The sequence below is a fragment of the Schistocerca gregaria genome, chromosome 7 (assembly GCF_023897955.1).
Source record: "Schistocerca gregaria isolate iqSchGreg1 chromosome 7, iqSchGreg1.2, whole genome shotgun sequence".
Classification (NCBI taxonomy): domain Eukaryota; kingdom Metazoa; phylum Arthropoda; class Insecta; order Orthoptera; family Acrididae; genus Schistocerca; species Schistocerca gregaria.
The window spans coordinates 263175965-263248053 of record NC_064926.1 but is presented as its reverse complement, the minus strand read 5'-3'; the positions used below and the strand labels follow the sequence as shown (position 1 = coordinate 263248053).

Sequence of the window (72089 nt, the reverse complement as noted above, 5' to 3'; positions counted from 1 at the left end):
ATTACACCTGATACTATTTCTCTCTCTATGATAACTCTAGGATCCAATTGCAAACCTGGTTGAATATCTCGTATAAACGTAGGCATCAGTGTGGCACTGAAAAACATTTTTCTAAAAAAACACTGGATCTACCTTTTTATCTATGTGAATGACTCTTATGACATTATGAGTGAAGAACACATAGCATTATCAGTTATGCCAAGTTCTCCAGGGCACTGACAGTTCCAGCAAGTGAACCTGTTCTACAGTTGAAAGCTTTTTTTGTTGATTTTAACGACAGCAGAAACCTATATTCCTTGCAGATCAATTATTTGTTTGCTGTTTACGATGGCTTCGACACCTGATGATGTAACGAAAGCACGTTAATACTGGTTTAACAACATATTTCTGTCATCGTCTTTAGATTACATTTGTGTCGATGTGACAGCTGCTATCTACATCTGTTAATGCATCTCATAACATATCGTTTTCTGAGCATGCGTGTAAGCAATTTCCTGCGGCTTTTATTTCTTCTAAAGCTAGTTTGCGATACGTGTGAAAGCAGGTTTTCTCCAGCGTGGTGATGATGGGCTGGTGCTTACCTAAACCTCCTAAACAGATTGTCTTGGAGTCCTATCTAGCCAACTGAAGAGCGAGTGGCCCCAGGATGGTTGGTGTTTCCAGGCACTGGTTGGAAATAAACATTTGAAAAGCCTGACAGAAGCAGCATTTTGCAGTGGAGTGATTAGTACTAATAGTAAATGGCCAATTAAATTATTTGAATGTGTCTGTTGACTCTGACTGGCGGAAGAGCCTGCAGTGTTGAATAATTTCGTGAAGTTGTTGGGAACTCACGAAATCGGTGAGTCGACCAGTAACCCTTATGAATTTGAGGTGCCAACTCGTGGGTCGTTGAAGGTGGAGTGGTTCTTCGAAAGTGTTTCATAGAATTCTCGAACTAGCGTTATTTCATGATGAACACAGCTACTTTTCGTATATGGAAGGTCTATAAGAATCTGTAGAGCATTCCTGTCCATAGGTCTGATAAGTATTAACTTTTATGGTCTTCTAGGCGAGTGGTGACTTTCAGTGAGTGTGCATCTACTCGACAGAAAAAGGCCTTTTATATCAGAGTGTGAAGCCATCAGGTGACAAGACATAGCGATTACTGAGCAGAATGTACTTGGAAAGGTTTAACAGAAGCAAATAAAGTCCATTAGTTTGGATGGCAAGTTGAATGAGTCTTTGTGTGCCTTTTGACATACTGATGTTGAACGGCATTTTTGTTTAGCTGTTGTGGAGATTATCAGCTGAAGTTGCAAGGAACCACTTGGAGGCGGTCTACGAACTTTAGCGGTGTGTATATTAGAGAACAGTGGTCAGATTTCGGAATCTTTGTGGTTCTATAGATACAAGGCTTCGAAATAGTGAGAAATTTAATCTGTCTGACAGACATGGCCAATTCAAGAACGTTCTCTCACTCAAGTAGCTTATCATCTGGTGTCCCCCTCCCCCTTTTTTTTCTTGTACGGTTTCACTTTTGTCAATTTTCGCTACTAATTGTGATACACATTATATACAAACCTTGCACTTGAATGCCCCTCTCAGCTTGGCACCCAAAGTGTCTGCTGCTAATTGAGACATCTAGTGTATAGAAACCTTGCAGTTGTGCCACTTGTGGTGATTCTTTCAGCTTGGTGCCCTCAGTGGCGGCTTACGTTATTTGAGCATTAAACTGGTCCTGCTCTTGGGTCAAACTGAGGCAGAAAAATCTTATTTTGCTACAAATACTCACTTGGATGCCGGTACTAGCCTTGATTTAAATCTTTTGGGCATTCTTTTCCTGCATAAGAATCGCCAGATTAGTATTTCTGTTGGAGAGACAGCCTGTTGTCGACTCTGTTGGTTCATTCACCTACAATTGATTATCTTTAATGAGAGCAAATTTTTTATGCCTGGTTTTTCTTAAACATTTGGCGATATGTGTTATACTAGAGTAACAGATATGTGCTCGAACAAGATATTATTTGAAGATTACTTGCGCGCAACTGACTGCGAGAAAGCAACATTATCGCTGACGCTCTCTCTATTCCTTGAACTAAGAGAGCCTTGGTTCGATGTTCACTATTATAGAAAGATATAGTCTAGCTTCTGATCTTAATGAGTACGAACGAATGTATTATGGCTTAAGAGAGAAGTCATTGATGCGAGACTGCCACCTTCAATTGCAAGGCATTTTCTGACTTTGTGTCAGAATAATAAGCCAATAAACCAGTTTCTCAGCAGTGTAAACAAGGTCTTATTGCATAAATTATTCTCCATCTTATGGTTTCACATTTTCAAATATTTATGCATGCCTATGAGACATTTCATTGAACTCTGGAACTCAAACCTGCAAACCCTATACAGTCATTAATTTAAAGACTTTTAAACATCTACATCTACATCCATACTCCGCAAGCCACCTGACGATGTGTGGCGGAGGGCACCTTGAGTACCTCTATTGGTTCTCCCTTTTATTCCAGTCTCGTATTACTCATGGAAAGAAAGATTGTCGATATGCTTCTGTGTGGGCTCTACTCTCTCTGATTTTATCCTCATGGTCTCCTCGCGAGATATACGTAAGAGGGAGCAACATACTGCTTGACTCTTCGGTAAAGATACGTTCTCGAAAGTTTAACAAAAGCCTGTACCGAGTTACTGAGCGTCTCTCCTGCAGAGTCTTCCACTGGAGTTTATCTATCATCTCCGTAATGCTTTCGCGATTACTAAATGATCCTGAAACGAAGCGCGCTGCTCTACATTGGATCTTCTCTATCTCTTCTATCAACTCTATCTGCTACGGATCCCACACTGCTGAGCAGTATTCAAGCAGTGGGCGAACAAGCGTACTATAACCTACTTCCTTTGTTTTCGGATTGCATTTCCTTAGGACTCTTCCAATGAATCTCAGTCTGGCATCTGCTTTACCAACGATCAACTTTATATGATCATTCCATTTTAAATCACCCCTAATGCATACTCCCAGATAATTTATGGAATTAACTGGTTCCAGTTGCTGACCTGCTTTATTGTAGCTAAATGATAAGGGATATATCTTTCTATGTATTCGCAGCACATTACACTTGTCTACAATGAGATTCAATTGCTATTCCCTGCACCATGTGTCAATTCCCCGCAGATCCTCCTGCATTTCAGTACAATTTTCCATTGTTACAACCTCTTGATATACCACAGCATCATCCGTAAAAAGCCTCAGTGATCTTCTGATATCATCCACAAGGTCATTTATGTATATTGTGAATAGCAACGTTCCTACGACACTCCCCTGCGGCACACCTGAAATCACTCTTACTTCGGAAGACTTCTCTCCATTGAGAATGACATGCTGCGTTGTGTTATCTAGGAACTCTTCAATCCAATCACACGATTAGTCTGATAGTCCATATGCTCTTACATTGTTCATTAAACGACTGTGGGGAACTGTATCGAACGCCTTGCGGAAGTCGAGAAACACGGCATCTACCTGGGAACCCTTGTCTATGGCCCTCTGAGTCTCGTGGATGAATAGCGCGAGCTGGGTTTCACATGACCGTCTTTTTCGAAACCCATGCTGATTCCTACAGAGTAGATTTCTAGTCTCCATGAAAGTCATTATACTATAACATAATACGTGGTCCAAAATTCTACAACTGATCGACGTTAGAGATATAGGTCTATAATTCTGCACATCTGCTCGACGCCCTTTCTTGAAAACGAAGATGACCTGTGCCCGTTTCCAATCCTTTGGAACGCTACGCTCTTCTAGAGACCTACGGTAAACCGCTGCAAGAAGGGGGACAAGTTCCTTCGCGTACTCTGTGTAAAATCGAACTGGTATCCCATCAGGTCCAGCGGCCTTTCCTCTTTTGAGTGATTGTAATTGTTTCTCTATTCCTCTGTCGTCTATTTCGATATCTACCATTTTGTCATCTGTGCGACAATCTAGAGAAGGAACTACAGTGCAGTCTTCCTCTGTGAAACAGCTTTGGAGAAAGACATTTAGTATTTCGGCCTTTAGTCTGTCATCCTCTGTTTCAGTACCATTTTGGTCACAGAGTGTCTGGACATTTTGTTTTGATCCACCTACCGCTTTGACATAGGACCAAAATTTCTTAGGATTTTTTGCCAAGTCAGTACATAGAACTTTACTTTCGAATTCATTGAACGCTTCTCGCATAGCCCTCCTCACACTACATTTCGCTTCGCGCAGTTTTTGTTTGTCTGCAAGGCTTTGGCTATGTTTATGTTTGCTGTTAAGTTCCCTTTGCTTCCGCAGAAGTTTTCTAATTCAGTTGTTGTACCACGGTGGCTCTTTTCCATCTCTTACGATCTTGCTTAGCACATACTCATCTAACACATATTGTACGATGGTTTTGAACTTTGTCCACTGATCCTCAACACTATCTGTACTTGAGACAAAACTTTTGTGTTGAGCCGTCAGGTACTGTGTAATCTGCTTTTTGTCACTTTTGCTAAACAGAAAAATCTTCCTACCTTTTTTAATATTTTTATTTACGGCTGAAATCATCGTTGCAGTAACCGCTTTATGATCGCTGATTCCCTGTTCTGCGTTAACTGTTTCAAATAGTTCGGGTCTGTTTGTCACCAGAAGGTCTAATATTTTATCGCCACAAGTCGGTTCTCTGTTTAACTGCTCAAGGTAGTTTTCACTGGATTCTTCACAGATCCACTTCGACGTACAAGCTTCCTTTGGAAAGAGAATTGAACTGTAGTTAATGTAGACTAAGATTCCCAAAGATTCGGCACACAGTTCTAAGATCGACAAAGACATCAAACACAGCTTACAGTCAGCATGCAGCAGCAGATCTCTAGTCTACCATGCACGATCCCCAGAACATAAACATCATCTAGTGAGATCTCTTTAGTTATTTAGCCATTTCAGAGACCTATACTCTTTTCTTAAAGAGACTGAATACTAAAGAACTAATTGCTTGAATCAGTAATAATAATTAAACCAAATCAGTAATTAAAGGAATAATAATAATAATAATAATAAAAGCAGTTAATTGAAGTTACTTATTGTCTCTGAAAAGAAATTTTCAATTCAATACAATAATAATAACTGGGTTTATCATCATCTCATGAATCATTACATCTCAGTAAAATTATAACAATTTACCTGTCATATGAGAGGAAGCTACAAACAATAAGAATGCTCTTTAAGACTGCATCTTGAACACACCACATTTTTTAAATTTTCTTTACCTGTACATGTTTTGGTAATGTTTTATCATCATCAGAGGATTTTTTCTGAACAACAGGTAAATATCCCCCCCCATGAACCATAGACCTTGCCATTGGTGGGGAGGCATGCGTTCCTCAGCGATACAGATGGCCGTACCGTAGGTGCAACCATAATGGAGGGCTATCTGTTGAGAGGCCAGACAAACATGTGGTTCCTGAAGAGGGGCAGCAGCCTTTTCAGTAGTTGCAAGGGCAACTGTCTGGATGATTGACTGATCTGGCCTGTATCACTAACCAAAACGGGCTGGCTGAGCTGATACTGCGAATGGCTGAAAGCAAGGGGAAACTATAGCAGCTTTACTGTAAGGTTAAATGGTGATGGCGTCGTCTTGGGTAAAATATTCTGGAGGTAAAATAGTCCCCCATCCCCGCTCAGAGATCCTAATGGATCTCTGAGCGGGGACTACTCAGGACGATGTTGTTATGAGGAGAAAGAAAACTGGCGTTCTACAGATCAGAGCATGGAATGTCAGATCTCTTAATCGGGCAGGTAGGTTAGAAAATTTAAAAATGGAAATGAATAGGTTAAAGTTAGATATAGTGGGAATTAGTGAATGTCGGTGGCAGGAGGAACAAGACTTTTGGTCAGGTGAATACAGGGTTATAAATACAAAATCAAACAGGGGTAATGCAGGAGTAGGTTTAATAATGAATAACAAAATAGGATTTCGGGTAAGCTACTACAAACCGCATAGTGAACGCATTATTGTGGCCAAGATAGACACGAAGCCTATGCCTACTACAGTAGTACAAGTTTGTATGCCAACTAACTCTACAGATGATGAAGAAATTGATGAAATGTATGATGAGATAAAATAAATTAGTCAGATACTGATGGGAGACGAAATTTTAATAGTCATAGGTGACTGGAACTCGATAGTAGGAAAAGGAACAGAAGGAAACGTAATAGGTGAATATGGAATGGGAGTAAGGAATGAAATAGGGAGCCGCCTGGTAGAATTATTGCACAGAGCATAACTTAATCATAGCCAACACTTGGCTCAAGAATCATAAAAGAAGGCTGTGTATATGGAAGAATCCTGGAGATACTAGAAGGTATCAGATAGATTATATAATGGTAAGACAGAAATTTAGGAACCAGGTTTTAAATTGTAAGACATTTCCAGGGGCAGATGTGGACTCTGAACACAATCTATTGGTTATGAGCTGTAGATTAAAACTGAAGAAACTGCAAAAAGGTGGGAATTTAAGGAGATGGGACCTGGATAAATTGACTAAACCAGAGGTTGTACAGAGTTTCAAGGAGAGCATAAGGGAACAATTGTCACGAATGGGGGAAAGAAATACAGTAGAAGAAGAATGGGTAGCTCTGACGGATGAAGTAGTGAAGGCAGCAGAGGATCAAGTAAGTAAAAAGACGTTGGCTAGTAGAAATCCTTCGGTAACAGAAGAGATATTGAATTTAATTGACGAAAGGAGAAAATATAAAAATGCAGTTAATGAAGCAGTCAAAAAGGAATAAAAACGTCTCAAAAATGAGATCGACAGGAAGTGCAAAATGGCTAAGCATGGATGGCTAGAGGAAAAATGTAAGGCTGTAGAGGCTTATCTCACTAGGGGTAAGATAGATACCGCCTACAGGAAAATTAAAGAGACCTTTGGAGGAAAGAGGACCACTTGTATGAATATCAAGAGCTCAGAAGGAAACCTAGTTCTAAGGAAAGAAGGGAAAGCAGAAAGGTGAAAGGAGTATATAGGGGGCCTATACAAGGGCGATGTACTTGAGGACAATATTATGGATATGGAAGAAGATGTAGATGAAGATGAAATGGGAGATACGATGCTGTGTGAAGAGTTTGACAGAGCACTGAAAGACCTAAGCTGAAACAAGGCCCTTGGAGTAGACAACATTCAATTAGAACTACTGACGGCCTTGGGAAAGCCAGCCCTGACAAAACTCTACCATCTGGTGAGCAAGATGTATGAGACAGGCGAAATACCTTCAGACTTCAAGAAGAATATAATAATTCCAATCCCAAAGAAAGCAGGTATTGACAGATGTGAAAAATACCAAACTACCAGTTTAATAAGTCACAGGTGCAAAATACTAACGCGAATTCTTTACAGACGAATGGAAAAACTGGTAGAAGCCAACCTTGGGGAAGATCAGTTTGAATTCCGTAGAAATGTTGGAACACGCGAGGAAATACTGACTCTACGACTTACCTTAGCAGAAAGATTAAGGAAAGGCAAACCTACTTTTCTAGCATTTGTAGACTTAGAGAAAGCTTTTGACCATCTTGACTGGAATACACTCTTTCAAATTCTAAAGGTGGCAGGGGCAAAATACAGGGAGTGAAAAGCTATTTACAATTTGTACAGAAACCAGATAGCAGTTATAAGAGTAGAGAGGCATGAAAGGGAAGCAGCGATTGGGAAGGGAGTGAGATAGGGTTTTAGCATTTCCCCGATGTTAAATCTGTATATTGACCAAGCAGTAAAGGAAACAAAATAAAAATTCGGAGTAGGTTTTAAAATACATGGAGAAGAAATAAAAACGTTGAGGTTCGCCGATGACATTGTAATTGTGTCAGAGACAGCAAAGGACTTGGAAGAGCAGTTGAACAGAATGGACAGTGTCTTGAAGGGAGGATAGAAGATGAACATCAACAAAAGCAAAACGAGGATAATGGGATGTAGTTGAATTAAGTCGGGTGATGCGGAGGGAATTAGATTAGGAAATGAGACACTTAAAGTAGTAAAGGAGTTTTTCTATTTGGGGAATAAAATAACCGATGATGGTCGAAGTAGAGAGGATATAAAATGTAGACTAGGAATGGCAAGGAAAGCGTTTCTGCAGAAGAGAAATTTGTTAACAGCGAGTATAGATTTTAAGTGTCAGGAAGTCGTTTCGGAAAGTATTTGTATGGAGTGTAGCCATGTATGGAAGTAAAACATGGACGATAAACAGTTTGGACAAGAAGAGAATAGAGGCTTTCGAAGTGTGGTGCTACAGAAGAATGCTGAAGATTAGGTGGGTAGATCACGTAACTAATGAGGAGGTATTGAATAGGATTGAGGAGAAGAGAAGTTTGTGGCAAAACTTGACTAGAAGAAGGGATCGGTTGGTAGGTCATGTCCTGACGCGTGAAGGGATCACAAATTTAGCATTGGAGGGCAGCGTGGAGGGTTAAAATCGTAGAGAAAGACCAAGAGATGAGTACACTAAGCAGTAAGTACTGGGAGATGAAGAAGCTTGCACAAGATAGAGCAGCATGGAGAGCTGCTTCAAACCAATCTCAGAGCTGAAGATCATAACAACAACAACAGGTAAATATTACGTGAGAGCACATTGAGACTGAAATTGTAGTCATCACATTCAAAAAGTCTTAAGAAAAATATCTAGCTTAATAGCACAGGTTGCTGTTCATGTCACTGTCTGTCTTCTGCAGTTATAACAAACCCCTTCTATATGCAACTCATTTCATTCTGGCATCTGTAGCGAACATTACTGTTTGCAATGTGTATTTAGCTGTTCCAAGAGAAGAGATCGTACAGATATTTATCTTGCTTATGGCTTCAGCGTCTAGGGGTTGGTGCCCAACAAAAATCTGGATTAAAATAGACATCATCTGTTTTTTTTGGTCAGTAAGACTGAAATACAATGTTGACTTTTAATTTTATTTTGGTGTTTTCTCGTCACAAGGCTGTTAACAAGCGTTGTAGACCACACCACAAGAAAGCCGTTTGAAAAAGAGACAGTTTTAACACATGACGAAAAAATTTACTTGCACCATTTTTCATAGCAGCCTATATGCACAGTACAGACTGAGTGCTCACATGAAGTGTCTGAACTGAAGTATCAAACTGAAATGTACCTTTGTGCAAGCAATGTTACTCCCAGGGATTTCTAGAAGCTTCTGTTAATCAAACATAACTGGTACAATTTCTGGTATTAAAAATAGAGACAAGTTTAAATGAAATTATATTTATCATGATGGAAAAAATTCTCAGGAACATACTAGAAACGAAAGATATTGGTGTAGTTAGGAAAATAAATTCAATAGTTTTTAAAACTTGTTTGTTTTTATTTAGCTTTTACATCAAAGTAAGTTATTTTTGAAGTAGTGAACTATGACATTAGAATATAAAAATGACTCTTCGTTCAGTGAATTATAAAGTTTTGTTTTACATCATATAAATTAACGTTGGAAAACAATCGTATAAAAATGATATTTGTTGTAGATCATACATGGTGATTTTTTCACCATGTACCAACTATAGGAACTGATCGATAAGAGAATATGGAACAAAAAAGATCTAATGAACTTATGTCTGGAATTGCATGGTTTCCATGTTAGAGAGCATTTACTCGAACACACTTTGTTACAGAGACTGTGGTCTAATACATGCTGTACCATGCAGCCACAGTTACAGTATGCGTGGTTTCCTCCTAGAGGGTGGTACTGTTCCTCATACATCATGCACTAGCGCCCTCTCCTGCCATAGTAATTGCTAATTTTGTGTCCAATTCACTTCTCTTTCTGACTCACCTTGTAATGGATGTGATGCAGCACTGTACACTATGGTTTCATATTCGAATCGAGAGCTTGCCAACATGATTACTTATGGAAATACAAATAGCAATGGGCAGTGGCCAGCAAGGTTGTATAAGGAAAACTACCCCGCTGACAACAACCACTGCATTCAATGACTGCAACAGTATTCCACCATCTGTCTGAGACAGGGCCGTTTCAGGAAGCAGCAAGTCATGATGGACGCACCCAAAAAGTTCAGACACCAGATTTGGAGGAAAATATAATCAACACTATGGAAGGTGGTTCTCGCATCACTACCAGGCAGTTGGCTTGCCAGTACAGGGTAAGCCAGACGACTGTGTGAAACATTCTCCATGACAGTTGTTACTACCCTTATCACTTATAGCGTGTGCAGGACTTACTAGCGACAGACTTTCTACATCAGGAGTGAGTGGTATCTTCAACTTTCCTAAGTCATATGTGGGACAGTGTGAAGAACCCCCTTGGTATGGTGACAGCGAATATTGATGCAGCTGGAATGCCTAACAGGCCGGAACTATGGGCGTTTCTTGTGGATGGCTTTGCCTCCCCTGTGGGAAGAAGTGCTATTGGTGATTTGAAGGGTTATGAAGCTGTTACATGATGGTGCTCCACTCCACTTCGCCATTAACATACTGACACATCTCAATCAGGTCTTCCCTGGTTGATGGATCAGAGGAGGGGGTCCAGTTGCATGGCCTGCTCATTCACCTGATCTCAACCATGCGATTTCTAGTTATGGGACCATCTCAGAATTACCATGTATTTCAGATGTGGAGATACTGGAGTAGCCGTAACTGTGGCTGCATGGTACAGTGCATATTAGACCGCAGTTTCTGTAACAATGTATGATTGAATAAATGTTTCTAGCATGGAAACCATGCATTTCCAGACATAAATTCATTAGACATTTTTTGTTCGATATCTTCTCATCGACTAGTCCCTAGAGTTTGTACATGGTGGAAAAATCACCCTGTACAAGGTGAAAGCTGTAGGATAGTAACCAAAAGCCTTTACATTGAAAGGTATTGCACAAATGATGTTCCATAAGGTTGCCTAATAGTTTGTAAAAGTTCATAATTTTTGTAAACATTGTAGTATAACACGTTGTTCCAACAGACGTGAATCCTGTACCTTATAAATGTGATCAGAAAAAACATTGCCAAAAAAGAGATAAGGTCACAGGTTTTGTTAATCTGAAGATGATATTGTGGCGACATATTGCTGTGACAGTAGTCCATAGACGATAGCTGAGATGGCTGAGAAGTTCACCATCTTTGTTTATTCTTTGTAATTTATTGGCTGTCATAGTTCAGTGTTTATCAGAGTAATACTAAAGAATTCGTTTTTGGGTTTGTCACGAAACTATTAATCTAGTTATTTCAGAGAATAGTGAGTGCCTACAATGGTGACCTCAAACGAAAAAACGATACAGTGCAAATCACAAGTAAAGAGCAGTGTAGCACAAAATGGAAGAGAACAGGAAGATAAGAGAGTACAGTCATCTTCGGCACAAATGAGGGATTCCGCTATAGCAACTGGAAGTACAGCTACAACATTACGTGTGCCGAAATTTTGGACTACATTACCTACAGAGCTGGACCTAATGGTTGAAGCAAGCCAGATCATCACTAGTGCAACAACACAGCAGCAGGTGCCAGAGATATGGCAGCCATTGGCATTCTTTTCAAGAAACCTCACACCAGCTCAAACTCTGTCTATAGGAGTTTATTGGCAATGTACGAAGCACTAAAATATTTTCATACAGATGTAGAAGCAAGAACCTTCTCTGTTTATACAGACCACCGCCCACTACTCAATGCCTTTAGAAGATCCACCAAGAGAGTTCCCCTTGTCGCATCAGACATTTGGAACTCATAGGACAATTTATAAGGGACGTACATCACGTCAGTGGTTATAACAACGCTGTGGCAGACTGTCTAGCAAGAGTGTGTACTGTGATTCAAGGAATTTCGTGACTAGCTATTGCTTTGGCACAAAAAGTGGATGAACAACTGTCGAGATTAAAGGAAGACAAAAATTCGAGCAATGAATTGAAAGAAATTTATGTACTGGCCGCGCAAACGACATTTTGGTGCAACACAGTTCACAGTCAGATCCGCCCCTACAATCCTGAACAATACCGTAAGAGCATATTTCACATGGTTCACGACCTTTCACATCCAGGAACTCGTTCATTGGCACACGCAGTTATTCAGCATTTTGCTTGGCCAAACGCAGGCAAGGATTGTCGACAACTGGCAGGAGAATGTTTACAGTGTCAACAATTTAAGGTCAGATGGCATTTTTTACACCAATTGGCATATTAGTACTTCAGCAACGAGATTTACCCATATATATGTAGACATTGTGGGACCATTATCCTTGTCAGAAGGATATAGGTACTTACTTACAATAACTGACTACTCTATGCACTGGCCAGAAGCTATACTGATTACTGACATCTCGGCAGAGACGGTGGCTAGGAACTTTTTCAGTGTATGGATCACCAGATCTGGAGTCCCAACCATGGTGTCAGCCAAACGGGGATGTCAGATTGAGAGTGAACTTTTTTCAGAGCTTATGAGATTATGTGGAATTTCCCATTTGCAGACTACAAGCTATCATACTGCCATGGCTCAGTAGAAAGAGTCCATAGAACTCTTAAAGCTGCACTCATGTGTCACCAAGAGACATGGATGAAAGCTTTTTCGGTAGTACCGCTTGGGTTATGAACAGCTCTTAAAACAGGTGTTGACCTAGCACCAAGTCATCTGGTTCTTGGCCAGCAGATTCGAATTCCTGCTGATTTAACAGAACAAAGTACAATACCTTCAGCTACTATGCAACAAGAATTCTCACAAAGATTACAACGTTCAATGCAAAAACTTCGCCCACAGGCTCCTCTGCGTCATGGTATAAAACCTGCCATAAAGACCTTCATAAGCATTCACATGTGTGGTTACGAGTAGATGTAGTCAAATCACCACTATGCCCACCATATGTGGGACTATATCTAGTCTTGAAGCATCAGACACGTACTTTTGTCGTAGAGAAAGAAGGGAAGGCCACGACAGATCTATAGAGAAACTAAAACCAGCCTATGTGGCACAGGAGCAGGACACAGTGCAATCTATAACTGTCAGAACCACAAACAATCGACAATGAGGAGAGACATTAAGAGCTGACAATTCAGTGGTCTTTATGAGTGAGGGGAAAAGTAGTTCACATGCGTGTCAGAAAGAAGGGGACGAGCAGCCAGTTGAGCATACAGTCCAAGCAGAGTGTAGAAGGCAGGCAGGAAGAAAAGTCGTACCTCGGCGCACCTAACTCCAGATGCCTCAGCAGTCAATCAACTGCAGTCATGGGAACAGCAAAGAAGGCCATGGGGACCGGCTGTGATACATAGTGAGACACCTCGATCAACAACAGGACAGCACAGAGAAGTGCTCTGGACGTCGGATTTATCTTATGTGTCTAGAGGTTCCAGGTGCACCAGGATTACAGAAGAAGATTTTTATGGTCGGAAGAGAAGAAACAGAAGACACATTCTCCAGAGAGTCGCCACAGAATGGTGCCTGCAGGCCCACATTCAAAAAGGGAGGGAAGGGCTACTGTGGTGACGTATTAGAGTGACGGTAGTCCAGAGACGATAGTGGAGAGGGCTGAGAAATTCAACGCCGTTGTTTACTCTTTGTAATTTAGTGATAGTCACAGTTTAGTCACAGTGTAATACATACAGTCACGTCCCTCTCTGGTATAAAAGTTGTAACAGTTTGACAGCTGGAGCAGCACTAGCGCTCTAAGTGGTGAGAAAGCAGACCTAACATGCATTGTAAGGATAATGTTTGTTTTTAGTTATTTTATCCTTAAATAATGAAATTGTTGTTATATTTTTGCGTTTCAGGCGTCAGTGAATTACGAACAGACATGAATTACCGTGAAATACGTGTAAAAACAGCCGAATCACACTGATCAACGACATAAGCTGCAACTTATTCATAAAGAAATACTTCCCAGTATTTGTATATTTGAAGTTTATTCTCCTGAAAACGAGAGACTATAAACACATATTTCATGCATGAGAAGCGTAAATTTCTGTTGATGTCTGTTTTATTATCACAGCCAGATTTCTTGACACTTAAAAAAAATTGTGTGTCGTCTAATGATTCGCCCATTCTTATGCTACACTCGTCTTTCTAATACACGAATCATTTTGTAAAAGTAATTACTTTTACTTCGAATGCAAATGTGTTGAAGATTCTTGCAGTTTGCAGCTCAGATTTAGCAACAGTTGTGCAATTGATTTCTTCTGTGTTGGGGAACAGTTTTATTGCTTTGACGATTGCTTATCACATTTGTATTGTCTTCCCTAGAAACAGTTGTGGTGGCTTATTTGATAAGTTAAATAACATAGGTACTACATTCCATGTAGGCTTCCTACACTCTGCATTCACTGATTTGACTGAAAGAGCAATGAATAAAACTTTGCTTCGTTACGTAGGTATAAGACATCTTTCTACAAAAGGTCTGGTGTTCTGGTGCTTATCAGCAATCTTCTGTTACTAAAGGAAAACGATATTATTCGGCAACTGTCTGTGCATTACCAGAGAATCGTAAATGAACTGACCTGTAATGTATCGTTTCGTACCTCCAAGAGGCCTTAGGAAACTAAATAAGAGCAAATGTGGTGTCGATTGTTATATAGCATCATACACTCCCTGTTGTAAAAACTACGTTGTAAATTATTATAAACGCTAGTATTCGCACTCATCATCTATCGTATACAGAAATGTCGCTTTCTGGCCGCTTGGGGCCCTGCTGTCTCTGTGGGTGACAAAAACGAGACGGAGTGTCGCGAATCTTACGTTATACTGTGATTTAGTGTTTTTCCGAGTAATAATAAAGATTTGGTTTTTCAGTTCGATACGAATCTATTAATCCAGTTATTTCGGAGAATAGTGAACAGCTACAATACCACATACTGTAGCTGACATAGAAAATCCAATAATCTTGCGTTGTTATACAGTACAGTTGATGTTTTGACACAGCTTGTTCTGCAACTTATATAATCACTATTTTCCTAAAGTACAGTGGTTTGTGGGGAGCGATATTTTTAGGGATAAAATGAAATAATTGACATGTAGATAATTTTGATCTTTCGTTATTTATCTCATTACTACCATTTATTTCTTATTTCTACTGTCAAAATCGCTTCAATCATTATGTTTATAGAGTGTTTACTAAACTGCATTGTTTGCCAGCTGGTTTGTTGACAGGGCGTATTAAATATGGATTTTGTAAACGTTGTGAGTATGAGAAATGTTTATAATTTCTTTTAATGTACCAGTACTATTTGTGGTTTCCAGTTTGTCAAAACTTTATGTGCTGTACTCGCAAAAAGCACTTTATCATGAAAGTTGAATGTGGCGGCAACAGAGGCGGCCGTGGCCCAGTGGCGGCAACATTCATTATCTTTGGGCTGACTTAGTAAACAAAGATGAGTGGTAAAGTGGACTGGTTTGAGTACGTAGAAGGAAGAAAGACTGCGAAGGTTTGTGTATATATATGATTTGGTAGTGTTAGTTATGACGACAATCGCCCATCAGTTCTCAGAACTGTACGAGTCGTACAGGCAATGGGTTTGCAACAATCCACAAGTCGCAGGTGATGTTGAATCGACTGTCAAATGGGTTTCCTATTTTGTAGCAGGTGTGTATTTGGTTTTTGTGATTTCCATTTGACTGTGTCATGTCACATGTATTGTCATGACATAATTTTCATTTCCAGGCAGAATCAGCCACTCCAGTGTACTTTCTGAACTGATATACTCTGTGTCGAACTTACTGGTGCTTTTCAATGACCGTATCATTCATAATTCGACATGTAAGATTAAAGGGGGACCTGCAGACAGGTTGAAGATATGGCTGACAGTCATAGAATATTCAGAGGTTTTTATTGAAGTAGCGGCAAGACGCCGTTATGGATCAAGAGGAAAATGGACAGTGGCTGTCATTCTGCAGCTTATAAAGTAAGTGTAAATGTTGACAATTGCCAACAAAAATTAATAAAAAAATGAAACAGTGAGTTTAATGTAATCTACATTTGAACAATATAACAACATTGCTGTGCAATATCCATTTTCAGTCATAAACAAATGCAATGAACGGGTGGCAGTTATTGTTAAAAAGTGTCCCTTCGTTATATTCCTGTTGCATGTACTGACTGCTCTCCTCACTAACAGAAAATTAATTTATCACAAAACTAGTCACATCCACAGTGAATCATGTGTTTTGTCTGTTTCAGTTGCCTTTAAATTACTTCTCCTGTACCTACTTGATGCACTGACTCATTCTAGTGAGGCTAAGAAGTTAAGAAACACTATCATATGCAACTATTGTAGTTCAAAATGTCATTTGTGACAGTCCTAAAGAAACAAGCTGTTAAAGTTATTCATACATACACCTGCAACCAATGCCTCTACACAAAACAGGTATTTTTGAAAATGTTTTAATGCAATAGGTCTTACCAACATAATTGCTTCAGCAGCCAGGCTTCCACCTCCCCTTGAGGAACAAACGTTTCTGGTAACAAAGATAAATTAATCTTTGTTACGTATTTTATATCCTGGAATTTTAAGTGCTGCAAGTCACCTTCTGTTTTGTGGTGGAGCAACTTCTGGTACCACTATACCATTTATTTGCCCATTAACAAATAGTGTTTAGTGAAAACTACTCTCAATAAGTGCAGGAAATGCTCCAGCTTCTGTTTCATTTTGCGAGACGTATGTGTGAAGATTTAATGTGTTACCCAACTCTTCCTAGGAAATATATTTTTAAAATTAACAATAATCCTCCATGATGAACAGCAGTTCTCTTGTAGTGTTTGTCACTGGAGTTCGATGATAGGTCCATTTCTGTTGTGCATCATTCGTCATGTCAAAAACATAAATGGAAACTATGTACATAGAATGCACATCTGAAGGCATGCCCCCAGCAGTGTAACGATATATGTTGAAGAAATTATTCTATTATTCTATATAACGGTATGTTGTTGTTGTTGTTGTTGTTGTTGTTGTTGTCTTCAGTCCTGAGACTGGTTTGATGCAGCTCTCCATGCTACTCTATCCTGTGCAAGCTGCTTCATCTCCCAGTACCTATTGCAACCTACATCCTTCTGAATCTGCTTAGTGTACTCATCTCTCGGTCTCCCTCTACGATTTTTACCCTCCACGCTGCCCTCCAATGCTAAATTTGTGATCCCTTGATGCCTCAAAACATGTCCTACCAACCGATCCCTTCTTCTAGTCAAGTTGTGCCACAAACTTCTCTTCTCCCCAATCCTATTCAATACCTCCTCATTAGTTACGTGCTCTATCCACCTTATCTTCAGTATTCTTCTGTAGCTCCACATTTCGAAAGCTTCTATTCTCTTCTTGTCCGAACTAGTTATCGTCCATGTTTCACTTCCATACATGGCTACACTCCAAACAAATACTTTCAGAAACGACTTCCTGATACATAAATCTATATTCGATGTTAACAAATTTCTCTTCTTCAGAAACGCTTTCCTTGCCATTGCCAGTCTACATTTTATATCCTCTCTACTTCGACCATCATCAGTTATTTTACTTCCTAAATAGCAAAATTCCTTTACTACTTTAAGTGTCTCATTTCCTAATCTAATTCCCTCAGCATCACCCGATTTAATTTGACTACATTCCATTATCCTCGTTTTGCTTTTGTTGATGTTCATCTTATATCCTCCTTTCAAGACACTGTCCATTCCGTTCAACTGCTCTTCCAAGTCCTTTGCCGTCTCTGACAGAATTACAATGTCATCGGCGAACCTCAAAGTTTTTATTTTTTCTCCATGGATTTTAATACCTACTCCGAATTTTTCTTTTGTTTCTTTTACTGCTTGCTCAATATACAGATTGTATAACATCGGTGAGAGGCTACAACCCTGTCTCATTCCCTTCCCAACCACTGCTTCCCTTTCATGCCCCTCGACTCTTATGACTGCCATCTGGTTTCTGTACAAATTATAAATAGCCTTTTGCTCCCTGTATTTTACCCCTGCCACCTTTAGAATTTGAAAGAGTGTATTCCAGTCAACATTGTCAAAAGCTTTCTCTAAGTCTACAAATGCTAGAAACGTAGGTTTGCCTTTTCTTAATCTTTCTTCTAAGATAAGTCGTAAGGTCATTATTGCCTCACGTGTTCCAACATTTCGACGGAATCCAAACTGATCCTCCCCGAGGTCTGCATCTACCAGTTTTTCCATTCGTCTGTAAAGAATTCGCGTTAGTATTTTGCAGCTGTGGCTTATTAAACTGATAGTTCGGTAATTTTCACATCTGTCAGCACCTGCTTTCTTTGGGATTGGAATTATTATATTCTTCTTGAAGTCTGAGGGTATTTCGCCTGTCTCATACGTCTTGCTCACCAGCTGGTAGAGTTTTGTCAGGACTGGTTGTCCCAAGGCCGTCAGTAGTTCTAATGGAATGTTGTCTACTCCGGGGGCCTTGTTTCGACTCAGGTCTTTCAGTGCTCTGTCAAACTCTTCACGCAGTATCGTATCTCCCATTTCGTCTTCATCTACATCCTCTTCCATTTCCATAATATTGTCCTCAAGTACATCACCCTTGTATAAACCTTCTATATACTCCTTCCACCTTTCTGCCTTCCCTTCTTTGCTTAGAACTGGGCTGCCATCTGAGCTCTTGATATTCATACACGTGGTTCTCTTCTCTCCAAAGGTCTCTTTAATTTTCCTGTAGGCAGTATCTATTTTACCCCTAGTGAGATAAGCTTCTACATCCTTACATTTGTCCTCTAGCCATCCCTGTTTAGCCATTTTGCACTTCCTGTCGATCTCATTTTTGAGACGTTTATATTCCTTTTTGCCTGCTTCATTTACTGCATTTTTATATTATCTCCTTTCATCAATTAAATTCAATATTTCTTCTGTTACCCAAGGATTTCTACTAGCCCTCGTCTTTTTACCTACTTGATCCTCTGCTGCCTTCACTACTACATCCCTCAGAGCTACCCATTCTTCTTCTACTGTATTTCTTTCCCCCATTCCTGTCAATTGCTCCCTTATGCTCTCCCTGAAACTCTGTACAGCTTCTGGTTTAGTCAGTTTATCCAGGTCCCATCTCCTTAAATTCCCACCTTTTTGCAGTTTCTTCAGTTTTAATCTACAGGTCATAACCAATAGACTGTGGTCAGAGTCCACATCTGCCCCTGGAAATGTCTTACAATTTAAAACTTGGTTCCTAAATCTCTGTCTTACCATTATATAATCTATCTGAAACCTGTCAGTATCTCCAGGCTTCTTCCATGTATACAGCCTTCTTTTATAATTCTTGAGCCAAGTGTTAGCTATGATTAAGTTGTGCTCTGTGCAATAATTCTACCAGGCGGCTTCCTCTTTCATTTCTTTTCCCCAATCCATATTCACCTACCACCTTTCCTTCTCTGCCTTTTCCTGCTATCGAATTCCAGTCACCCATGACTATTAAATTTTCGTCACCCTTCACTATCTGAATAATTTCTTTTATTTGATCATACATTTCTTCAATTTCTTCGTCATCTGCAGAGCTAGTTGGCATATAAACTTGTACTACTGTAGTAGGTGTGGGCTTCGTATCTATCTTGGCCACAATAATGCGTTCACTATGCTGTTTGTAGTAGCTTACCCGCATTCCTATTTTCCTATTCATTATTAAACCTACTCCTGCATTACCCCTGTTTGATTTTGTATTTATAACCCTGTATTCACCTTACCAAAAGTCTTGTTCCTCCTGCCACCGAACTTCACTAATTCCCACTATATCAAACTTTAACCTATCCATTTCCCTTTTTAAATTTTCTAACCTACCTGCCCGATTAAGGGATCTGACATTCCACGCTCCGATCCGTAGAACGCCAGTTTTCTTTCTCCTGATAACGACATCCTCCTGAGTAGTCCCCGCCCGGAGATCCGAATGGGGGACTATTTTACCTCCGGAATATTTTACCCAAGAGGATGCCATCATCATTTAACCATATGGTAAACCTACACGCCCTCGGGAAAAATTACGGCTGTAGTTTCCCCTTGCTTTCAGCCGTTCGCAGTACCAGCACAGCAAGGCCGTTTTGGTTAATGTTGCAAGGCCAGATCAGTCAATCATCCTGACTGTTGCCCCTGCAACTACTGAAAAGGCTGCTGACCCTCTTCAGGAACCACACGTTTGTCTGGCCTCTCAACAGATACCCCTCCGTTGTGGTTGCACCTACGGTACGGCCATCTGTATCGCTGAGGCACGCAAGCCTCCCTACCAACGGCAAGGTCCATGGTTCATGGGGGGATATATGTTGAAGAAATTATTCTATTATTCTTGCTCTTCCCCATATTCTTGACATTAGCCCTGAAAGCACTCTCTTCCTATCCTCCCCCTCTGTTCTGGCTACCGTGCCCCCCCCCCCCCCCCCCCCCCACCCCCAATTCCCTTTTATATGCTTACTTAGCATCACATCTGACAATGTCAAAAATTGTAATACTGCCTGACTTCCTTATCAAGTGAAGTGATAGTGATTAAGACACTGGACAACAGAAATATTTGTTCAGATTTAGATTTGCCGTGGTTTCCATTGATTACTAAAAGCTATTTTTAGGACTCTTTTTTTGGGAGGGGGGGGGGGGGGGGCGTGTCATTAGTCTTCTGACTGGTTTGATGCGGCCCACCACGAATTCCATTCCTGTGCTAACCTCTTCATCTCAGAGTAGCACTTGTAGCAACCTACGTCCTCTATTATTTGCTGGATGTATTCCAATCTCTGTCTTCCTCCACTGTTTTTGCCTTCTACAGCTCCCTCCTCTTAGTACCATGGAAGTCATTTCCTCAGTCTTAACAGATGTCCTGTCCCTTCTCCTTATCAGTGTTTTCCACATATTCCTTTCCTCTCCGATTCTGCACAGAACCTCCTCATTCCTTACCTTATCAGTCCATCTAATTTTCAACATTCTTCCATAGTACCATATCTCAAATGCTTTAATTCTCTTCTTTTCCGGCTTTCCCACATTCCATGTTTCACTACCATACAATGCTGTACTCCAGATGTACATTCTCAGAAATTTCTTCCCCAAATGAAGGCCAGTATTTGATATCAGTAGACTTCTGTTGGCCAGGGATGCCCTTCTTGCCATTGCTAGACTGCTTTTGATGTCCTCCTTGCTCCGTCCTTCACTCGTTATTTTACTGCCTAGGTAGCAGAATTCCTTAACTTTATCTCCTTCGTGACCATCGATCGTGATATTAAGTTTCTCACTGTTCTCATTTCTACTACTTCTCATTGCCGTCATCTTTCTTCGATTTACTCTCTATCCATACTCCATACTCCATACTCATTAGACTGTTCATTCCATTCAGTATATCGTTAATTCTTTTTCACTTTCACTCAGGGTAGCAATGTCATCAGCGAATTGTATCATTGATATCCTTTCACCTTGAATTTTAATTCCACTCCTGCACCTTTCTTTTATTTCCATCATTGCTTGCTCAATGTATGAAATGAACAGTAAGGACGAAAGACTACATACTTGTTTACGCCCTTTTTAATATGAGAGGTTTTGATCATCAACTCTTATTATTCCCTCTTGGTTCTTGTACATATTGTATATTATCTGTCTCTCCCTATAGCATACCCCTACTTTTCTCAGAATTTCGAACATCTGGCGCCATTTTACATTGTCAAACACTTGAATTTTCTTTAGTCTTCCTTCCATTATTAACAGCAACGTCAGAATTGCCTCTCTCATGCCTTTACCTTCCATAAAGCCAAACTGATCGTCATCTAGTGCATCCTCAATTTTCTTTTCATTCTTCTGTATATTATTCTTGTCAGCAACTTGGAGTTTCTTCTTCTATAACATCAGACAAATCTTTCCCCTCGTAGAGGCTTTCAGTATCTTCTTTCCACCTATCCACTCTCTTGTCTGCATTGAACAGTGGAATTCCCGTTGCACACTTAATGTTATCACTCTTGCTTTAATGCTTATTGTTGTATCTACAGCCCTAGAGAACTTAGTGTATCTCGTGATCCCTTAGTACTTCTGTATCTCACTACTTTGCGTATTGATTCTTCCTGACTGATATCTTTAATTTCAGTCTACTCCTCATCACTACTTTGTTGTGATCTGAGTCTATATCTGCTCCTCGGTACACCTTACAATCCAGTATCTGATTATGGAATCTCTGTCTGAACATGATGTAATCTAGCTGAAATCTTTGTGTATCACCTGGCCTTTTCCAAGTATACCTCCTCCTCTTTTGATTCCTGAACAGAGCATTCGCCATTATTAGCTGAAGTTTATTATAGAACTCAATCTTTCTCCTCTCTTGTCCCTTGTCCCAAGCCCATATTCTCCTGTAACCTTTTCTTCTATCCATTCTCCTATAACTCCATTAGAGTCTCCTATGACTATTAGATTTTTATCTCCCATTGCATACTGTATTACACTTTCAGTATCCTCATACTCTTTCTCTATCTCTTCATCTTCAGCTTGCGACATCGGCATGTATACCTGAACTATCATTGTCAGCATTGGTTTGCTGTCGATTCTGATAAGAATAACCCTATCACTGAACTTTTCACAGTAATACACTCTCTGCCCTACCTTCCTATTCACAGCAAATTCTCCTCCTGTTATACCATTTTCTGCCACTGTTGATATTACTCTACTCATCTGACAGAAATCCTTGTCTTCTTTCCATTTCACTTCACTTCACTGGCCTCTACTATATCTGGATTGAGCCTTTGCATTTCGCTTTTCAAATTTTCTAATTACCCTACCATGTTCAAGCTTCTGACATTCCACACCCCAACTTGTAGAACGTTATTATTTTGTTGATTGTATAATCTTTTTCTCATGGTTATCTCCTCCTTGTCAGTCCCCTCCCGGATATCCAAATCGGGGACTATTCCGGAATATTTTGCTAAGGGAGAGATCATCATGAACACTTCTTCAGTTGCAGGCCACATGTCCTGTGGATACATGTTATGTGTCTTTAATGCAGTGGTTTCCATTGCTTTCTGTGTTCTCATCCCGTTGATCTTTGTTGATTCTTCTGCCTTCAGAGGCAGTTTCCCACCCCTAGGACAAGAGTGCCCTGAACCTTGTGTCCGCCCCTCTGCCCTCTTTGAAGAGGCTGCTGTTGGCAGAATGAAGGTGACTTCTTATGCTGGAAGTCTTCAGCTGCCAATGCTGATTATTAATTAAAATTTAAGCAATGGTGGGATTCGAACCTGGGACCGATGACGTTTTGCTTACAAATCGCAGGCGGTACCCCAAGACCACAGATGCGTGACAGAAATTAGGAAATGACTTTTTGAAGGATTAACCAGAAAAGTTACATAGTTCTCTTGTGACAGTGGAGTCATACTAGAAGAAGACATATCTCTGTTTGTTCTTGAAGTTTGTTGCATTCATTCTCATCTTAAAAATCTTTTCGTCTTTGAATAATGACCGACTTCCATGGCTAATACTTGTAATAATACAATAAAAAAATCCAGGATGGAGTAATGAAAGTATTATGAAAAAGCTACGTACCACATAGTGGAGAAGTAGCGTCACAGACAGGTATAAGAAGAAGATTATTAAAACAAACACACACACACACACACACATACACATATGTACGCAAATGCAGCTCGCACACATGACCATTGTCTGTGGCTGCTGGGGCCAGACTTTGCTTCTCCCATCATGCACAGTTGCTCAATCTGTGTAGTGGGGGTAAAGGAGGAGGGTGGGGAAGGAGGAGCAGGGTACTGGTGGGGGATGGTCAAGTGCTGTTGGGCGCATACAGGGATGAGGTGGAGAGAGGGTAGGGCAGCTAGGTGCAGTTAAGAGGTTAGACGGAGGATGAGGGGGGGGGGGGGGGGGGGGAGAGAGAAAAGGAGAGGAGAAAAAAACTGTGTATGTGCTTGTGGAGTAGAAGGCTGTAGAATGGCAACAGGGAAGGGGATACGTTGATGAAGAACAATGACTGAATGGTTAGCACACTGGATTCCTATGAGGGAGGATGACTGTTGAAACCCGCATCAGTCCATCCTGATTTAGGTTTCCCTGTTTTGTCTAAATCGCTTCAGGAAAATGCTGGGATGGTTACTTTGAAAGAGCATAGCCAATTTCCTTCCCTAATCCAAGCCTGTACTCCGTCTCTAATGACCTCGCTGCTCATGATATGATAAGCACTAATTTCCTGTTCCTGACAACAGCTAATGAAGCTTGAGGCTGTGAGGGTTACAGGGATCTAGGATATATTGCAGGGAGAGTTCCTGCCTAAACAATAGAGAAAAGCTGGTGTTGGTAGGAGGGATCCAGATGGCCTGAGCTCCCAGTTGGTGCACATTGACAGCACAGAAAGATACGTATATAGCTTCTTTTCTGGGTTTACTTCATAGATTATTACTTAAATTGCATGTGAGTTTCGTATAGGAGGTGTAATTTCGAGTTTTAGTTTCTGTAATCGTAAATTCAGGCAGATTGTAGTGCAGTCGTTAGGGATTTGTACAGGTTAGTCATACATTCTTTGCGTGTTTCCCTTGCGTTATCTAGGTACGGACTCGTGTTTCAGTAACTGTTGTTCAAAATCGATAAGAATGGACAGGCACTGTGATTGCTGTGTTCAGATGAGGGCTGAGTTGGCATCTCTTCGCTCACAGCTGCAGGCGGTGCTGACTCCAGTTGTGCAGCTTGAGGCTGTTGCCAATGGGCACCACTATGGGGAGTCGGACTTGGGTATCACTGGGAAGTCAACCTCTTCCCATCTGTCCCCAGATCAGACTGCCGCTGTGGTTGCCCCGGTTTCTGCCCGCAGTGGGGCTGAGCCCTGGCCTGTGGTTGATTGGGAGGTCGTTTCAAGGTGTGGCAGGCAGTGAAAGATGTCCTCGGAGGCTGATCAGAAAGCTTCCCCGGTGCGTCTGACAAACAGGTTTCAGGTACTGTCTCTGGCTGAGCCAGATGCAGCTGCCTGCCCTGTTTCAGAGGATGATTCTCAGACTTCAAGATCCGGGCAATCACAGAGGGTGGGTTTATTGGTAGTTGGGAGCTCCAGTGTTAGGTGCGTAAGGGGGCTCCTTAGGGAAAGATAGATTAGGCAGAATTGGTGATGGAGTGTTTGTGTCTGTCAGTAGTGGTTTATCTTGTAGTGAAGTCGAAGTAAATACTTCGTGCGAATTGGTATGGGTGGAGGTTATACTTAACAGCTGAACTAAGTTAATAATTGGCTCCTTCTACCGACCCCCAGACTCCGATGATAAAGTTTCTGAACAGTTCAGAGAAAAATTGAGTCTTGTAACAAATAAATACCCCACTTGTATGGTTATAGTTGGTGGGGACTTCAAGCTTCCCTCGATATGTTGGCAAAAATACTTTTTCAAAACTGGTGGTAGGCAGAAAACATCTTCCGAAGATTGTCCTAAATGCTTTCTCCGAAAATTATTTCGAGCACTTAGTCCACGAACCCACGCGAATTGTAAATGGTTGCGAAAACATACTTGACCTCTTAACCACAAACAATCCAGAGCTAATAGAGAGCATCATGACTGGTACAGGGATTAGTGATCACAAGGCCGTTGTAGCTAGGCTCAATACCGTTTCTTCCAAATCCACCAGAAACAAACGCAAAATAATTTTACTTTAAAAAGCGGATAAAGTGTCACTAGAAGCCTTCCTAAGAGACAATCTCCCTTCCTTCCGAACTGACTATGCAAATGTAGACGAGATGTGGCTCAAATTCAAAGCTACAGTAGCAGCAGCAATTGAGAGATTCATACCTCATAAATTGGTAAGAGATGGAACTGATCCCCCATGGTACACAAAACAGGTCAGAACGCTATTGCAGAGGCAATGAAAAAAGCATGCGAAGTTCAGAAGAACGCGAAATCCTGAAGATTGGCTAAAATTTACAGACGCGCAAAATTTAGCACAGCCTCCAATCCTAGATGCCTTTAATAGGTTCCACAACAAAACATTGTCTCGAAATTTGGTAGAAAATCCGAAGAAATTCTGGTCGTATGTAAAGTACACAAGCGGCAAGACACTGTCAATACCTTCACTGCGCAGTGCTGATGGTACTGTTACTGACGACTGTGCCGCTAAAGCGGAGTTATTGAACGCAGTTTTCCGAAATTCCTTCACCAGGGAAGACGAATGGAATATTCCATAATTTGAAACACAAACAGCTGCTGGCATGAGTTTCTTAGAAGTAGATATCTTAGGAGTTGCGAAGCAACTCAAATCGCTTGATACAGGCAAGTCTTCAGGTCCAGATTATATACCGATTAGGTTCCTTTCAGATTACGCTGATAAATAGTTCCCTACTTAGCAATCATATACTACCGCTCGCTCACCGATAGATCTGTACCTAGAGACTGGAAAATTGCGCAGGTCGCACCAGTGTTTAAGAAGGGTAGCAGGAGTAATCCATCGAGCTACAGACCTATGTCATTGACGTCGGTTTGCAGTAGGGTTTTGGAGCATATACTGTATTCAAACATTATGAATCACCTCGAAGGAAACTATCTATTGATACGTAATCAGCATGGTTTCAGAAAACATCGTTTTTGTGCAACGCAGCTAGCTCTTTATCCGCACAAAGTAATGGCTACCATCGACAGGGATCTCAAGTTGATTCTCTATTTCTAGATTTCTGGAACGCTTTTGACACCGTTCCTCACACGTGACTTCTAATCAAGCTGCGGGCCTATGGGGTATCATCTCAGTAGTGCCACTGGATTTGTGATTACCTGTCAGGAAGGTCGCAGTTCATAGCAATAGATGGCAAACTATCGAGTAAAACTGAAGTGATATCAGGTGTTCCCCAGGGAAGTGTCCTTGGACCTCTGCTGTTCCTGATCTATATAAATGACTGACCTGGATGACAATCTGAGCAGTTCTCTTAGGTTGTTCGCAGATGATGCAGTAAGATCATCCGAAGACCAGTATCAGTTGCAAAGCGATTTAGAAAAGATTGCTGTATTGTGTGGCAGGTGGCAGTTGACGCTAAATAACGGAAAGTGTGAAGTGATCCACATGAGTTCCAAAAGAAATCCATTGGAATTCGATTACTCGATAAATAGTACAATTCTCAAGGCTGTCAATTCAACTAAGTACCTGGATGTTAAAATTACGAACTACTTCAGTTGGAAAGACCACATAGATAATATGGTGGGGAAGGCGAGCCAAAGGTTGCGTTTCATTGGCAGGACACTTAGAAGGTGCAACAAGTCCACTAAAGAGACAGCTTACACTACACTCGTTCGTCCTCTGTTAGAATATTGCTGCGCGGTGTGGGATCCTTACCAGGTGGGATTGACGGAGGACATCGAAAGGGTGCAAAAAAGAGCAGCTCGTTTTGTATTATCACGTAATAGGGAAGAGAGTGTGACAGAAATGATACGCGAGTTGGGATGGAAGTCATTAAAGCAAAGACGTTTTTCGTCGTGGCGAGATCTATTTGCGAAATTTCAGTCACGAACTTTCTCTTCCGAATGCGAAAATATTTTGTTGAGCCCAACCTACATAGGTAGGAATGATCATCAAAATAAAATAAGAGAAATCAGAGCTCGAACAGAAAGGTTTAGATGTTCGTTTTTCCCGCGCGCTGTTCATGAGTGGAATGATAGAGAGATAGTATGATTGTGGTTTGATGAACACTCTGCCAAGCACTGAAATGTGAATTGCAGAGTAATCATGTAGATGTAGACAAGTGGTGAGGCAGTCATTAAAATCAAGAACAGTGTGCTCAGCAAGTGGGTGGTCCAGCTGTTTGTAGGCTACTGTTTGTCAGTGGATATTCATGCAGACAGCTTGTTGGTTGTCATGCCCACGTAGAATGAAGCACAATAGTTGCAACTTAGCTTGTAGATCACATTACTGGTTTCACAGGTAGCCTTGCATCTGATGGGATAGGTGATGCTTATGATCAGACTGGAGTAGGTGATGGTGGTGGTGGGAGGATGCATGGGACAGCTCTTGCATCTAAGTGTACTACAGGGATATGAGGCAAGGGTTTGGAAGCAGAGGTTGTATAGGAATGGATGAGGTATTGTGTAGGTTTGGTGGGCAGCACAATACCACTTTGGGAGTGTGGGTAGGACATTCCTCATTTCAGGACTTGTTAAGAGGTATTCAGAATCCTGCCAGAGAATGAGATTCGGTTGCTCCAGTCCTGGGTGGTTCTGAGTCAAGAGGGGAATCCTTTTCTGTGGCTGGATGGTGGGACATTGGGAGGTGGTGGGTGACTGGGGAGATAAGGCACAGGATATCTTTTTTCTGTACAGGATTCAGAAGGTAGTTATGGTTGCAGGTCTCGGTGAGACCATCAGTACCTTTTGACAGGAACTGTTCGTTCCTGCAGATGCAGTGGCCACAGATGGCTAGGTTGACTGGAAGGAACTGCATAGATCTGATATGGATGGAAGTACTGATGTAGACACCTTTGAGATGGAGGTCGACATTGAGGTAGGTGGCTTGTTGGGTTGAGGAGGACAAGATGAAATGAATGGGGGAGATGGTGTTTTGGAGGAATGTGGATAGTGTGTTGTCACCCTCATTCCAGATCACACATATGTCATCAATGAATCTGAATCAGGTGAGGGGTTTGGGATTATGGGCAATGACAGATGCCAACCTATTCATGTGCCTTCTAGAGGGATCCATCGTAACCGCTTAGAATCCCAAACCCCTCACCTGGTTCAGATGCATTGCACCTCACAAGGCCACAGTGCAAATGGCTTGAATTGTTGTCTGCTACATGCTTTGTATTATTTATTTTCAAAATGGCCTTAGAGTACAGTACTGAAAATCAGAAAAGTGCTAGCTAAAAATCTAATTACCCAGAAGCTGAAAAGGAAGGTAACTTCCATTTTGCAGACAAGGCCATTTGCTCTTTGTAAAATAGGGAGGCACTAGAAGAGTACTTCTTTTGATGACACAACACGAAGTGATGCGTCTAACCAGTGTTAGTACAAAATTGGGAATGATAGATATATTGGATTATAATGAAAACAAGGCTGGTGGAGACCACAGCTACTAGCTAATGGGCTGCTACACTTTTGATAGTAATCAAATAAAACAGTGGAAGAAACTTTTTTTGACACATTTTCATGATGATGATTGAAAATTTATACATTTTACATAAAAAGTTGAGGCATACTAGCTAACATCTTGTTAATTTTGTCAATGAATTGGCATTAGCCTGATTGAATAAACGTCCACTCAAAATAGTTCATCTGTAAACCATCTCAGTGAAAAATATTGTAAATTGATTCTAGCTACAGAAACAACAAAATGCCCTCAGAGGAAACATAAGCTTTGCACAGAACAAAGCAAGGAAAAATCTGGGATAGTAGCAAGAAAAGATAGCAGGTACTGTTGTGAAGAAAGACACAAGACTTTGTTATCCAAAATGTATTGAAATTTTTCATACTAAGGCAAATGTAACTAAGCTGTTTTTATTTAGAAACTAAGTTTTCAAACAGTTTTATTTTTAATACTAACAACTTCTAATTCTGCGTGCATTTAGGAAACAATAGATTACAAAATTGTTGCTGTGAAAATATGTTTTAATTTAAAACTAAAAGGAATGTCAACGTTGGTCGTAATATTGATGTTTTATTAATAGCGGAATCGATTTTCGATCACATAGTGATCATCTTTGGTGGTGTACACATTAAACTCAGATACTGGTATCAAGTTATCAATAACCAAAACTGAGAAGCGATCACAATGTTTTAATTTTCACATAAAATAAATGGTCAAAGAAAGGAAACTACTTCTATCAAATACAATAAACTGACTTAAGTGCTATGCAGTGGAAACTGCTAGACAAAATTCAGAAAAGCTATGATAAAGCACAGTATCTGCTAGTTAAACTGCACGCTGACTGCCCAGTCCTCACAGTGTTAATACTCTTTTCTTCAAGAATCAGTAATGTACAAAGTAGATACAGAAAACTGTAATATATAATGTAGAAATCTGAGTTTTTAGGTGTTTATTATGCACGAGAATGATAAATCAGTTACAAAAAATAGAAGGGGAGGAGGGATATTGTAATTTATAGTTTTAGCTGTGTCCTCATGGTATCCACAACTGTGCAGTTAGCATCTGAATACACCCTCCTGTCGCCCCCCAAGGTGCTCTCAACTATTCTGTGAGTATGTATGTGATGAGTATGGGGCACAAAGCCATTGTGGCATTTCTTCTTTTCCTGTGCTGCAGTGCTGTTTCATGATTGTCTCCCTGTCTTAAAATTAACTATGAATGCATGCCCTATTATATGTTAACTCAGCTATAAGTATGGCCTATACTTTTAGTTCCTGAATTTTATTTTTTAATTAAATCCACCCCCTTTCCAATTTATGTACAAATGACCCCTGTTCTCATATTTGACCTACTTTATTTTGAATTTTTTTTCAGTAGTGCAGGGACATAATGTGGGAACTCACCCATTGCCCAGCATGTTAGCCAGCCCATATAAGGGTTAGTCAGGTACACTCGTACCCCCATGACCATGCACTGAACATGCTGTTGAGGCATGCTGTGTTTCCTCCCTGTTAATATTGAAGAGTGGCTGTCTCCCTTATTTGAGACACAGGGGCTCTGGGCAATGACTTACATAACGGTGCCATTGCTTAGGTGGATCCGAGTGGGTGGCCCCATGGTGGGCCAATTGAAATAAAGAGAATCAAGCTGAACTATGCTGTTGGGTGGATGGCCTAGAAGTCTCATTAGAGTGATCCACATATACTGCCATTGAGTACAAATGCAAACATAATCCAGTGGAATTGTAATGACTATTGTCACTACCTTTACCTTACTGACCTGAAACATCTCCCTCATCAAATACAAGCTAAGATGAAAGCCAGATTGTCAAAGAAGTGGGGAAATGTGTGCTTTACTTCATGATCTGTACCAAGGCTGATGGTGAATCCTTCTTAAAGACTAAGCCATTATGTTTTAGGGAGGAAATCAATGACAAGTTAGGCAAGGTTACCGCAATAAACAAAATGAGGAATAATCCTGTAATGATTAAACCAGTCGTACTCGCTGAATCTCAGGCACTGTTAAACTGTCACAAATTTGGCAACATCCTTGTCACAATTACTCATCACAGGAACCCAACTACAGTCGGTGGTGAAAACTTATTTTCAAATGGATGAGAAATTCTTTAATTTAGAATGGTATGGTGTCCATTTTATCTGTTTGGCCCAAAAAAGCCTAAAGATAACGGATAAGATACTGGAGCTTTTATCTTGGTGTTTGAGAATGAATTGCTGCCAGATAAAGTTAAGATTATTGTTAACCTATGTGCTTCAAATGTATGAAAAGTGGCCATATGACATCTATTTGTATGAATATGTGTGGAGAATGCAGATGACCCCTACAAAGGAATGCCCCTATTTACAACAGCTTGCACCAGTTTGGGAAAAGTCTCTCTTCTCTGGGCATGTAAGATTCAATTGTTTAAGGTATTTGATATCTTACAATATCAGGACTCCAGGAATAAATACAGTTGTCTATTCCCTGTCTAGATTACAGCAAGCTACTTCATATGTATATCTGTGCCAGACTTGTTTCTAGGTATTCCTTGTACCAAATCAAAATCTAATGAGGAGGAGGATACAAAGAAACAAAAGGTGAAGGCATTCTGGCAGCTCTGACTGCCCTGGGTTCTGCTTCATTACTACAAAAAGCTTGCAAGTAGATGAGAACCAGCAGATGATGATAACCCAAATGAAACTGTGATTGCCAGTGAACACAAAAGCAGATGTAGTGCATGGAAGCTGTAGTGGCAGTTTTCACTACCTAGCTGAACTGAAACACTTGCTTTCACAGTGCTTAATGTCTGCCTCCCACAAAGGACAGGTGACATATTGTGAGATCATGAGTTTGATCTCCCAGTTTTGCCCCTATTTTCCTTTAGTGCGTGATTTTAATGCACATAACCCATTAAGAGGCAACTTCGAGAGCACTGACTGGGATAATGCATTAGAACAGATATTTTTAAATCTTGACCTTTTTGTTCTGAGTCATGGGCCTCCACTTTAGTACTACACAAGGATCCTTTTTACCCATCAACCTTATGGTCTGTAGTGCAAGTGTTAACTCTCATATTCAGTGGAAGGTACACAGTGACGTTTGTGATAGCACCCAATTGTTCTCTTTCCCACACTGATACTCAGCTAGACGCCCCCTGTGTGGCTTATAAAGAATGCCAACTGGTACACATTTAGCACTTCCTTAATGCTTGATACATCTGCTCATTGGATTATTGAAGAAGCCCTCAACACACAAATGCCAAGATATTTCACACAGCAGAACATGCAAAACCACTTTCAAGATCCACCGATTGAAGGTCAAACCTGTGGTGGACACAAGAACATTGTGGCCATTGTATGTCACAGAAGGGCATTCCAACAATATAAGTACCATCTGTTGAAAAATGCTCTTAACATAAAGTGTCTCCACCAAGCCAAAGCCTGATAATGTGTAAAAATGCAGGGGAAGGAATCTTGGGAATCCACCATCAAAACTTGTACCTATATCTGAAAGACATGGACCAAATTACAGTATGGTCCACAAAAAGTGGCCGATTTCCCAGGCATTTTTTAGGTTGTCATAGTGAAAACCGACCCTGCTGTCATTGACGACCATCTGGATTTTGCTCAAACATCGGCATCCGACAACTACATCCTCTTCCCCCTCCATCTTCTTTCCGTGTGATGGGCAAGTAGTGTCACTGTCTCTCTCAACACACAACATTTCAAATGCTATAACACCCCTTTATCTGACGGGAAACACCTTAGTGCCCTTACAATGTGCCAGAATACAGCTCTGGGCCCTTATTGAATACATAATAAAACTTAACACCAACTACATATAAATGCAAGCACCACATCTTTGCTATTTTTAACTGAATCTGGCTTCAGTGTGAGTTCCCTCCATAGGGGAAAGCAGGTTAAGTCCATCTTACCAGAGTCATTTGCAAGTGATTTGGACACATGTAAGCCAAATATGATACTGGACCCTCAAGACAAAGGACCTCTTGTCTACATCACAGTATTGATTTTGGGAGGGCTGGTTTGGTGGTGATCATCTGCTCCACCTAGAGTCTGTTGTCAGAACAGCATTTACCCATCATCAGCATCTTACAGCTGTCATCTTCGACCTGTGTGAAGCCTATGACACCATATAGCATCACTATATTCTCAACACCTTACATTAGCTGTGCTTCTATGACTACCTCTTGTATTCCCGCAGTGTTTCCAACCTACGGGAAGAAAGTCTCACGAGGCTGCCCCGAGTGTGACACTTCAGTTAATAGTGATAAACAGATTCTATAGACTGTATAGTTCCACCGTTCTTATATGCTGATGACTTCTGCATCTAGTTTATTTCTTCTAACCTGAGGGTCATTGAATGACAACTACAGGGTGCTGACTTCAAATTTATCGGTACCAAAACTTGTGCCATGCATTTCTCGCCAGCATACAACTATTCATCCATGCCACTCTACCCATATAATGAGCATCTTTCTGAGGTTAAGATATATCACTTCTTAGGATTTATATTTGATGATAAGTTAACTTGGTTACCCCATATAAGACAGCTTAAGTGGACATTCCAGTTAAAACTCAGTGTCCAATGCTGTCTCAGTAACACTGCTTGGGATGCAGATCATTCCACCATTTTGCACTTCTACAAAGCTTTCATTTTATCACATTTAGGATATGGAAGCCAGTATTATGGATTGCTAGTGCCATCAGCATTGTGAGCCCTAGACTAGATCCACCATTGTGATATCAGGTTGTGCATGTTGCCTTCTGATGAGGGCTGTGGATAGCCTGGTAGGGCCTTGAGTTCTCCCCTTATGGCTTAGGTGTCAACAATTGCACCTCCACTATACCTTGCTCATTCATGCCTATGCAGAACACCTGAATCAATATCTGTTAACTGGTACAGAAGTGAGATTCAAGAAAAATGGCCTTGGCCAGGAATTTTGGTATCAGCATAGTGAGTCTCTGTTCAGACATTTTCTTGCCTACTCTCAATCCTCTCACTACATCACACTTGAGAACAGTCATATGATGCTTGCCTTACCCACAAATATGTCTGGATATTTTTCTTGGCCCAAAAGATGTGATAGCCCATCAGTTTTTTGTCAGTTGTTCCTGTCAGTATGCAGTGAGTACCTAATTCAGATAGCATTTATGAAGATGGCTTCAGAATTGAAGACTGGATATGCTCTGCCGTTACATGCATCAGGAGCGGCGAGTAACACTCCTTACGTTGTGGATGCAGTGTCTTCACAGCAGAAGTGGTGTCAGCCTTCAGTACAACCCAACCCATTCACATGGGTCTTTTCTAATGTGCAAAATAGTGCAATGAGTAACCTGCAGGCTATAACCCACTGTTATTCCTGGCATCCACTGGTAGAGATCTTCTTTTAGGCCCCAGTGAGAATGAGGAGACAACAATATTCCTCTGGTCTCCAGTTAGATTGGGATTCCAGCGAATGAACTTGTGGATCTATTTGCCAAGGAGGATACCAGGAAGGATGCTCTGCAAATCAAGATACACAGGATCTGATATGAGGACAACTGATTATTAGTAGTATGGAGTGGAGTATCGCATCAACAACAAAGAAGTTGTGGAATTTTTAAGTCTACAGATTTGTGGTGGTCTTCCATTTTGACTGTCTAATAATGAATTCACAAACCTTTACTGCCTCTGTGTTGGTGATACCAATCTTACCCATTGACACACCCAGTGAAAAACTGCCCTATACTGCAGTAGTTGTTGCACTAACCTGGTAGTTGCTTGTGTCCTGTTGGATATAGGCACTACAAGCTTCACAGCCTGCTGAGCAAATTGTACCTAATGATGTCCAGGTGGCACATCATGTTTTAATTTTGTCCGTCAGAGTGTAATGTGAACTTTTATGTGAAGGCTTCATTTTAATTGTCATGCTGACTACCTTGTGGTGATTGAGGGACCACCTGCCACATTTTTGCCCCAAGGGACATCAGGCAGTCTCAAATGAGGACTGACTTATCCCAGACATACATACTCAGTTTTAGTAGCACCCTGAGTCTTAATTGCTTTTAAAAATGTGTTAGTGCTCCTATGGTGGGCAATCACTTTTGGTTGATATCTAACCTATCCTTGTATCTTTTACGGTACCCTTGAAGCTTATAATAATGTGTTCTTGGCACTTGTTACAGCTATCTTACACCAGTTTTCTTTTACCCTCATCTCCTTTTGTTTGTGGTTTATAATCAAACTGCTTTTCCCATGTTATTGATGTATCAAGTAAAGGGGACCAAAGGTAACTTGATCCCTCCTCTGCCCAGTTACTCATACGAAATCGTGTAATTCTAGCTTACATTTGTAAAGGGTCATGCCATTCAAGACTTGAAGAATTTTGAGTATTTATGCCACTACACAACAGTGTGCCCTGCTTCTAACAGAAAGTCGTTTTAATGATAATGATGGCATTAAATAGTCTGAATAAAGATGTAGCTTCTATTTTAAATAATCATATTGACAATGCCATACACATTTTGCAAGACAATGAATATCTTTTCAGAAACAAAAACAGTTTTTACATACTGTCTTGTAAACTTAAGAAACTGTTTGGATATTCTCCCAAATGTTTATTTTTTATAGTTAGTTACATGTTTCATACATCATTTGAATGATTCTTTTATCAAAATCATGTGAAATGAGTCACTTTACCGAACATGTACTTATGATGAGCATTGATGTTAATGAAAACATTACTTTTTAGTCCTATTCATGCAGCTACTCTTAAACGGGGTTTTCATACAGTCTTCCAGTTTTTAAATAGAAATTCGTCCATATAATAATTGTCCAAGAAAAATGATTTTAGGTTAGGTTTAAATCAAATCTTGCTTTGCCACCTGTCAGACATTTTATGTTGTCGGGCAAATAATTAAAACTTTTTACTGTTGCTTATTGAACTCCTTTCTGAGCCACTGACAGTTTTAATAATGGGCAATGAAGCTCATTTTCCCACTTTAGTGTTGTAGGTATGGATATCACTGTTCTTCTCAAATTGTGATGATCCCCCCCCAGGAGGCTTGTGGTTCTTTCGTGAGTTTGTGTATGGCGCACATGGGGCCCCAAACTATTGCAGGTCATTCTTCCTTCCCGGTCTGCATTTCCTTCCCCACACCCCTCCCTCTCCATCCTGGCTCCTTCCCCACTGCCCCCTCTTCCCCACTCCGTGTTTTTAATTTATGGGAACCTGGCTATCCACCTGGTTCCCTGTGTTCATTGAGATTTTGTCCCTCTTGACTGTTCTTTCATACTTTTTAGTGTTTTTGTTTCCCCCTTGGGGTTTGACCTCCACTTCTAAATTTTCTGTCTTAAATGTGATCCATTTTGGGAAGAACTCCTTCTCTGTGGCATGGATTCCTCCCACCCTCCCCCCCTTCCTTCCACTGTTCCTTCCCGCCATAGCCCCCCTCTGCCCTATTAGGTCGCCAGCCCGTATGATGGGGCTGGTATGTACCCATCTGGCTGAGTCCCCTGACTATACAGGGGTAGCTCTGCTGATACCTGAGCTGTTCCCACCACATGTATGCCAAGTGGTGGTTGCTTGTCATCCTGGAGCATTAGAACTCCTGGCAATGGCCGCCATGCCAGATGGCCATTGCTGTGGCGGCTGATGCCTGTGGGGAGAGCCCCTGATCGGAGTGGTTGATACTGGGGTGGACATTTGGCACGTGAAGCATATCAAGCTGCAACAATCTGGCCATTATCAAACGACCATCTCTCCAAGTGGTAGCGAATCATTGACAACCGCTTGGTATGGCCCTGCAGCCTTCCCTTCCCTGGCTACCCTCGTGGAAGGGGGGGCCAGGCTCACCGTCTTGGGATGAAACACTTTCTTCACTACCTGGTCTATACTAGAATGGATGGGGACACATTCACCACGACAAAAGTTTTTTTTTTTTTTTTTAAAAGAGAATATTGAGAACAAGTTTTATGACGTGGATTGTATTAGTAAGATGCAGTCGGGCTCCCTGTTGATCAAAGCTTCTTCTGCCTCCCAACCTGCAGTCGTTTGTGCTTTTGATTGCCGTGGTGGTTTCCTGGTGTCTATTACCCTTCACCGGCCTGTGGCCACCCACTCCATGAGGAGGGAAGCCAGTGTTCCACCATCTGTGTGTGTAAAGTGTTATGACTACCACTCTTCACACTCATCAGATTGCCCAGTTTACAAGAAAGAAAAGAAGATCCAAGAGTACATGTCCCTGGATCACCTATGTCACGCTAAGGCTTGCCATAAATGTGACCAACTCCACCTAGTGTTGATTTCTTCTACTTTTGCCTCTGTTACATTTTTTCCCCATCCTATGTCTGCCTTACCCCAGCCCCATTCCCTTTCATCTCCCCCTACCCTGCAGTTCCCACGCCCTCCCCTCTGGGTGCCTCTCCCCGTGAACAGCTCTCCAGCTGAGGAAGTGGCCCCCTTCTTCGGTGTTGCCAGTCAGCCCCCCCCCCTCCCCTCCTTCCCCCCCCCCTCCTCCTCCCATTTCAGTACACTTCCCCCTGGCATCTGTCAGGCCGGAGGCCTCTGCTGCAACTTGGCCATGGGATGCACCATCTGTGCACCCTAGGTCACCCACTCTCTTTCGTTTCTGCCTTTTGCAGAAGCCTGCTCTCCCTCTGTGCCCTGGCCCCCTCAACTTCTGAAAGAGGAAGAGGAGGAGGCGGAGGAGGAGGAGGCTCCTGGAGGTGGAGGTACCATCTTTCCCTTTGCAGACTGAGTCTGATGTCTTATTTGTGGAGGTCACGCCATCCTCGTCAGTAACAACCACTGACCCGGTGACATGACCTCCCCTCGGCTTCTTTATGCTTAACCTGGACTCTCAGCACATGAAAATTCAGTGGAATTGCAATGTATATTACCATCACTTACCAGAAATACAACTTGTTTCCTCTTATTCTGCATTCTGTTTTGCTCTTCAAGCAATGCACTTCCGTGATGACCGCCACCAAGCTGAATCCTATAATGAACCTTTCACTGAATGGGTTTTCTTGCAGTCTTGTACCTCTTCGTGTGACATGACATGGCCCCAGTCCCGGATTACATCCACAACCAGATGATCCAACACTTGGACATCACCCAGAGGCATCATCTACTCAGGATCTTCAACTGCATTTTGCTCTCAGATGTCTTTCCCTCACAATGGCGAGATAGCATAGTGCTATCCTTATCCTTAAGCCCAGGAAGAACCCAAAGTCTCTTGACAGCTACTGCAAGATTAGCTTGACACACATGCTCAAGAGGTTGGTTAGCTTTGGATTATGTCGGGTACTTGATTCTTGGGCATTTTGTGCCCATATCAGTGTGGATTCTGGGAAGGATGCTGTACAGCTGACCATTTACTCGGATTGGAAACAGCAATCTGACAGGCTATTACCAACTGCTGGCACCTTGTTGTAGCCTTTTTCGACCTATGAGGCATACTACACTGCTTGGTGTTGTCACATTTTAGTTGCTCTCCATGATTGGGGCTTTCATGGCTCCCTTCCAACTTTCATCCGAGAATTTGTATCCCACTGGCTCTTCAGAGTTTCAGTTGGCATTTCACTCAGCATCCCTCAGATCCAGGAAAACGATATCTCACAGGGTGTGAAGTCTCACATTCTTCCTAATCACCATCAATGGGCTTATAACCTCCATTGGTCCCCTGGTTACCCCGGCATTGTATGTCAATGATTTATGCACCTGGTGTGCTCCCATTTGGTAGCATCTGCTGAGTGCCAACTCCATGGCGCACACCAATAGGCCTTTGTGTGGGCCCTTGCCTCATGGCTTCCAGTTTTCTCCCTCCAAAACACATGCTGTGCACTTTTGCCATTGACCCACAGTACACCCCAAACCAGAACGTTATTTAGGCAAGCAGCAGTCCCATTTCTTGGCCCTTATTTTTGATAAGAAGCTTACGTGGCTGCCCATATTCACCACCTGAAGACTACCTTCATGCAGACACTTAATGCTCTCTGATTCGTGGTGTGCAGTCTGTGCTGCTCTTCTCTCTCTTTACCGCACTCTGGTATTGTCCGGACGAGATTATGGTTTTAAGCTTCTTCCACTCTGAAACTACTTGACAATGTTCATCATTATGGGGTTCACATGACTATCAGTGCCTTTCGCACTAGTCCCATTGACAGCCTCCTTGCGGTAGGGGGGATTCCCCCTTTACAAATATGACTGAGCCAACTCTTGTGGTTTCTTATGCATTCACTATTGAATTATTCCCTAACCACCCCGTGTACCCTGTCCTCTTTGCAAATGATGTATGACTCTGTCCCGATACCTGCCCTCGGGTGGGATTGCCACTTAGAATGCACCTCACTTCCCTCTATTGGGATCTCCATTAGGACCGACCTATTCCCAGGTCCTAAGGTTTGTGTCGTCCCTATTATATTCCGGTGTCTTGTACATTCCATCTGGGAAGAGTTTCAGGGTGCTACCATCTTATACACTGATGGTTCTAAAACAGTAGATAAGGCAGGATACAGTTTTGTGTCCTACTGGCATGGAACACCATTTACTATTGGGATCATGTAGAGGGGTGTTTGAAAAGTAGGTGCAAAGTCTGAGAGATGGCACCACTGGCACCTATTGAGGTCATATTTAGTTAGTAGCATCTTTGGAAAGAATGCACACCAAGTTTCAGCCGTATTGGTCTGTTTCATTGTGTTTGGCATTCGTATAAATCGAGGAAGTCGTGTGATTGTCAAAAAATGGGCAAAAAAGATTTTTGTGTAGTGATTAAATATTACTTTATGAAAGGCAAAATGCCTCAGGAGACTAAAGAAAAGCTTGATAAACATTACGGTGACTCTACACCTTCGAGTAGGACAGTTTATAAGTGGTTTCAAAATTATGGGAGTGGCCATATGGGCAGAAGTGATGCTGAACGTTCTGGACGCCCTGTGGAGGTTATGACTCCAGAAATGATTGATAATATCCATGATATGGTGACGGATGACAGAAGAATTGAGGTACGTGAGATTGCTAGTGCTGTGGGCATCTCGAATGGATGGGTACATAATATTTTGCACAAACATTTGGACATGAGAAAGCTATCCGCAAGATGGGTTCCACGATTGCTCATGCTTGACCAGAAACGGAATTGTATGAAATGTTGCAAGGATGGTTTGTAGCTTTTCAGGATGAATCTGCAGGACTTCAAGCATTGTTTCATTAGTGTGGGTGAAATATGGATACATTGCAACACTCCTGAGACCAAACAACAATCTAAACAATGGGTTACCAAGGGAGAATCTGCACCAAAAAAGTCAAAGACCATTCCTTCGGCCGGAATGTTATGGCAACTATCTTTTGGGATTCGCAAGGGATAATCCTCATTGACTATCTGGAAAAGGGTAAAACTGTTACAGGTGAATATTATTCATCATTATTGGACCATTTGAAAACTGAGCTGCAAGAAAAATGCCGGCGATTGTACCACAAAAAAGTCCTTTTCTATCTCAACAGTGCACCAGCACACACCTCATCAGTTGTGGTCGCAAAATTAATGGAAATAGGATTCTAGCTCATTTCACATCCCCCCCCCATTCTCCAGACTTGGCTCCCTCAGACTACTATTTGTTCATTTGTTCCCCAATTTGAAGAAATGGCTGGCGGGACAGATTTTATTCAAACAAGGAGGTGATTGCAGCAACTAATAGCTATTTTGCAGACTTGGAAAATTTCTATTATTCAGAAGGGATCAACAAATTAGAACAGCAATGAACAAAGTGTAAAAGGTCTAAAAGAAGAATATGTTGAAAAATAAAAAAGGTTTATTCAAACACGTAAGTAGTTTTTATTTTTGCACGGACTTTTCTAACGTCCCTCTTAGTGTGTTCACAGTGAAGCTGTTTGCCATTAATAGGGCCCTCCATTTTGTTTCTGAGGCCTCCCTCTACAGTGTTTTAACATGTTACGATTCAATGAGCATCTTGCAGGCAATAGACTGTTGCTACTCTCCTCACTCTTAGGTCTCTGCTATCCATGACTTTCTCTCTCTCCTTGGCTGTGCTGCCTGCTCTGTTCTCTTTCCCTGGATCACAAGTCATATGGGTATCCCCGGGAATGAACTGGTTGATTGTTTGGCTGGAGAGGCAGATACTTAACCACTTATTCCCTTTCATGATGCCAGGTGCAGATATGAGGATACACATCAAATCTCTCTTTGCCTAAAAGAGAAGTGACATTTGCTGCATTACTGTTCTCAATAATAAATTCCGCACAATCGAGGTTACTACTGCAATTTGGCACTCTTCCTTCTGCTCTTTTAGGAAGATCTCTAGTATCTTATATAGTCTACACATCAGTTGTAGGAGGCCCACTCATTGTTTTCTCTTGGATAACGAGCTACCCCCACAATGTGGCTGTAGAATGAGACGTATGGTATCCCACATATTGGTGGAATGTCCCCTTCTTTTGGCCCTCCATACTCCGTATAGCCTTTCATATTCCTTATCTTTAACGTTAGATGCTTCACAGATGGGTGAACTGGTCCTCAGTTTGCTACATGAAAGTGGTTTTTGTTTTCAGTTACAAGGTTTTGCTTTACTCCTAGAGCAGGGGCGGTGTGGTTGTGGTTGCGGCTTCTCTTCGCGTTTTCTAAGTCTGAGACCCATGACCACTCCGCTGTGCAACGACTGCTGCTATATCCCCCTGTTTTTCCAGTTTTTGATTTCGCTTACCCTTTCATGCCTTCTGCTGTGCGTGATTTTTGTTTCCTCATTTTATAATTTAATCCCTCTGACTGGATCTGACCATTTTGGCAGTCCGTGTATCTTACACAAGTAGCTTTTGAATTGCAGGATTGATGACCGTGCCATTTATTCCCATAACTCCCTTTGTCAGTTCATCAATCAAGTTGTGATGGATTGTTTGGGACAAACTTCATTAGTGCGTATTTCAGTTGTGATGGCACAGTTGAAATGTCCAGCTCCTTGAAGAGGTATCTATGTGGTGTCGGAGGGGGTGAACGCTACACTTTATTCTTGCCTCTCTTTTGTGCAGTCAGTACTTTTTTTAATTGTATGTGGTTTCTGTCATTTCAGATAGGCACAATTTTGAATCTGCAGCTATTACGAATCAAAACACAAAGGAATTAATGACATTCAGCTGCTAGTGGGCACTGATTTATATCAGTGGGTAAAGTTGCAAATTTGTGCCGTGCCAGGATTCTAACCCAGCTTCCTGCATACTAGGCATATGCTCTGACCACTAAGCCATCTGGACACAGTAGTCATCACAACTGCACCAACTACCCAAGCATGCCTCCCGTCAGATCCAAATTCTCAGCTTACCCACACACTACTGATGTAGTGCACCTGTCCATTATCTTCATTAGTTGTGGCATGTAAGGCAAGGCTGGCCAATGATCCCTTCAGTGCTGATTCACACCACACTTGAACTCTTACAGAAATTGGCAAAATGTGGCTGCTGAGGCTAGAGACAATGATTGTTTGTGTGTGTGTGTGTGTGTGTGTGTGTGTGTGTGTGTGTGTGTGTGTGTGCGTGTGCGCTTTAGGAGGAGGTTTTTTGGTGTAAAGCTCAAATGTATAGCAGTCTTTTCATTGCGCCTGTCTGCAACTCAACATCTCCTGTATATGGTAACAGTCTATCCTTTTCATAATGTTGATGTTTTCCACCCTGGATTTTCCATTGTTTATACTAGATGTAAGGAGCAGATATGAACTCTGATCACAACTTGGTAGTGATGAAGAGGAGATGAGGTGTAAGAGAATTGTTCAGAATAAACATTGTTTAAAATAATGTGATAAAGAAGTACTTAGGAATTATGAGCTGCATTTGAAGTTGTCTGCAGCTGTTGATACTGCTGTAATGAGTACCACAGTAAGCACTTCAGTCGAAGAGGTGTGAGCATCTGTAAAAAAGGACAATCACAGAAGTTGGACAGAAAAACTTTGGTAGGCATACAGGGAAGGCACCTTTGTTAACAGAAGAAATACTTAAAACAGATCAATGAAAGAAGAAAGTGTAAAAATGTCCAGGAAAAGAAAAGAAACAACAGTGTAAGTCAGTTAGGAATGAAATAAATAGAAAGTGCTGGGAAACTAAGGAAAAATGGCTGCAGGGAAAATGTGAAGAAATTGGAAAAAGAAAGATCATTGAATGGATAGATTCAGCATACAGAAAAGTTGAAACAGCCTGTGGTGAAATTGAAAGCAAGAGGAGTTGTGCTGTTAAATTCAGAGGTAAGACCAGATAAGTGGAAAGAGTACATTGATGGCCTCTACTTGGGGGAGGAACTGTCTGATGAAGCTATAGAAGAAGAAATGGGAGTTGATATGAAGACCTAGATCCATTATTAGCCAGAGTTTAACAGAATTGTGGAAGACTTGCCATCAAATAAGGCAGAAGGCCTAGACAACATTCCTTCAGAGGGAAATCAGAAATCAAATAACTGTTCAAGTTGGTTTGTGGAATCTGAGTCTGGAGACTTGCATCAGACTTTCAGAAAAAATATCATCCATACATTTCTGAAGATAGCAAGAACAGATGAATGAGAGAACTGCTGCACAATCAATGTAACAGTTCATGCATCTAAGCTACTAACAAGAATAATGTACCGAAGAATGAAAAAGAAATAGATGATCTGTTAGGCAAATATCACTTTTGACTTAAGGAAAGGCAAAGGTACCAGAGGCTGTTCTGATTTTGCTCTTGATAATGGTATCAAGACTATAGTCAGTGACAACAAAGCTCACAATGAATGCTGCATTGTGAACTTGACTGATAGTGCATAGACAGCAACCACATTACGTTCCTGCATCTGGAAACATCGCAGACCAGCTTACCTGAATCTACTTCATATTTGAAAAATGAGTACATTATACAAAAAGGACCCTTACCTGTTTGTGAAACACTTGGCACCCTCTAGCTGTTTAGCCATTATGAGAAAAGTTACAGAACACACAGAATACCACAGCTGGATATAGTTTCGTGCACGTAAACTTGATAGAACGCTTGGATATGATGGAAGTTTATACAGTACGAAATGCAAAAGCAGACTGATTGCTGATTGGCTAGCTGTGTTGCTGTGTACTGTGCCTCCCCAACCCGGAAACCATAAATGCTGTTGCAGGTTATAAAGAAGAATAAAGTCATTTTTGTGGGATTTGTCATCTTGGAAAAATTGTTCAATAGTTCATGGTGCAAAATGTTTGGAATTATTAGAAAACTAGGAGCAAGCTATAAGAAAATATGGTTAATGTTCAGTGTGCGCCTAAACTGAGAGGGAACAATAAGAAGGAAAGACCATGAACAAAGTACCCAAATTAAAAGGGTCTAAGACAAGAATGCAGTCTCTTGACCTTACTGTTCAATATAAACATCCAAGAAGCAATCACAGAAATAAAAGGAAGGTTTAGAAGTGTGATAAAAATTCAGGGTGAAAGGATATCAATGACAAGATTCGTTGATGTCATTGCTATCCTGAGTGGAAGTGAGTAAGAATTAAAAGACATACTGTGTACTGAGCACAGAATAAGGATTGAAAGTAAGCTGAAGACAGGCAGGAGTAATAAGGAGTAGCAGAAATGAGATTAGTGAGACACTTAACCAATTTTTATGTTATCACGAAGTAGACGAAGTGAAGCAAATCTACTACCTTGGAAGCCAAATAATATATTACAGATGAAGCAAGGAGGACATAAATAGCAGATTTTCATAGGCAAAGAGGACATTCCTTGCCAAAATATGTCTGTTGGTATCGAACATCTGCATTAATTTGAGGAAGAAATTTGTGAGACTATAAGTTTGGAGCACCACATTGTATGGAAGTGAATCAGGAATAATGGGAAAACCACAAAGAAGAAAATCAAAATGTTTGAGATACAGTGCTACAGAAGGATGTTGAAAATTAGGTGGTCTGAAAAGTTCAGAAATGGGGATGTTTTCCATAGAATTGGCAAGACGAGAAAAACATGGATAACCTTGACAAGAAGAGGGACATTTGCTAAGATATCCGAGAATAATTTCCATGGTACTAGAGTGAGCTGCAGAGGGTAAATCTGTAGGGAAAGACAGAGATTGAAGTATATCCAGTAAATAATTGAACAAGTGTGAATCTGAAATGACCAGATAGGCACAGGAGAGGTATTTGTGGTAGGCCACATCAAACCAGAGGACTGATGACCCCTCACCCCACTCTAATACTGTGGACATTTCAGCACACATCATTTGCCGTGGGGTTCCACAAGCATCTGTCCTCAGAGCTGAGCTTGTATCAAGAACGTTTTGTTGATAGAAGATAAATGCCTTCTGAGCATGGGATAGCACTGATCTAGTGTTATATTTAGCAGGATGTACTTGATGATATGCACTTCAGTAAGCAATTCCTGATGTGGATACATCTACAAGACAGCAGTGCCCAGAAGAAAGCCACCAAGATGGGTGCTCACCAAGGCAAATTGGACATTGTACCTCCTGCTGGTTGTCTTTGAACATATAAACAATATCCAGGAATAGATATACTACATCACTATCAGATTCCAGCAGATTGTTTATGCATCCAAGCTAAAGTCTTTATGGCCCGCTGCAAAGATAGTTCATCCTTTGCTGTTCTGTTGTCAGGGACAGGCAGATGGCTCTGTGGAGGTTAAAGTGCAGGCTGTCTAATGAGAAAATTGCAGCCTTCTGGGTAACAAGGGCAAAATACCATCATATAATTAAGGAGAGCAAAAACAGTTTTTTGCAACAGTTCCTGAATTACATCAACCGATATGCTAAACCAACAGATGTATGGGAATGCATTTGGGGGATTTTGGGAAAAGATGGGTAGTGTCCTTATGATTCCAGTTTTTGTTTGAAGTTAATTTAATCTTTTATGTTCTTCACATCACTGGGTAACTGGTCAAATATTTCCTTTCTGTGCCACATTACGGCTGAATGGTGGATAGTGTAAGGTATTTGTCCTTCCATGCCCACACACTTGCATAGAAATGCAGTTGGCGCAAAACATGTTTGGAACAGTTATTTTTTAGTTTTAAAATCTGAAAGCATAATTTTATTACTTTCCTTTTGTATACATTATAGTTAGAAGTTATGGAGTCCTGCAAGTTTTGCCAAAATTTAATGATAATCCATCTGCCTGGAAGAACCTGAGATTTTCGAACAGTAACCTTACTTCCAGGAGTGCTAGTGTTGCAAGGTTTGCAGAAGAGCTTCTGTGAAGTTTGGAAGGTAGGAGACGAGGTACTGGCAGAATTGAAGCTGTGAGGACGGGTCATGAGTCATGCTTGGGTAGCTGTTAGTAGAGCACTTGCCCACAAAAGGCAAAGGTCTTAAGTTCAAGTCTCAGTCCGGCACACAGTTTTAATCTGCCAGGAAGTTTCATGTAATTAGGCAATTACTCCATAAGGGTGTTAACACTGATTTCCATTCCTATGCTTTTATCAGTCAAATAAATAAACAACTTTTCACCTTGTGCTTGTGCTAGTTGAAGACCATGTATATTAGAAACAACAAAGAGCTCAAAACACAATTGTTTAGTACACGATGTGGGACCATTTCAAAGTCTATTGCACATTTAGTGGATGGGTGTTTTTTCTTTTTAAGTGGTCTTTACAACACTGCTACTAAACAGCATGAAGCCATAGGCTGAAGAAATTGTAGGACACTATCAATGGGACTTTGTCCATGGATGGTCAACTCTTGACCACATATTTACCTTGTGGCAGCTGATAGAGAAGTTTTGCGAGTTCAATCAAAAATTACACATTATCTTCATTGATTTTCAACAAACTTGTAACAGTATTGACCACTTCATGAATTGTGTAATATATTAGAGGAATTTCATATCGCATCAAAACATATCCAGTTAATTGCCGCTTGCTACTCTCAATCAACTTGTTTGGAATGGTTTGGGAAACAAATATCACCATCGTTCAGTATCCAAAATGGATTGAGACAGAGATCCATTGGCACCAATACTGTTCTACTTGGCATTGGAAAAGTAAGCTGTGACACTGATCAGGTCAGATCAGAGAAATGGAGATGTTGGGAGCACACACAGTCCTGGAATTTGTCGACAATGTCATGGTTCTTGGTGACACTGTGAAGCAAGTATGCACAGATACTTCCCGATACGTCCATAGTGCAAAGAAAATTGGACTGGTGACAAATAAGGATAAAGCCAAATATCTTAGTGTACCATGCCATTCAGCCCTCCTTCCTTCCGTTGTTATCAGTGAGCATGTCTGTCAAAGAGTTCAGGAATTCAAAACCTGGGTTCCACGCTGACTAATAAAGTGATGAAACAAGTGCATCAACAAATAATAAACACCAATTGCATGTTCTTTAGTGTGAACAATTTATTCAAGTTACATCTGATATCACGAGAATAAGATTCAGCTTACATGACACTAGTGTAGCCAGTACTTTTCTGTGTTTGTGAAACAGTGACATCATCAGCAACTACTGAAGAAGCTACCTGTGCCTTTGAGAGGTAGGGGACTTCGAAAGATCTATGGGCTCCTCTGCAGTATCATGGAAGCGGAAGATAAATGGGAATGAAGAATGAAAGAGGACATGTACCAGCAGTTTTGAAAGTCACATATTTATTATTTATTTATTTATTGCTCAAGCAGATCATGAACTATGTATTCTACAAACTTAGATAATGCTGGTAGAATACAGATCAGCCTGTAATCAGAATGTTCTTGGCAGATTAGTGTTTGGTTAGAGGTTTGATGTGTCCCTTTTTCCAGGCCGGAATGGTTTAAAAAATGTAATTATCGATAGTAATGGGCCAATGAGGAAATTGATCATGTAATATTGTCGAGTCCTGCAGCTGCAGAATGAATTCGCACAATTGACTTCATGACTGTGTTAAGGCTTACCGGCTGCAGAAAAAATTTTTGGTTGTACCAACCACAGGTACTTCAAGGAATTCAAAGGTTTGCATCCTTGTGTGTTGGTCAAGTAGAGATGTAGGCATGGTGAAATACTCGTTTAGATTCTCGACTGAAACAAGAGGTTCAGATGCAGATTGGGAATTTCATATTCCTAGCCCTTGTGGATTTTTCCACAAGACAGAAGGCCTGTGAAGGTCCTCAGTTAATGGGTGGGTGTACCTAAATCTTGCATTTCTCAGTGACTGGCTAACTCAGTTGTGTAGTTGTTTGTAGGCAAGATGATTGTCAGAGGTTGGGTGCCTTTTATATTTCCTGTGTGCTGTGTCTCTGATACTTATATGGTGTCAGAGTTGATTGGTACGCCATGGTGCAAATTTTTCTGACTCTTACAGTGGCAGAATGTTACGGCACAAGAGGCTACAGTGAATTGGCCATGCCCTTCGAGCTGATAGGTAAGTCCCATACCGAGTCCTCCATTCTCAGCCATGGGAACATCCAAGGATGCAAAGAAAGTCTCATTCTGAAAGAAGTGGGGCCAACAGCAGTGGAAGATTAAGCTGAAGGACAGCAATGATGGGCTACCATCTGCAGTGGACATATCCTATGTTGTGACTGAGCGACCTCCTTTTTTAATCGGATTTTTTTTTAAATATGGTGTTTTGTAATTTTTGGAAGGAGTGCTGTTTTTTATCCTTTTGTAATGTGATTGTGTCTCTTGGTTTTTGTGCTCTAGGCACTAATGCAATAGATGATTATGGTGATGATGAAAGTGTTTTATTGGCTGGTGCTGGTGCAGTCTCATATGTTTTCTGCAGTAAATTACTTTTCAACCATCTTCAGATCATAAAAGAAAGCAGCACACTCACATTGCTTCCTCTTCTTATCTGAAGATGGACGGCGTTGGTTGAAACCAATAATTTATTGTTGAAGTTACGTGATTGTGTCAGACAATAGAAAACAATCACTGATATCTCCATCATAACCAAAAATTTATTCTTCTCAGATATTGAATTGTTTTACTAACAGTTTCTTATTGATACTGGCATCTGTTGTGTTCTTTGGAAGGGGAACTGATACCTTTCAGATTTACATAACCTTTTCTGAAAGCTGAGAGAGAGTGTTTTTATGTGCAACTACCATAAAAGACTTGAGGATGCTTGCATTTTATCCATACAGACATTTTGTAAATTCTAATTCAGTGCTGAATAAATTACAGATGTGCTGCTAAACTGCATCTCCTCTTTAATTATAAAGAACATGTGATACAAAATCCACCAGTTCCTCCTGTAAGACGTAAAACCATTGAAGAGGAGAAAATTAGGAAAGAAGAAAAGTGGAAACTGGAGTCAATGTCTTTTGCTCTGAAAAGGTCAGGGAGGCTTATAAGGAAGGTTCAGGGCGGTAAGCTTTTATTAAATTGCAAATTCAAACAATGCAGTGTTTAGTGTGTTCTGTATCTGTATGTTGTTGTGGTGTCTTTTCACACGCATTCAATGATAGATATAATTTAAAAAATAGAATCCTGATACATTTAGATCTTTTGTTAGTACTTAAGTTACGTTGAAACTTTACTATATGCACTTAACTGCAACTGAGTTTTTTAATGACATTGTATTTATTAAATTCATTTTGCATTATTGAAAAGCAGTGCACCCAATTAGTTCCAGCTTCTGTATCTTCAGGTAGTTTGGTGAATACAATGTTAGTGAGAATGTGGCAGTTATTTCTTATACAATTGAATTAAAGTAAATCCGGAACAAATTGTGGTTTGTCAAATACCACCAAAATACTGATAATCGTTAAGCCATGGATTCTGAATGCCAAAAATTAATAATGTTTTTAGGTGCTTATGGTTAAGTGCACTTGCAAAATTTAAGTTCCACTGCATGCATTCTTTGGAGTAGATTACATTACAGCAAACTATGTATATTTACCTTCAATAGTTCAAGGTAAGTCCGTGGGCTTGATAAACTGTTAAATCACTCTTTTTCACATTTTGTGGTTTATAATTCCTCTTCAAACCAACCATGGCAAAGAACCAAATATCAAACAAAAGGACAGACTGACGCACATCCTGTGGCCATTGCTGCAGATCGTTTTATATGTTTTTAGCTGTTACTGTATTTCGTCTGTTATCAGTTACAATAAATGTTATTACTCAGAAATTAATTTACAAAAGTTTTCATGTAGTAAAAAGCGTGGATCAACAAAAGTTTTGTATCACCCTCATAATTTCAAAATTCATTGCACGGAAAACAAAAACTGGCTCTGAGCACAGGGTTGGAACATCCCCTTGCTCAAATGCATGCTTGAATCCATCGTGTCATTCTATTGATAAGATCATAAAGCCAACTCTGGTCCAAATTGTCCCACTCACTGATTCTCTGTAAGTCATGCAAAGTGCATGGTCATTTTCGACATCCAAAAATAGCTCAATTCAATCGATCTCACACATGTTCGGTTGGATTCATGTTGGGAGAACATGCAGGTCAATCCATTTTGGTCATCCCAGCATGCTGAAGAAACCTGTTCACAAGAACAGCATGACAGTCATGCGGGCTATCATCATCCTCTAAGATTAAATTGTCACCAAAATGCTGACGATCTCGATGAGTTTGTGTTTGGCTTCCACAGGGCCCCAGCCTTTGCAGTACCTCTTCCCTTTCCGTGCTGTATATTATCCTCCTGCTGTTCTGTTACCCCTTCCAGGTGGGGAACATCGTCTTGATAGTTTTGGGAATCCATTCTGAAGTTTCAATCCCCCGGCATCGGGACACTCCCTCATCTATTTTTTCTTTCTTCATTCTCCATCTCCTCCCCTTCCTCCACTTTGGCTTTTGAGGTTTTTCTTTATTTCCTCTTCCTTCCTGTGTGCTCCTGAATTTGCAGCTCCAGCTTGACGGGTAGGGTTCACACATACCCCCTGGTATATGCCAGACACAGAGAGGGATGATTGCCTGTGCTATTTCCTTCATAAATTGCCAATTGTTTCCTCTTGGCTGAAGTTCGGGAGGTGTGATCTGAGGTGCGAACAATCACCTAAGGCAGGTGAGCCCTCATTTGAGGGTGACCCTAGTTGAAAGGAGTGCACCATTGGAGATGCTACCAGTCATGGGGGATTTTTTCACAACGAGGAGCCAATCACCATGTCAGTCTACATTAAATGGAATGAGGCTAAAGATTCAAAGATTCTCCCAGCTGCCCCTCAGTTCCTCATGGTATCACGTGCTGAGGAAGGTCAGACCTTTGCTACAGTCAATCTGTTTGTTATTGAGGGGACTCTGCTTTTGGAGACCAGTTGTGATTTTCAAGCCCGACAGTTGCTTACAGCTTCGTTCCTCCATGACTATCCTGTTTGTGTCAAGGTGCATTGTACGCTGAATTCTTCATGTGGTGTTAGTTACACTTGGCTTCTTGATGGTCTGACTGAGAGAGAATTCCAAACTTATCTCTCTGGTCAGGGCACCACTGCAGTCCATTGGGTACTGAAAGAGGTTGATACAAACTCTTTTTGTCACATTTGATTGAGTAGTGCTTCCATTGAAGATTAAGGCAGGCTGTGAAGTCACCACAGTCAGATTGTACATTCCAAACCTGATTTGTTGCTTGCAGTGTCAACGTTACAACTGCACTTGCATGTTCTGTCGAAACACGGCCAAATGTGTTACTTGTGGTAAAGATAATCATGAGGTCTAATTCCCGCCTCTTTCTCCCTGCTGTATCAGTTGTAATGGCGACGACGTCCCCTTATTCTGTGAATGCCCTGTATATCTTGGTAAGTGGGCCATCCAAGAGATTGGGTTGAAAGAAAAAGTACCATACCCTGTCACATGCAAGTTGAAAGCCCTGCGTTTTACCATTCAGCACATGTAGTGCTGTTCTTGCTACACCTTGCTCCATGAAAACATGGTCATGCAAACTTGCAACCTCCAGTTTAGTAGTGCTGTTGTGAAATCGCTCAGTGTCACAATAGCATCCCCAAGTCCTCCTACAGCTGAGCAACAAGCCACCAAATCTTCACCCCTGTTGGTGGAGAAATCACCTACTACACAACCGGCAGGCCGGAAAGGATAAAATGAATACTCCTGCGAAAATTTTTTTACATCCCTCCAGCCAATAAATGTCTGAGTCTTCATCTGCCAACCGTAAAGGCGCTAAGATATCAAACAAAGACAAAGAGTCTGTGACGGTCCGCCTACTTTATTTCTTCTTCTGTTGTCCTCGGTGTCGACGTACTGGCTGAAAAAAATGTAGGGGGTGGACGTGCAGTACGGTCTACTGTAAGTGATGTAGCCGACAGGGCCACAGTTGTGTTTCACAGTTGTTTACTTTCACTTTTCACAACCCCCTCCCCCTCCCCCCCCCCCCCCCCCCCCCATATACACATTTAATATGGGCAGTGCACTATTGTTTAACTTTCAATAAGCCTCATTAATAGTTTGGAGGTGAACATCCACATACTGCTACAATAGTTTACTGTTGAATATCTGTAAGCAGTAAAAAACATAAGCACATAATTCACAGTTCTTTCAGAATAATCAGGTTTGTATGGAACACACAGTGTAATTGTTTTAACACATGGACTAATTGTGTAACACTTATTTCACAGTTAAGTTGAAGCATCATTGTTGTTCTAACCAATAAAGGTTTCTTATCTGAAACTCGGCCATGGACTGACTGTCTCGGGACCAAAAATTGGTTCCTTATATCCTCACAATAATAGGTACTAAAACTTCACATTGTAATTTCTGTAAATTAAACATTGAACAATCAAAACTTAACTCATTAAGTTGACTGAATACATCAAAAAATTGATTCTTTTTAACAGTTTCTTCTACTACAACAGTTAGGACGAATTATTTATCATGAAATTAACGTATATAGTTACACAAACAATACTTTTGATAAAACTGTTAATTACTTTGAAATTAATTAATGGCTGGCTTTGCTAACATGTTTTCAAATAGTCAAATATATCTTATAAGAATACTATTAGTGGTTCCTCCAAATGTTTATAATTAGTACAGAATTTATATTTGTTTATCAACAATAGAATTTAAGTTACGAAATAATTACTGACTTCACCCTCTAACAAAAGATACTAACTGGTAATAGTCAAAATAAATTAGCAGATCAATTACATACCTAAAACTAAGCACAGAATTAGATCTGGCATTATATTCTTTAAAACTGAGGGCCAACTGTTATGTCCGCACTATAACACAACAAATATTCCGTGATAACCAAATTTATTTGACCTTCTGTCACTCAAAACAAAACTTAAGTCCAACTACACAACACTTCGCTGGCTGTAGTGCCAAGGAGAAAACAGAGTCACTAGTAGAGAAAACAAGTCCAAACCGCTGCCAACCAGCAAGTTTCCAGCCAGGGAGGCCACAGTACAGTTCGGTCATCGTGAATCCAGCAGCCGGGTAGTACACAGTCATTGGCGAAGACTGAACTGGTTAAACGGGCTCAGGGAGCTCGCTTAAATCTGCAGGTCCGGCCAATCAGAGTGTTGGAAGATGGCGCCCTTATATGGTTGCTCACTCTGGTGGCAAGGGCAGCGCCGCCAGGGTAATCCGTATCGATAGTGGTGTGTACGCTGCCGCTAACCCCGTGACGACGTGTTCACTTGCGCCAGTTGTTGACATTATGTGCGGAGCCAGCGGTACTCGCTGTGTGCCGCGTGTGTTGTAGCACGCTGCGCCGAGTTGACGGTTGCTGTGCGGCAGCTGATACGACACCAACCTTTCTCTTTTATGAAGATGCAGATTATACTCACGTGTGTTAATAGTAATTAGTCAAAAATGAAAGAAAAAGAATTTAAGGAGGCAGTTGTCAAAACAAGAGGGAAAGTAAAAATATCCCAGCTCGCTTCGTCACAGGTCTTTACCGTCCTTGCTTCGGACACCTCTTCAACAGTGTCACCACATGATACCCTCACTCAGCTGACCTCTGTTTTACTGGCTTACACTGCTGACCATTTTTCTGCCTTAGAATCCACAGGCCCACTTTCGGAGAATGCCGACGCTTCTGTAGACTTCATGGAAGATCCTCCAGTCTTTTCACCCTATAGCAGTGACTCTTCGAAGGCTGGCAGTTGGTAGCCACCGAGGTGACTACCTCAGTTTGTTCCCTCCTCCCCTTTCCCATGATGACTCTTCTCCAATGGAATGTTCGTAGCGTTAGGTCTAACAAGGGGGAATTATGGCTGCTCTTGTAATTGCAGCGCCCAGTTGTTTTCTGCCTCCAAGAAACAAAATTGTGTGCTTGCTTTGATCTCCCACATCTCCTTCTGGTCTACTCTGACCTTCCTCTTGAGAACAGCATTCACTTTTGTAGGGGAGTCATATGCTCTTCCACGATGACATCTGTGGCCAAATCATGTCGTTGAACAACCAGCTCCAAGCTCTTGCAGTCTGGATTTTCCTTCCACATTTCACCTTTTCTCTTTGTGTCATCTACATCTCTCCATCATCACTGTCACCAGGGCAAACTTACCTCAGCTTATTGGTCAGCTTCCGCAATCCTTTTTGTTGCTCGCTGACTTTTAATGCCCATCAACCCCTTTGGGACGCTTTGAGAACATGTCCGACAGGTTCCCTCTTGACTGACATTCTCAGTCGACTCAACCTCATCTGTCTTAACACTGGAGCACCCACATTCCATTCAGGCTCCACCCACACTTCTCATTTTGCACTGCTCAGCTTGCCCATTACCTCAAGTGGTCCATTCTCTCTGACATGTACTTGAGCGACAATTTCCCTTATGCTATCCGTTTGTTGACTCCTACCCCACGTGCTTGTAAACCCAATTGGCAGCTTTCTAAGGCTGATAGGAGGCTTTGCTCTTCCCTGGCGGTCTTCGATGAACACCATTTCCCAAGTTGTGGTGACCAGGTAGAGTTCCTTAAAGACATTATCCTTACCACCGCAGAATGTTCCATGCCTTGCATTTCATCTTTACGCTGCTGTTTTCTAGTCTCCTGGTGGACTAAGGCATGCCACGACACAAAGTGCATGTGGATACATGCTCACCATGTTTTTAACTGTCATCCTACAATGGGCAACCGTATTTGTTATAAACAGTTGTGTGCCCAGTGTCAGCCGCAATCGTTGGCATAGCAAAGAAGCTAGTTGGATTTTCTTTTACTGGTTCTATTAACAGTTTCACTCTCTCTTTTGTCATGTGTGGTAACCTCCATTGGCTCTCTAGGACCCGGGTTCATTCCCCGATTTTCAGCCTGACTATGGTAGATGGTGTATTTGTGGACCCTATTTCTATCTTCAACACCTTGGGCCTCGTTCTCTCTCTCTCTCTCTCTCTCTCTCTCTCTCTCTCTCTCTCTCTCTCTATTTTTTTTTTAGCCTTCGTCCCTCAGAAACGAGGGGAGGGGGCTCGGGTGATACCCTTCCCCTTCCCGAATCATGAATGCCACAATATGATGCCTTTACTATGAGGGAGCTAGACCATGCTGTCACTTAATACCGATCCTCTGCCCCAGGGCCAGACAGTGTTCACATTCAGATTTTGCAGCATCTTTCTCTTGCAGGCAAGCACTTCTTTGTTCATATGTACAATCACAATTATCCCCAGGGGGCCCGCAGCTCTTTGGTGTGTTTCTACTTTGCTACCATGGGGCCCCAGCCTTTGCAGCATCCTTTCCCTTCCATGCTGCATGTCTGTTCTCTTGCTGTTCTTTTCTCCCTTCCTTGGGGAACATGTCTGGGGTTTTTTTTGGAATGTGTTCCACATTTTCAGCGGCTGACATAAGTACAGTCTCACCACTGTTTTTTTTTTTTTTTAATCCTGTTTTCATCCTTTTTTTTTTTTCTTTCTTTGTTCACTTTCCCCCCATCCTTTCTTTGCTTTGGCATCTGAGATTCCTTCTTTTTCCTCCCTGTGCACTCCTGAAGGCCGGCCCACACGTCTAACTTGTAACAAATGACTGGGTAACACATAATACCCAGCCATGGGTCGACAGGTAGGGTTCGCACATACACCCTGGTACAGGCCAGGCCCAGGGAGGGGTGATCGCGCGTGAGCTGCTACCTTCAGGTAGCAGGAGGTGTGAACAATCACCTTCTGAAGGGGCAACCAGTTGGAAGGAGCATGTCATTGGAAACACTGGCAGTCATGGAGGATTTTCTCGCAATGAGCTAATCATCTTTACAGTCAATGGCTATGAAATGTAAACGAAATGAGGCTAAGAATTCAAAGACTCTCTTGTCTGCACCAAGTTTCCTTGTGGTTTCCTGTACTGAAGTGACAGTCCTTTGCAATGATAAATCCATTTATTATTCAGAAAGCTGTTGATGCAATTGCTGTCAAATCCAGCTGTCATTTACACAGTGGTACTTTGTTTTTGGAGACTACTTCTGATTCTAAAGCACAACACCTGCTTGCAGCTTCGCTCCTCCACAGCTCTTCTTTGTTGAGGCTGATTGAATGCTGGATTCTTCCCTAGGTGCTATTTACACTAGGCTGCTCGATGGTCTGACAGAGGCAGAAATCCATATGTACCTCTTTAATCAGGGTGTCATTGCCGTCAGTCAAGTGATGAAAAAAGTTAATGCCTCCTTAGTGCCTACACGCACTTTCCTCACTTCTGATAGAGTGGTTCTTCCACCAAAGGTCAAAGCAGGTTATGAAGTTATCACAATTAGACTGTATATTCTGAACCCTATGCACGGCTATCAGTGTCATCATTACAATCATACTAGAGAGTCCTGTTGACACCCAGCCAAATGTTCAACCTTTAGCAGGGATGATCATGAGCGTGATTGTACACCTCCTTCTCTGCACTCCATCAACTGCAAAGGCGACCATGCCACCTGCTCCGACAATTTCCCGTGTCTCTCGATGAGCAGGCTGCCCAGGAGATTCGGATGAAGGAAAAAGTGCCTTACCCATTTGCAAGGAAAAAGTGCCTTACCCGGTTGCTCACAAGTTGTTGGCTAGTCAGAAACCCTCTGTTCTATCATCTGGCACCTAAAGTACTGTTATTGGTACCTCTTGCTCCATGAAGGATTGGGCCATACAGACATGCAACCTCAGATTCAGCTCTGAGGTTGTAAAATCGCCCAGTGTCATGATAACATCTCTGTCCCCTCGTGCAGCTGTGCAACAAGCCATCAAACTCTTGCCTCACGGGGCGAAGTCACCAGCTACATGACCAGCAGGCGGGAGAGGACAGACAGAATACTCCTGTGAAGACTTACTATGTCCCTCCAGCCAACCAACGCCTGAGTCTTCCTCTGCTAACCAGAAAGGCTCATAGTAGTCCAACAAAGGCAAATGATATTTCTCACCGACACAAAGATCCTCTTCAATGGTGTTGCCACGTGATACCCTCGTCCCGCCAGCCTCCATGTCTCTGGTGGGCAACACCAACCATTTTTCTGTGGCGGCCTCTGCAGGCCAACAGCAGACGAAAGCTGATGCTTCTGTAGACCTCGTGGAGCAGGATCCTCGTGCCTCACTAACATGTAGAAGCAAGTCTTTGTAGGCTGGCAATCATCAGCCACTGACGTGACACCTTCATTTTTTCCTCATCAAGACTCTCCTCCAATGAAAAGTTTGTAGCTTTTGGTCCCACAAAGAGGATTTACAGCTGCTTGAAGAATCACAATGTGCACTTGTACTCTGCCTTCAGGAAACAAAATTTCGTTGTCATGACCGCTTTGAGCTTTCGCATTTCTTCTCGGTTCGTTTTGACAGTCTGCCCAAGGTTGGCATTCCATCTCATGGGGGAGTCGTGTTGCTCATAGGGGATAGTGTTCATAGTCAACTTATCTTCCTGACTACCCATCTTCAAGGTGTTGCAGTTTGCCTTTTCCTTCCTCACTTGACCTTTTCCCTTTGTACCGTGTATGTTCCTCCATCATGCAAAGTCACCAGGGCAGACTTCTCCCAGCTTATTGCGCAGCTACCTCACCCATTTCTGCTGCTATGTGGTTTTAATGTACACAGTCCCCTTAGGGGTTCTTGCAGAGCCTGTCAGAGAGGTGCCCTCTTGGCTGACCTTCTTAATCACCTTAATCTCTTCTGTCTTAACACAGGAGCACCCATGTTCCTTTCAGACTCCGCACACACTTATTCCCATTTGGACCTATCCTTCTGCACTGCCCAGCTTGCCCATCGTCCTGAGGGATCCGTTCTTTCTGACACCTAGTGGAGTGACTATGTCCCATATGCTATCTGTTTGCTGACTCCTACCCCACCTGCGCGCACACCCAAATGGCAGCTTACTAAGGCCAACTGGAGGCTTTACTTTTTCCTGGTGACTGACAAGCAAGATTTCCCCAGTTGTGATGATCCAGTTGTGATGGAATAGCTTACAAATGTTATCCTTACCACCCCAGAACGTTCCATTCCTTGCACTTCCTCTTTACCATGCTGTGTCCCCCATCCCTTGGTGGACTGAGGCATGCCGTGACAAAATTCGCACGTGGAGATGTGCTCTCTGCATTTTTAACCTTCATCCTACAATGGCAAACTGCATTCTTTATAAACAGGTGCATGCACAGTGTCGTTGTGCTGTTCAGGATAGCAAAAGAGCTAGCTGGATTTCATTCACTAGTTCTTTTAACTGTTCCACTCTCTCTTCCATCGTTTGGGACAACCTCCGATAGCTCTCTTGGACCAAGATCCATTCCCAAATTTCTGGCCTGACAGTAGCAGACAATGTCATTATGTGCCCTATTGCTATCTCCAACACCTTGGGCTGCCGTTATGTGGAAATTTTGAGCTCTTCTCACAATCACCTTGCCTTCCTCCGTCGGAAACAAGTGGAGGAGGCTCTGGTGATACCCCTCTCTTCTCAGAATCATGAGTGCCACAATGCCGCCTTTACTGTGGAGGGATCTAGATCATGCTCTCACTTTATTCTGATCCTCTGCCCCAGGAGCAGACGCTGTTCACATTCAGATGTTGCAACACCGTTCTCCTGTGGGCAAGCACTTCCTGCTTAATACATACAACCACATCTGGGCAGACGGCATGTTTCCCAGACACTGGTGTGAAGCCACTGTCGTACCCATACCTAAGCGTGGTAAGGACTAACATCTTCCATCTAGCTACTGCCCCATATTCCTCACCAGCTGTGTTTTCAAGGTGATGGAGTGTATGATTCATGCCCAGCTTGTGTGGTGGCTCGAGTCTTGCAATTTCATACACATTGCACAGCGGGGATTTAGAGTGCGCTGTTCTGGAGTTGACCATCTCATTGCTTTGTCCATCCATGTCATGAATGGTTTTCTGTGGAAATCCCAGACTGTGGCCATGTTTTTCGATTTGGAGGAAAACCTGACATACCTGCTGGAGGACTGGTGTCCTCCGTACACTCTACACATGTGGCTTCCATGGCTGCCGGCCTCAGTTCCTTGAGGAACTTTTAAAAGATTGAGTTTTCAAGGTACGTGTGGGTTGTGCCTTGTTGGACACCTTTACCCAGGAAAACAGTGTGCCTCAGGGCTGTCCTGAGCATCGTCCTCTTTGCTATTGCCATTAACTCTGTAATGACCTGTCTCCCGTCAGGCATCTCTGGCTGCCTTTTATGTGGGCGATTTTGCCCTCTATTGCAGTTTTCCACGGATATGTCTCATTGAGTGGTGTCTTCAGCGATATGTTAATCATCTTTACTCCTGGAGCATCGATAATGGCTTGCATTTTTCCAATGACAAAACCGTTTCCGTTAATTTCGCTCTTCGCCATCTCAATACTATCCACCATCGTGGCATCCACTTGGCCACTGGCACCTTTTACACTAGCCCAGTGAGTGTCTCTATATGCAGAAACTGCCGCCGTGACTTTCTTCTCAGCAGGTATGCATGCCATTTGTCTGCCATGCGTGGCCGCCCATCCTATGCCTTTTTCTTTGATGACTCCTTTGATCACCAGTATATGGTGTGTTTCTCTTATTTGTTACCAACTTCACGCTTCCTCCAACTTTCCTGGCTTCATGTGGCGATCCATCTTCAACTTGGCCTTTATTCGCTTCCTAAGGACACTACTCCAGCCTCACTCTCTCCTTCAATTTCACGATAGTACCTTTGTGTACACTGATGGCTCTCAGATTGACCGTGGTGTCGGGTGTGCCTTCGTCATTGGCACAGACGATTCTCATTATTGGCTTCCGCCCCACTGCTCAGTATTTACAGCAGAGCTCTTTCCCATGTATCAGGCCACGAAGTATGGTACATCCGGCAACACAGGCTTTTAAATTGTGTCATCGGCTCATACTCTCTCAGCACCCTTCAAAGCCTCTCTGCACTGTACACCATCCATTCCTTAGTGCAACGGGTCCAGGAAAATTGTCACTTGCTCACTCTTGATGATGCCACTTTGATGTTTATGTGGTTTCCTAGTCATGTCTGTCTGACAGGAAACAAGGCTGGTGCAGTCCTCCTACCTCAGCCCACTAGTTCTTACATTCGCTCCGATGATCTCTGTGTTGCCATCTGTCAGGAGTTGGTGTCACTTTGGCATTGCCACTGGCCCTCCTTTCATGAGAATAAGCTTTGGTTTATTAAGCCTCTCCCAGTGGCTTGGACAACCTCCTCTCGGCCCTCTCTCCGCAAGAAAGTCATTTTAACCAAGTTGTTTATTGGGCACTGCCTGTTTAGCCATCGTCATTTGTTAAGTGATGCTCCCCCACCACTTTGTGCACATTGCGCCCAACTTTTAACACAGACAGTTGCAGTTGGGCAGATGGCACATTTCCCTGATGCTGGTATGAAGCCATTGTCCTACCCGTACCTAAGCCCTGCCAGGATATACATCTTCCTTCTAGCTACCACCACATTTCTCTCACCAACAGTGTTTGCAAGGTGATGAAACGTGTGATTTATGGCCAGATGGTATGGTGGCTCAAGTCTCGCTTTCTACTAACCACTGCATAATGTGGATTTCGATTATGCCATTCTGCAGTTGACCATGTCATCACTTCGTCAACCAATGTCTTGAACGATTTTCTGTCGAAATACCAGACTGGGCCATGATTTTTTTGATTGCAGAAAGCCTGTGACACCTGCTGGAGGACTGATATCCTCCATATTCTATATGTATGGGGTTCAGAGACTGCCTGCCCCATTTCCTTCAAGAATTTTTAAGGCTGAGTTTTCAAGGTATTTGTGGATTCGGGCTTGTTGGACACCTTTATCCAGGAGAACAGGATGCCTCAAGGCTCTGTCTTGAGTGTCGTCCTCTTTCTTATAGTCATTCATCCTGTTATGAACTGTCTCCTGCTGGGCATATCCAGCTCTCTTTTCATCGACAACTTTTTATCTATTGCAGTCCTCCATGAACTTGTCTCGTTAAGTGGCTCCTTCAGCGAAGTCTCGATTATCTTTGCTCTAGGAGCATCAACAATGGATTTCGCTTTTCCACTGACAAAACTATGTGCATGAATTTCTGGCAGCGCAATGGGTTTCTTTCACCATCTTTACATATTGGGCCTGGTGCTTTTCCATTTGCTGAAACTACGAAATTCCTGGGGTTCATCCTTGATAGGAAACTTCCTTAATCCTCCCATGTCTTACCTGGCTTCACACTGTATGTGGTCTCTCAATGTTCTGTGTGTCCTAAGTAATACTTCCTGGGGAGGGTGTAAGACCATCCTCCTCTGTTTGTGCCGATCCCTTGTTTGTTTGAAAATATATTATGGGTGTTTCGTGTACTCCTCTGCACATCCTTCCATCTGGGATTGTCTTAACACAATCCACCATTGTGGAATCCATTTGGACACTGCTGCCTTTTACACTAGCCTGGTTGAGAGTCTCTAGAAGCTGCCAAACTACCATTGCCATACCAGTGTAGTGGCCTTTGCAGCGGTTACGTATACTGTTTATCTGCTATGCCCTGGCACCCATCCTATGCCCTCTTTTTTGAAAACTCCCTTGAGTGACAGTATGGGACATGCTCTTCTTCTGTGTTAATTCCAGAGTTCACTTTTGGGTACTGCTCTGGCAGCTTAACTTCGTGCTACCTGCCACATTTCTAATGGGTGTGAACCCTTCACCACCTTGGCTTCATGAGATGGCTCATGTTCATCTTGGACTTCATTTCCTTCCTAAGGACATTACTCTGGATTTGATCTATCGCTCTTGTGGGTTCCTGCCCATTCATCTCATATAGGGTGCTTAAAGGATGCTGCGTTCTTGGAATGCTATACAGCAAGTCAAGCAAATCACATCAATAGTTTTTATTACAATAAAGAAGATAAACAATACTTAACTTTGTATTACGAGGACACAAGCGATGGCGACAGGCAAACAGTCAGTGTTTTTCTCTATATACTATGTCCATACTGCAGCGTGGAGGGTAAAAATCGTAGAGGGAGACCAAGAGATGAGTACACTAAGCAGATTCAAAAGGATGTAGGCTGCAGTAAGTACTGGGAGATGAAGAAGCTTGCACAGGATAGGGTAGCATGGAGAGCTGCATCAAGCCAGTCTCAGGACTGAAGACCACAACAACAACAATGTCCATACAAGCAACGGATATGGATCACTAATAACTTATCATAATGCTCTCCTAGTGCCGGTCTAGTATGTTGCGGCTGAGGCTGGCAGGAGCGGTGCTTATATTTTCTTCTTGCAGAGACTGCTCTTGTCGTAGTGTGATCCTAGTCAGCGAACTATTGGCTGATGTCATCTCACAGCCTTCTCTGCTCTTGTGTTCTTCACCTTCCTACCGGTGTTTGTGGTTATGGCCGAACATTCCTCTCCCCCAAAGTGACAGAGGGGACGTCAAGCTTCCTGTTGTATCCCACCATCCAGCTTTCGCTCAGGCAGAAATGTCCCCTGGAAAACAACCAGGAGGGTACGCATCCACCTCCGATGCCATGCACCAGATGTAGAAGCTGTAAGTTTCTTGACCATCACATGCGACTTAGCGATAGCAACTTCGTGTATCAGAATTACAGCAATGTGGTTTTTGACTGTCATGCACATGGACACACATGGAACTACATGTGAAGGTGCACTCTTCTACAGGACCAACCCTAACATGTTGACGGTAGGCAACTTTTTACTCTATGTGTGTTGCGCTTAACCATGTACCATTTTCTTGAAAGATATGAAGTGTAGAATTAGACTATTATCCTGCTTCCACCTCCCCCCCCCCCCCCCCCCCCATAGAACCTGAACAATTGCCTTGCATCCACAGGAGATAAGTTCTATACCTGTAAGTGAATTTAGACATCTAATGTTTTCACAGCTGCCTTTGTGTGAGAAAGTTGGTTACGAAAAGGGGTCGTTCGACACCTGATATTCTCATAGCACAGCCAGGCATTGGCAACAGTAAAAATATATATTCATAACTTTACAGGTAATTCTGAATGGTACAAATGTGAAAGATTGCTTTGCAGCTGTGATGAAAAAAAAAACACTTTTTGTTTGGAGGTTATGTAATGTGGACAAAATGTGGTTTTAGACATATAAACAAAATGAAAGAAAAAACTGAAAATAATGAGAAGTCAAAGAAGCAGGTTGTAGTTTCACTGTCACTTTTAGGAACTGCTAATGTTGAGGAGAAAATTAGTGCTACATACTGAACTTCAATGTGAATAATATAAAGTTCAAAAAGAAACATGAAATTTTGTCCAAAACAGTAGACCAAATTTTCTTTTGTAGATACACCCTTACATGGACAAGATGAAACGACACTTCAATAAATCTAGCAGTATTTAGAGTAAAACGTATTAGTAATTTGTGCATCACAATTATATTCAGAGTTGAAGAATTGCTTAGAAACAAGTGCAAGGTTCAAAGGTGTTTCTAAGATGATTCTAAATGAGATACTTGACTGCCTGATACATAGGAGATAAGGGCAAAAAATAAGGAAATGCTCCCTTTGTAGCTCTCATAGCTGATGACACAAAAGATGTTATGGAACACACACAAATAGTTCTTGTTCTATACTATACAGGTATACCATATCGAATGGGGAAATATTTGAACATTTTTGAGAATTCATAATTCCAGAAAATCAAACTGCAATGGCATATCAAAACGCGTTTTACAATAATAGGAGATAATTCTTCAAGGAAATGGTAAAAAAACTGACAAGGCAAAAAGCCAGGAGTTAGAGCAAAAACCAAAGTAACATATAGTAATGCACATTTCATTCACTGTTATGCACAACTACTTAATTCAAGAATGAGAGATTAATGAAATGGTTGAATATTTTTTTTCTGAAAGTTCTGGCTGTTGCAATATTCTTTCCAAGATCATCGTAACGAGTGTCCATTCCCAAAAAGCATTAGGATGTCAGCATTTCACATCCACCATGTACGCCCAAAGGAACTTCACATCGTAATCATAACGACACAGGTACTACAATATTGCATCTGCTAGAAGGTGCAACTTCAAAGTGCAAACCGTAAGTCAATTTCATGAACATTTGCAACCTTTAAAAAACAGCCTTACCAGAATTTAATGACATGAAATGCAGATCAAACCATTGCATAAGTAATAGGAATTTTAAACTACCTGAATGTTAGTAATTTCAAGTTTTGTTTAGAGCTTGTTCATAAGATGATGCCTCATTTTAAAATGATTTGCAATCAGATACAATGTCAAGAAATTAGTGTGTTTAATGCTAATAAATATATAACAGTATTCAGAACTATTATTTTATATTAAAAACAAAGATTCCAAGACTTACCAAGCGGGAAAGCGCCGACAGACAGGCACATGAACAAAACACACACACAGAATTACAAGCTTTCGCAACTGGCAGTTGCTTCGTCAGGAAATTTAGAATTATTTTAGAATTAAGAAACTTAAAAGTATTAAGAGAATCATGCAGACTCTCAGGATCAAACCTAAGAAAGTGCATGTATGTGTTGAAATAATGAACAGATGTTCTTCTACTAAACACCTACCAGCTTCTAAATTGTCCAACAAGAAATGCTCCCAAATTTTAAGAGTGAACATCATACATGAGAAATAATTCTGACAGCTGAAGCATATTCCGTGATTGACAAAGAAAAATTTGAAACTGAACATAGTGTACTGCACATCTGATATTCATGAATACTGGAAATTAACTGAGCTGTTAAAATTTATCTTGGAAAAAAATGTAGACATTGTTCTGAGTGAAATTATGAAACTGATTAAATTCCTCTTGGCAGCTCGCAAAACTACACAGAGCCAGAGAATGCTGCTTATCAACACTGGAAAGCACTAAGCCGAAAAGATTATACGCTCTTGCAATGTGTTCAGTGGAGAAAAATTTTCTCAATGTCTTCCAGAGATCAGGGAGAAAATGAGTGATCTTTCTGTGCAGATTTAAACAAAAAGAATGGATTTTCTTTTTAAGTGAACAGATCAAGCTTGAACTGTAACAATTTAGGTTAAAGTAAGTAGAAATATTTGACTGTTCTTTCAGGATTTTATCAGGTTCCTGAATAAATTTTATTTTTATATGTGTTTCTTTGCTTTTACACAATTTTAAAACAAAGGCTAAAAAAGTTGTGGAGCAGTACTCCCACTGATTTTACCTATGATCCACCACTATAATCAGCATAAGGGTACCTTCTGATTGGTGCAGTAACAGTCACAATAGCAACATACCACCATGACATACTGAGGTGATGCAATACATTTGTTGATGTGCATATTTACTATTTGTGTTTTTAATTAAAAACATTGTAAAATAATGAAAAAGTAACTAATTATAATTTAACTTGCTGCAGCTCCTCCAATTCATTTGAGAGACTGGAAGCCACTTAAATCAGTGCCAGAGAATGGGATATATGAACAGAATAGCCACAGTATTAGAGAAGTTCTGAAGAAGGAGACAATAATAGCGGAGGTAAGAACTGAGTATAATGTTGTATTCTAGATAAAAATGCAAGTCATTGTAGTCAGCTTTTCTTCATATAACAGTATGGGCTATGGAACAGTATGCAACAGAAAACTTACGAATATAAATCAGCAACATTTTATGCTAAAAAATGTGTGAACAGTGTAGGTCAACTGTCACAAATTGTGTGTTTTTAAAGTAGTATTAAGATGATGACATGCCAGTGATGGGTGGGATATGAGTAACTTTCATTTAAGTCAATGTTTGTGCTGACCAGTGTGGATCCTGCACAGATATTAAACATCTAATTCATATTATAGCACCCTCTATAAGATAACGAGAATTCATACTGGCATATTATCATATTTGCAGATGCTTCAATGTTTACTGATTCATTACTGTAGGAAACTAGTTTAACCCATAACATGTATCCCCTTAGATCTACATAAGCGCTTCATGCAGATTTGTTGACAATTTGAGTGCATTCCCAATATTTTAGCCCTTAGTTACCACACACTACTTTTCTTTTGGTAAGTGACAGGTTGTAGCCTCACCATCATTATGTTGCTTTAGTACTGTCAGTAAAAAGTCGCTGCAGAAATATTTTGCTTCATTGATATTTCTTGAGACTTGGCTACAGACTAATTGAATATAGTGTTGAATAAAGTGCTACTCTTTCTAAATAGTTTGTGTGGCTCATAGCCATTTATATACCTTTGTGTGTGGTGCTCCTACACACTATATAAATTCCCAAAATAAGTCCCTGACATGATACTAGTAAGTTACCTAATTGCACATGAATGTTATGGAGTTTCTTGTTCAGCTATTATTGGTTTTACCAATATTACACATTCATTGTTTCTCCTTTTTGAACAGGTTGTGTATATTGTTAAGCCTCTGTTGCATCTTTACGCAATGTGGCGCCATGGGCCCAAATCCTGGAAACCATGGCTCATTTCACTGCTTGTTGATGTTGTCAGGTAAGACAATGCTACGTATTGTTGATACTCGTATAAGTTTTAATAAAATCAACCATCTGAGCTACCAAATTAGATTTAGTCACATAGATAGCATTAGCCTCAGTATTCATTTCACCACCTCCTCACACTGTTTGTCCTCATGGGCAGCTAGAAGCACATAGGGATTTTAATCTGTAAACTGTTGTCTTGCTAGTGCAGTTACTTCATTATCACCATAAGGAAGGTGGACTGATTGATTAGAGGGTCAAATTAAAGAATTTGTCTTCTTGCACACTTTTCACATCACAGTGCAACAAGTGTAACAGATTTCCTAAAGCACATACAAGAAATATTATGGTAAAATTTTCCAAAATCAAGTGGTAAAAGATATATTATTCTGATCTATGCAACTGCTGGCAGAACTATTTGCACAAGAGGAAAGGTGGTGAATCAAAGATGTAAAAGATAGTTACATTTCACCACCAAATATTTGCTGTAGATTTGTACATCTCTTTTAAAATACTTTTTTTTTTTTTGCAGCTTGTGTGCATACAGGAAGACAGTGCACAAACTTACAAGACAGCAGCGCATGGAGGTGTCACGCCGTGCCTTTGCTCTCGTCCTGTACATACTACGCTCACCTTTTTATGAGGCTCACAGCCGGGATCGTATACAATCTTTCCTGCATGCAATGTCGGAGACAGTTCCCTTGACAGGCATCTTGTGCAGACCTCTTGCACAGTACCTTCCTGTTTGGCAGGATACATATTTCTATGTGTGGTCCTCATAGGTGGTGTTTCTTGTGGTGCACCTGTGATCTTATTTTGTGTGATTATTTCAGACTGTATGTGGTGGGTATTGTTACGGGATATTATGGGCTCTTACTAATAAGCCAGTGAGTGATTGTGAATGTACATCGCACTGCAAAAAGTTATTTGTTTTATACTATCTTTTATAATAGATATACATTTAGCAACAATTCAGTAGAAAGATCTAAAGTAACTATATAGACTGTTACTAGTTTAAAGACCATTACTACTTAAATTGCTCAACTGTGATAAGTATAAACCCCAGACATTTATTTGTTGAGCATATTTCTTTTTCTACTGTCATTCTGACCATTTTTATTTTGTAGTCCAAATTTGTAATAAGGAATAAATAAAAGTGTAAGAACTACACAGCTCCAAAAGGAAAAAAAAAAAAAAAAACACTAATGAAAACTAAATTCTTGACTAAAAATATGTGTAACATGTAGCCACCAATTTTGCACAACTTTCTCTATTGATATGTAATATTGTTGAGCAATAGATGTGAGATCTTTCTGCCAGTCCACCACTCGTGCTAATACATATTTCAAACCATGGTGCCTTATTTAAAGCTCCTTTAGAATCTAACGTCAAAAGCTTTTCATATGTTGTTGTTGTGGTCTTCAGTCTTGAGACTGGTTTGATGCAGCTCTCTATGCTACCCTATCCTGTGCAAGCTTCTTCATCTCCCAGTACCTACTGCAACCTACATCCTTCTGAATCTGCTTGGTGTATTCATCTCTTGGTCTCCCTCTACGATTTTTACCCTCCACGCTGCCCTCCAATGCTAAATTTGTGATCCCTTGATTCCTCAAAACATGTCCTACCAACCGATCCCTTCTTCTGGTCAAGTTGTGCCACAGACTTCTCTTCTCCCCAATCCGATTCAATACTTCCTCGTTAGTTATGTGATCTACCCATCTAATCTTCAGCATTCTTCTGTAGCACCACATTTCGAAAGCTTCTATTCTCTTCTTGTCCAAACTATTTATCGTCCATGTTTCACTTCCATACATGGCTACACTCCATACAAATACTTTCAGAAAAGACTTCCTGACACTTAAATCTATACCCGACGTTAACAAATTTCTTTTCTTCAGAAACGCTTTCCTTGCCATTACCAGTCTACATTTGATATCCTCTCTACTTCGACCATCATCAGTTATTTTGCTCCCCAAACAGCAAAACTACTTCACTACTTTCAGTGTCTCATTTCCTACTCTAATTCCCTCAGCATCACCCGACTTAATTCGACTACATTCCATTATCCTCGTTTCGCTTTTGTTGATGTTCATCTTATATACTCCTCTCAAGACACTGTCCATTCCATTCAACTGCTCTTCCAAGTCCTTTGCTGTCTATGACAGAATTAAAATGTCATCGGCGAACCTCAAAGTTTTTATTTTTTCTCCATGGATTTTAATACCTACTCCGAATTTTTCTTTTCTTTCTTTTACTGCTTGCTCAATATACAGATTGTATAACATTGGTGAGAGGCTACAACCCTGTCTTACTCCCTTCCCAACCACTGCTTCCCTTTCATGCCCCTCAACTCATATAATTGCCATCTGATTTCTGTACAAATTGTAAATAGCCTTTCGCTCCCTGTATTTTACCCCTGCCACCTTTAGAATTTGAAAGAGAATATTCCAGTCAACATTGTCAAAAGCTTTCTCTAAGTCTACAAATGCTAGAAAGGTAGGTTTGCCTTTCTTTAATCTTTCTTCTAAGATAAGTCGTAGGGTCAGTATTGCCTCACGTGTTCCAATATTTCTACGGAATCCAAACTGATCTTCCCTGAGGTCGGCTTCTACTAGTTTCTCCATTCGTCTGTGAAGAATTCGTGTTTGTGTTTTGCAGCTGTGGCTTATTAAACTGATAGTTGGGTAATGTTCACATCTGTCAACACCTGCTTTCTTTGGGATTTGAATTATTATATTCTTCTTGAAGTCTGAGGGTATTTCGCCTGTTTCATACATCTTGCTCACCAGATGGTAGAGTTTTGTCAGAACTGGCTCTCCCAAGGCCGTCATTAGTTTCAATGGAATGTTGTCTAGTCTGGGGGCCTTGTTTTGACTCAATTCTTTCAGTGCTCTGTCAAATTCTTCACACAATATCATATCTCCCATTTCATCTTCATCTACATCCTCTTCCATTTCCATAATATTGTCCTCAAGTACATCACCCTTGTATAGACCCTCTATATACTCGTTCCACCTTTCTGCTTTCCCTTCTTTGCTTAGAACTGGGTTTCCATCTGAGCTCTTGATGTTCATACAAGTGGTTCTCTTATATCCAAAGGTCTCTTTAATTTTCCTGTAGGCAGTATCTATCTTACCCTAGTGAGATAAGCCTCTACATCCTTAACTTTGTCCTCTAGCCATCCCTGCTTAGCCATTTTGCACTTCCTGACGATCTCGTTTTTGAGACGTTTGTATTCCTTTTTGCCTGCTTCATTTACTGCATTTTTATATTTTCTCCTTTCATCAATTAAATTCAATATATCTTCTGTTACCCAAGGATATCTACTAGCCCTCGTCTTTTTACCTACTTGGTCCTCTGCTGCCTTCACTGCTTCATCCCTCAAAGCTACCCATTCTTCTTCTACTGTATTTCTTTCCCCCATTCCTGTCAACTGTTCCCTTATGCTCTCCCTGAAACTCTCTACAACCTCTGGTTCTTTCAGCTTGTCCAGATCCCATGTCCTTAAATTCCCACATTTTTGCAGTTTCTTCAGTTTTAATCTACAGGTCATAACCAATAGATTGTGGTTTGAGTCCACATCTGCCCCTGGAAATGTCTTACAATTTAAAGCCTGGTTCCTAAATCTCTGTCTTACCATTATATAATCTATCTGATACCTTTTAGTATCTTCTACAGGCTGTTCATATATAACTACTAAATCTTTCATAATTATGAATATGATACTGCATTTTGAAGAACAATGTTCCATATGTACATGACAACCTCGAGTATAAGACCAACTTCCTACTTTGTAGAGGCTTCTTGAGATTTCCTTATTTTTGACAGATTTGGGTTAATCAAAGTGATGATTGTTTGATGTAAAGAAATGCAAGATCTACAAAAAAGTTAACACTGTGGCATACCAGCCTTGTACAAGGCAGCAAATGGTTAAAATATCCTACGTCCCAGAGCAAAACTACCTCACTTACATTATTGTGGTGTCAACACAAGGCAGGAGCAAAGAATAACATTTCATCGCCGAGAGTAGGTCAGGGGAAAACGTACCATCGGTGGTTCTGGCAAGCCAGACAGCAGATCTCAGTGGAAATGCAGTAGCAGAACAGTAAGACAGGATCACTGCCAACGCAACAATGCATGCCAAGAGCTTTTACGAACCAGTCCTATACTACAACAAACTCATTAGGCAAGCACCACAGATGAGAACCATTGATGCCTTTGTAATACAAAGACCTGTGCACTCACAACAGTTGATATCTGCTAAATATTCGCCATTAATTCACTTTGTAAACACGCCAGCATTTTAGCTTGAAAGGCAGTCAATCAGATGGACTGTTGGCACTTGTAATGATTGCACTCGATTCCCTGATTACAGTAACACAACTTCTGGCACAACTCTGTTGTAGATTTCCACATGCAACTGAGCAACAACAGGCACTACTAGAAGAGACTGGTACCTCACCATAAACACCAGTCACAAGAGTTCTACACCACTGCCTGCCACTGGCAGACGGATGGACCAAGGGGTCTTCACTATCATCTGAGTTCAGGACACCAGCATTCCTGATAATTCGGCAGACTGACCAGTGCCTACATGAACAGCAGGCCAAAATAGTTATACTACATGGCTACATGACAAGTGTCATCATTGTTTGATAGATGAAGAACAGCGTTGAGTGGGCGGGGTCAGAGGAACTTACTAGATTGGTGCGTATAAGTCCAAAACATATGCCACCTTCCCTCACTGCAGAGGCGTTGGGATATGGCGGCATCAGCTACCTTCAAAAGATCGAAGGCCGCTTACAAAGCAATTCCTCAATGAGTATTGCCAGCCAATGTCAACAGTGAGTCAAGACATTGATTGTAACTTATGGAAATAACTAATTCTGAATTTTATTCCACTGGGCCTGCTGATGGTGAGAAGTCACCTCCATCCTTCTGAGGAAAACCAGCAAGGAGCAAACTGGGAGAGTGCCCCCTGTTACAGAACCATCACCGCTTCTGCTCTCGCAACAGTCTGCTCTTGTGAATGTGGTGTCCAGAATTGGTCGTGCTTCCAATGCTTGTAGCATCGCTATGTCTTAAAAAGTGTTTCATACTGGAGCCGCAGCAGTAATAACAATTGCGAGGTGTGTCACTAAAACTCTTTGTTGCTTATACAAGTAATGTTTGGTTGTGATCATGTCCAGAATAGGTGACAATGAGTTAAAAGTTACTTTCGCAAAGCCCAGTGAACCCATAGATGTATCTGAGTTTCAGGGGAATCGTCATGAAGTGTATTTAGTACCTATAGATTTTAAAATGTGTAGCCACAGTGCAGTCTGTGATAAGTTTATTCCTGTGATATGTTCCACTAGTGGGAAGTATAGTCACAGAAAAGGAAATTGCACAAATATGGCACAAACGTGAGCAACTACTACAGTGGACACGGCATCAGCTCTGATGGAGCAGATTAAATTATTAAAGGAACATGACTTAGC

At 41.3% G+C, this 72089-nt stretch overlaps 1 protein-coding gene across 3 annotated transcripts; it reads left to right on the top strand.

Annotated features, from left to right (window-relative positions):
- Positions 1 to 13500: 13500 nt before the first annotated feature.
- Positions 13501 to 67777, top strand: LOC126281655 (peroxisomal membrane protein PEX16-like). 3 transcript variants are annotated; one of them, XM_049980791.1, is made up of 8 exons: positions 13508 to 13633; positions 13732 to 13914; positions 15194 to 15536; positions 15615 to 15855; positions 49045 to 49229; positions 65533 to 65651; positions 66519 to 66622; positions 67142 to 67777. In XM_049980791.1, exons 3-8 carry the CDS (start codon positions 15413 to 15415, stop codon positions 67389 to 67391), a joined length of 1023 nt encoding a protein of 340 aa, XP_049836748.1. In that variant the 5' UTR covers positions 13508 to 13633; positions 13732 to 13914; positions 15194 to 15412; the 3' UTR covers positions 67392 to 67777. The 3 variants fall into 3 exon arrangements, with proteins under 3 accessions (XP_049836749.1, XP_049836748.1, XP_049836751.1); XM_049980792.1 differs by lacking the exon at positions 13732 to 13914 and having other exon boundaries at positions 13501 to 13659; XM_049980794.1 differs by lacking the exons at positions 13508 to 13633; positions 13732 to 13914 and adding an exon at positions 14176 to 14328.
- The last annotated feature ends 4312 nt before the right edge of the window (positions 67778 to 72089 follow it).

Excerpts from the sequence above, each read along its gene's own strand:
- LOC126281655 (XM_049980792.1), top strand. The coding sequence starts at position 15,413 with ATGACGACAATCGCCCATCAGTTCTCAGAACTGTACGAGTCGTACAGG. Across the intron at positions 15,537-15,614 it reads GGTTTCCTATTTTGTAGCAG|GCAGAATCAGCCACTCCAGT; the intron begins GTGTGTATTTGG and ends TTTCATTTCCAG. Across the intron at positions 49,230-65,532 it reads TATAAGGAAGGTTCAGGGCG|CTCCTCCAATTCATTTGAGA; the intron begins GTAAGCTTTTAT and ends AACTTGCTGCAG.